This window comes from Lonchura striata, chromosome 1 (assembly GCF_046129695.1).
Source record: "Lonchura striata isolate bLonStr1 chromosome 1, bLonStr1.mat, whole genome shotgun sequence".
NCBI lineage: Eukaryota > Metazoa > Chordata > Aves > Passeriformes > Estrildidae > Lonchura > Lonchura striata.
In genome coordinates, this window is record NC_134603.1 from 4,717,598 (window position 1) to 4,789,686 (window position 72,089).

General features: G+C 43.7%; 1 protein-coding gene and 1 long non-coding RNA gene across 3 annotated transcripts; one reads left to right on the forward strand and one right to left on the reverse strand.

Annotated features, from left to right (window-relative positions):
- Nucleotides 1-12,791: 12,791 nt before the first annotated feature.
- On the reverse strand, nucleotides 12,792-44,356 carry DENND3 (DENN domain containing 3). The gene is made up of 23 exons (XM_021550384.3): nucleotides 44,195-44,356; nucleotides 38,190-38,463; nucleotides 37,526-37,641; nucleotides 36,873-37,012; nucleotides 31,514-31,625; nucleotides 30,248-30,367; nucleotides 29,144-29,362; nucleotides 28,721-28,842; nucleotides 28,127-28,282; nucleotides 26,171-26,267; nucleotides 24,784-24,887; nucleotides 24,322-24,503; nucleotides 23,229-23,750; nucleotides 22,121-22,383; nucleotides 21,459-21,629; nucleotides 20,898-21,027; nucleotides 20,326-20,433; nucleotides 19,376-19,515; nucleotides 18,012-18,172; nucleotides 16,928-17,061; nucleotides 16,648-16,763; nucleotides 16,394-16,531; nucleotides 12,792-14,262 (listed from the first exon to the last, which is right to left on the reverse strand). The coding sequence occupies exons 1-23, from the start codon at nucleotides 44,276-44,278 to the stop codon at nucleotides 14,062-14,064; spliced, it is 3,810 nt and encodes a 1,269-aa protein (XP_021406059.2). The 5' UTR covers nucleotides 44,279-44,356; the 3' UTR covers nucleotides 12,792-14,061.
- A 181-nt stretch (nucleotides 44,357-44,537) lies between these two features.
- Nucleotides 44,538-57,293, forward strand: LOC110481661 (uncharacterized). 2 transcript variants are annotated; one of them, XR_002467284.2, is made up of 3 exons: nucleotides 44,538-44,571; nucleotides 53,312-53,466; nucleotides 57,279-57,293. It is a non-coding gene; the product is annotated as an uncharacterized LOC110481661 (long non-coding RNA). The 2 variants fall into 2 exon arrangements; XR_004147871.2 differs by lacking the exon at nucleotides 57,279-57,293 and adding an exon at nucleotides 56,076-56,280.
- The last annotated feature ends 14,796 nt before the right edge of the window (nucleotides 57,294-72,089 follow it).

Consider the following 72,089-nt stretch of genomic DNA (forward strand, 5'->3'; position numbering starts at 1 on the left):
CGAAGAGCCAGCACCTTCTCAGGAGGGCGATCCCTGCGGCAAGGAGCCCAGCGAGCTTCTCCCCGAGGTGCTGCCCGAAGAGCCAAAGGGGTTCGCGGTTTGCGCCTCGCCTGCCGATGCCGCGGAGGAGGCCGGCGCAGCAGGCATGGAGGCTGGCCTTGCCTGGGCTGCCCCTCCCCAGGAAAAGCCCTGTGGGGATGAGCCGCCGGCAGGACCTTGCCCGGTGCCTGCCCAGCCCCTGGCACGCAGCGTTCCTGCCTGCCCCGCTGGCAGCGCGGCCGTCCCGCAGCCCCCGGCCCCACGGCGATGGTGCTCCACGGCCAAGAGGGCCCGGCGGGCTCTGCGCCGCCTTTTCTCCTTCAGCTGCCTCAGCGGGCAGCCAGAGCAGTGAGCCCGGGGCCAGCACCAGGACGGTCACCAAAGATGCCGCCTTACCCTGGGGATGATGCAGATGTCCAGGTCCCAGGGGCAGCCACAGCTCCCAGAGACAATCGCACCAGGGAGAGTAAAACACCTGATGCACTGAATGGATGGATGGCACCCAAGGCAACCACCTGCTCAAGGTAGGTCCTGCTGCCAGCCCCAGCCCCTCACCCCCCAAGCCAACAGCAAGGCAGCCTGGTCAGGGAGAGCTGGCTAAGCAAGGATGACAGCTACCTTGTAGAATCCCACAGGAGATGACTCGAGGCCTGGCTACATTTTCCAGGGGCATCCCCACCCTTCCCTTCAAGGCTGCATTAGGAGCTGACAACTTCTACTTGAGCCTCAGCCTTGCAGGTAAATGAAGGCAAACCCATTCTCTCTTCACATGGCAAATAAGAAAACACCTCCCTAGATACCTGTTACATAACTTGGAGAAAGCTGTTAACTCCTCATGAATGACCCTAGGGCTTCACCATTAGAGGAACCTCTGGGATGCCCAAGGCAGAGATGTGCAGGGTCAGGATGGACCGAGAGGATGCTGCTGGAATCAAGCATCTTGCACTGAACTCTGCTTGATCTCTCCTCTCCCCACCCTAGTCTTGCTCTTCCGCATATCCCCCCACCCTCAATCTACCGCGCACCATCCTCACTCTTCACCCTCTTTCCTTCTCGCCCTCCTCTGTCCCATCCCTATCTCTCTTCCCCACCTATCTTGTTCAATAAAATCCCCATTGTTAACTTCCATAAATGGTCTCGTTGGCACTTTAATTTGCACACAGAAATCTCTCGCTAATCCCATCTCAACAGGGCCATACATCTACACACAGCACTCGAGGTCTGGCCTCCCCATTGCCCGACACAGAGTGACAGTCACGCTGTGGCCTGCTCCTGGTGGCCACATTAGTGCTGACACAGAAGCCCAGGATGCCACTCTCCTCCTCCCCAACTTGGGCAAACACCGGCTCACATTTGGCTACTCTCAGCCAGCACCCCAAGGCCTTTCCTGCCGGGCACATTCCCAGCCACTCTGCCCCCAGCCTGGGCCACAGCAGGGGCTTCTTGGGACACAAGGGCAGCACCAAGGCCTTGCTCTTCTTGAACCTCACCCCGCTGGCCTCACACCACCCAGCCAGCCTTGCTACATCTGCCTCCGGAGCCATCCTAATCTCCAGAAAATCAGCACTCCCACCCACATTGGTGTCATCACAAAGTTATTACTGAGGGTACCCTGCATGCCCTTGCCCACACCCGCAGGACACACACTGAACAGGACTGGGCCCAGGGGACACAGCTCGTGACCACACACCGCTGGATGCGGCACCATTCCCCACCACTCCACACGCAGCCATCCTGACAGTCCTTAACCCAGCAAAGAGCGCCCCTGCCCAAGCCCTGGCCTGACGGCTTTTCCAGGACTGTGCTGTGGGAGATGGCATCAAAGGCTTTGCCCAAATCCAGGGAGATTCCATGCCCTGCTTGCCCCTCAGGACTGGGGCGGGCCACCCACAGCCCAAGGGTCATCAGGTTGCTCAGGCAGGACCTGCCTTTCCTAAACCCACACTCACTGAGGGACACAGATCCCTCAGCTGTCCTCTCTGGGCCCTGTCATCCCCCTCACCATCATCTGCTCCAGAACCTTGCTGGGCCCTGAGACCAGCCTGACAGGCCTGCAGCTCCCCACATCCTCCCTGGGCCCTTCTTAGGCATGGCTGTCTCACTGCCACCTCCACTCATCTGGGACCTCCCCAACTGGCCAGGAAAAATGGCAAAAAAATGTTGATGATAGGCTTTGCCAGCACTTCCGTAGGCTCCCTCAGCCTCCCTGAGGGACTCTGGGCCAGGCCTCCAGACTTGGCAGCGTCCAAGTGGCTGCACAGGTCACTGACGATTTCCTCCAGGATTGCAGGGGGTCTGGTCTGCTCCCTGTCCCTGTGTGCCAGCTCAGGGCACTGCTTGTCCTAGGAATAACCCATCTGCCTGTTGAAGGCCCAGGTAAAGAATGCATTCTGTACCTCAGGCTTTTACTCATCCCTTGTGAATCACATTCCCCTCATCCCCACATTGATTAAAGAAGGGCGATTTTCCTTGGTCGTCCTGTGTCCCTAAACTTCGTGAAAAAGACGCTTTATTTTCTTTCAAAGGAGTAACCAGATGAAATTCAAAGATGTTTTGGCTATTCGGATGATATCTCTACCTGGGTTCAAGGCTGGGACACATTCTGGGCAGGGTGGGAATCACACTTTGGCACAGCACAGCTCATCTTTGGGGATATTTAGGAGCAGATTACAAAACATACAACGAGAGAGCTACAGGTCAATGAAAGAACAAGCGTAGGCAAATCGAGGGGCAACAGTCTAAAGAAGGCCTTGCTGACCAGGGACATCAGCATGGAAACCGCCAGGCCTCGGGGACTGGCGATGGGCAGCCATGCCCACCAGGCCTTTGTGACCCGCAGTGGCATCATGCCCTGAGACCATTGTGACACGGGTCCATGTCGCAGATCTTGGGGCTACCTCACCCTGCAGTGCCCACTCCCAGGAGAGCAGCTCTCTGAGGAGGCAGCAGCTTCTCTGGAGGCAGCAGCTCTTCTTGGTGATTCTGGCCAGTTTCTGGCAAGGACCGATCAAGATGTGGAAGCAGCAGGAGGCGAATGCCCACGGGCGGCCCCGTCAGGCCCAGCCACTGCTGCACAAATGGCATGGGCCAGCAGCAGGGCAGGGCCATGGCCTGCCACCCGTGCCAGCCGCACGGGGTGTGCCACCCTGCACTGCCACCCAGCCGTCATGGAAGCACCTGGAGCACTCTGAGACAGAGGAGCTCATCAAGGTGCAGGCAGGGCAAGGGGGCAAAACCTGCAGCGACCTGTTTGCAGGCCTGGGCCCCTATCTGCGGGAGAACAGGTCCACCCTGAGAAACCCCAAGTGGTTAAGAGCCCGCCAGAAGCCGCAGGGAATTCCTCAGCCAGCCAAGCCAACTGCTCGGTGCAAGCGGCTGTGCCCAGGGGATGAGGAGGCTTTGGTGAATCGTTTGCGTAAGAAGAGGGAGGAGCTGGAGGAACTGGAAGACAAAGTCTATGACGAGATGTTTAGAGCCATCTTCTCCTCCATGGAGAACAAAGAAAGCCCCATGAGGTCCAGCAGCATCCTCAGGGACCCACCAAGCCCCATCCTGGAGCCTGCTGCAGCCCATTTGGAGAGGCACAGCGCATTCTGCGTGACCAAAGATGCTGCAGGAGAGACACCAAAGCACTCGGAGCTTGTGTCTCTTGACCATTTGTTGGCCGAGCTGTGCCCTGTCTCTCAGGACTCGCTGTCCAGTGATGCTCTCGTAAAGGAGCTCCTGGAAAACTGGGAGCAAGAGGAGCTCCCTCACAGACAAGAGGCAGGAGAGAGGGACAGAGAGCCAGAGAGTGCCTTGCTTCTGCAACCACAAGACAAAGAAGGATGTGTCTTCAAGGATGTGTCAAGTGCAGGCCCAGAACTTGCTGCAGGCTCCCAGGGGCTCTGCAGCATTTTGGGCCTGACCAAAGAATCAGCGGGAGAGACAGACACAGAGACGGCACCTCCTGACCGGCTGGCACACCTGGGCACTGCCTCTGGCCACGAACCCTCCTGCGATGCTCTTCTAACCAAGCTCCTGGAAAGTTGGGAGGAAGGAAAGCCCCTTGGCAGAGCAGCAGCAGGAGAGAAGGACAGCGAGCCTGAGAGCCCATTATCTCTCCCACCGGAAGAAGAAGAGGAAGAGCCAGCACCTTCTTCTCAGGACAGCGATCCCTGCGGCAAGGAGCCCAGCGAGCTTCTCCCCGAGGTGCTGCCTGAAGAGCCAAAGGGGTTCAGGGTGTGCGCCTCGCCTGCCGATGCCGCGGAGGAGGCCAGCGCAGCAGGCATGGAGGCTGGCCTTGCCCGGGCTGCCCCTCCACAGGAAAAGCCCTGTGGGGATGAGCCGCCAGCAGGACCTTGCCCGGTGCCTGCCCAGCCCCTGGCACGCAGCGTTCCTGCCTGCCCCGCTGGCAGCGCGGCCATCCCGCAGCCCCCGGCCCCACGGCGATGGCGCTCCATGGCCAAGAGGGCCCGGCGGGCTCTGCGCCGCCTTTTCTCCTTCGGCTGCCTCAGCGGGCAGCTGGAGCAGTGAGCCCGGGGCCAGCACCGGGACGGTCACCAAAGATGCCGCCTTACCCTGGAGATGCTGGAGATGTTCAGCTCACAGGGGCAGCCACAGCTCCCGGAGACAATCGCACCAGGGAGAGTAAAACACCTGATGCACTGAATGGATGGATGGCACCCAAGGCAACCACCTGCTCAAGGTAGGTCCTGCTGCCAGCCCCAGCCCCTCACCCTCAAGCCAACAGCAAGGCAGCCTGGTCAGGGAGAGCTGGCTAAGCAAGGATGACAGCTGCCTTGTAGAATCCCACAGGAGATGACTCGAGGCCTGGCTACATTTTCCAGGGGCATCCCCACCCTTCCCTTCAAGGCTGCATTAGGAGCTGACAACTTCTACTTGAGCCTCAGCCTTGCAGGTAAATGAAGGCAAACCCATTCTCTCTTCACATGGCAAATAGGAAAACACCTCCCTAGATACCTGTTACATAACTTGGAGAAAGCTGTTAACTCCTCATGAATGACCCTAGGGCTTCACCTTCACAGGAACCTCCGGGATGCCCAAGGCAGAGATGTGCAGGGTCAGGATGGACCGAGAGGATGCTGCTGGAATTAAGCATCTTGGACTGACCTCTGCTTGATCTCTCCTCTCCCCACCCTAGTCTTGCTCTTCCGCATATCCCCCCACCCTCAATCTTCCACGTACCATCCTCACTCTTCACCCTCTTTCCTTCTCGCCCCCTCTGTCCCATCCCTATCTCTCTTCCCCACCTATCTTGTTCAATAAAATCCCCATTGTTCACTTCCATAAATGGTCTCGTTGGCACTTTAATTCGCGCACAGAAATCTCTCCCTAATCCCATCTCAACAGGGCCATACATCTACACACAGCACTCGAGGTCTGGCCTCCCCATTGCCCGACACAGAGTGACAGTCACGCTGTGGCCTGCTCCTGGTGGCCACATTAGTGCTGACACAGAAGCCCAGGATGCCACTCTCCTCCTCCCCAACTTGGGCAAACACCGGCTCACATTTGGCTACTCTCAGCCAGCACCCCAAGGCCTTTCCTGCCGGGCACATTCCCAGCCACTCTGCCCCCAGCCTGGGCCACAGCAGGGGCTTCTTGGGACACAAGGGCAGCACCAAGGCCTTGCTCTTCTTCACCTCACCCCACTGGCCTCACACCACCCAGCCAGCCTTGCTACATCTGCCTCCAGAGCCGTCCTAATCTCCAGAAAATCAGCACTCCCACCCACATTGGTGTCATCACAAAGTTATTACTGAGGGTACCCTGCATGCCCTTGCCCACACCCGCAGGACACACACTGAACAGGACTGGGCCCAGGGGACACAGCTCGTGACCACACACCGCTGGATGCGGCACCATTCCCCACCACTCCGCACGCCGCCATCCTGACAGTCCTTAACCCAGCAAAGAGCGCCCCTGCCCAAGCCCTGGCCTGACGGCTTTTCCAGGACTGTGCCGTGGGAGATGGCATCAACGGCTTTGCCCAAATCCAGGGAGATCCCATGCCCTGCTTGCCCCTCAGGACTGGGGCGGGCCACCCACAGCCCAAGGGTCATCAGGTTGCTCAGGCAGGACCTGCCTTTCCTAAACCCACACTCACTGAGGGACACGGATCCCTCAGCTGTCCTCTCTGGGCCCTGTCATCCCCCTCACCATCATCTGCTCCAGAACCTTGCTGGGCCCTGAGACCAGCCTGACAGGCCTGCAGCTCCCCACATCCTCCCTGGGGCCTTCTTAGGCATGGCTGTCACACTGCCACCTCCACTCATCTGGGACCTCCCCTACTGGCCAGGTCTGATGACATTGAAGGATGGGACAGAGGCTTAGCCAGCTCTTCCATGGGCTCCCGCAGCCTCCCTGAGGGACTCTGGGCCAGACCCCCAGACTTGGCAGCACCCAAGTGGCTGCACAGGACACTGACGATTTCCTCCAGGATTGCAGGGGGTCTGTTCTGCTCCCTGTCCCTGTGTGCCAACTCAGGGCACTGCTTGTCCTAGGAATAACCCATCTGCCTGTTGAAGGCCCAGGCAAAGAATGCATTCCGTACCTCAGGCTTTTACTCATCCCTTGTGATCACATTCCCCTCATCCCCACATTGATTTCAGAAGGGCAATTTTCCTTGGTGCTCCTGTGTTCCTAAACTTTTCGAAAATGACTCTTTATTTTCTTTTAAAAAAGTGACCAGATGAAAATCAAAGATGTTTTGGCCAATGCAATGATATTGCTGCCTGGGTTCAAGACTGGGACACATTCTGGGCTGGGTGGGAATCACACTTTGGCACGGCACAGGGCTTACTAGCGCATATTTAGGAGCAGATTACAAAACATACAACGAGAGAGCTACAGGTCAATGAGAGAAGAACAAGCGTAGGCAAATCAAGGGGCAACAGCCTAAAGAAGGCCTTGCTGACCAGGGACATCAGCATGGAAACCGCCAGGCCTCGGGGACTGGCGATGGGCAGCCATGCCCACCAGGCCTTTGTGACCCGCAGTGGCATCATGCCCTGAGACCATTGTGACACGGGTCCATGTCGCAGATCTTGGGGCTACCTCACCCTGCAGTGCCCACTCCCAGGAGAGCAGCTCTCTGAGGAGGCAGCAGCTTCTCTGGAGGCAGCAGCTCTTCTTGGTCATTCTGGCCAGTTTCTGGCAAGGACCGATCAAGATGTGGAAGCAGCAGGAGGCGAATGCCCACGGGCAGCCCCGTCAGGCCCAGCCACTGCTGCAAAAACGGCATGGGCCAGCAGCAGGGCAGGGCCATGGCCTGCCACCCGTGCCAGCCGCACGGGGTGTGCCACCCTGCACTGCCACCCAGCCGTCATGGAAGCACCTGGAGCACTCTGAGACAGAGGAGCTCATCAAGGTGCAGGCAAGGCAAGGGGGCAAAACCTGCAGCGACCTGTTTGCAGGCCTGGGCCCCTATCTGCGGGAGAACAGGTCCACCCTGGGAAGCCCCAAGTGGTTAAGAGCCCGCCAGAAGCCGCAGGGAATTCCTCAGCCAGCCAAGCCAACTGCTCGGTGCAAGCGGCTGTGCCCAGGGGATGAGGAGGCTTTGATGAATCATTTGCGTAAGAAGAGGGAGGAGCTGGAGGAACTGGAAGATAAAGTCTATGACGAGATGTTTAGAGCTGTCTTCTCCTCCCTGGAGAACAAAGAAAGCCCCGTGAGGTCCAGCAGCATCCTCAGGGACCCACCAAGCCCCATCCTGGAGCCTGCTGCAGCCCATTTGGAGAGGCACAGCGCATTCTGCGTGACCAAAGATGCCGCAGGAGAGACACCAAAGCACTCGGGGCTTGTGTCTCTTGACCATTTGTTGGCCGAGCTGTGCCCTGTCTCTCAGGACTCGCTGTCCAGTGATGCTCTCGTAAAGGAGCTCCTGGAAAACTGGGAGCAAGAGGAGCTCCCTCACAGACAAGAGGCAGGAGAGAGGGACAGAGAGCCAGAGAGTGCCTTGTTTCTGCAACCACAAGACAAAGAAGGATGTGTCTTCCAGGATGTGTCAAGTGTAGGCCCAGAACTTGCTGCAGGCTCCCAGGGGCTCTGCAGCATTTTGGACCTGACGAAAAACTCAGCGGGAGAGACAGACACAGAGACGGCACCTCCTGACCGGCTGGCACACCTGGACACTGCCTCTGGCCACGAACCCTCCTGCGATGCTCTTCTACACAAGCTCCTGGAAAGCTGGGAGGAAGAAAAATTCCATAGTAGAGCAGCAGCAGGAGAGAAGGACAGCGAGCTTGAGAGTCCCTTGTCTCTCCCAGCAGAAGACGAAGAGCCAGCACCTTCTCAGGAGGGCGATCCCTGCGGCAAGGAGCCCAGCGAGCTTCTCCCTGAGGTGCTGCCTGAAGAGCCAAAGGGGTTCGCGGTATGCGCCTCGCCTGCCGATGCCGCGGAGGAGGCCGGCGCAGCAGGCATGGAGGCTGGCCTTGCCCGGGCTGCCCCTCCCCAGGAAAAGCCCTGTGGGGATGAGCCGCCAGCAGGACCTTGCCCGGTGCCTGCCCAGCCCCTGGCACGCAGCGTTCCTGCCTGCCCCGCTGGCAGCATGGCCGTCCCGCAGCCCCCGGCCCCACGGCGATGGCGCTCCATGGCCAGGAGGGCCCGGCGGGCTCTGCGCCGCCTTTTCTCCTTCGGCTGCCTCAGCGGGCAGCCGGAGCAGTGAGCCTGGGGCCAGCACCGGGACGGTCACCAAAGATGCCGCCTTACCCTGGGGATGATGCAGATGTCCAGGTCCCAGGGGCAGCCACAGCTCCCGGAGACAATCGCACCAGGGAGAGTAAAACACCTGATGCACTGAATGGATGGATGGCACCCAAGGCAACCACCTGCTCAAGGTAGGTCCTGCTGCCAGCCCCAGCCCCTCACTCCCCAAGCCAACAGCAAGGCAGCCTGGTCAGGGAGAGCTGGCTAAGCAAGGATGACAGCTGCCTTGTAGAATCCCACAGGAGATGACTCAAGGCCTGGGCTACATTTTCCAGGGGCATCCCCACCCTTCCCTTCAAGGCTGCATTAGGAGCTGACAACTTCTACTTGGGCCTCAGTCTTGCAGGTAAATGAAGGCAAACCCATTCTCTCTTCACATGGCAAATAAGAAAACACCTCCCTAGATACCTGTTACATAACTTGGAGAAAGCTGTTAACTCCTCATGAATGACCCTAGGGCTTCACCATTAGAGGAACCTCTGGGATGCCCAAGGCAGAGATGTGCAGGGTCAGGATGGACCGAGAGGATGCTGCTGGAATCAAGCATCTTGCACTGAACTCTGCTTGATCTCTCCTCTCCCCACCCTAGTCTTGCTCTTCCGCATATCCCCCCACCCTCAATCTTCTGCGCACCATCCTCACTCTTCACCCTCTTTCCTTCTCGCCCTCCTCTGTCCCATCCCTATCTCTCTTCCCCACCTATCTTGTTCAATAAAATCCCCATTGTTAACTTCCATAAATGGTCTCATTGGCACTTTAATTTGCGCACAGAAATCTCTCGCTAATCCCATCTCAACAGGGCCATACATCTACACACAGCACTCGAGGTCTGGCGTCCCCATTGCCCGACACAGAGTGACAGTCACGCTGTCGCCTGCTCCTGGTGGCCACATTAGTGCTGACACAGAAGCCCAGGATGCCACTCTCCTCCTCCCCAACTTGGGCAAACACCGGCTCACATTTGGCTACTCTCAGCCAGCACCCCAAGGCCTTTCCTGCCGGGCACATTCCCAGCCACTCTGCCCCCAGCCTGGGCCACAGCAGGGGCTTCTTGGGACACAAGGGCAGCACCAAGGCCTTGCTCTTCTTGAACCTCACCCCGCTGGCCTCACACCACCCAGCCAGCCTTGCTACTTCTGCCTCCAGAGCCATCCTAATCTCCAGAAAATCAGCACTCCCACCCACATTGGTGTCATCACAAAGTTATTACTGAGGGTACCCTGCATGCCCTTGCCCACACCCGCAGGACACACAATGAACAGGACTGGGCCCAGGGGACACAGCTCGTGACCACACACCGCTGGATGCGGCACCATTCCCCACCACTCTCTGCATGTGGCCATCCTGACAGTCCTTAACCCAGCAAAGAGCGCCCCTGCCCAAGCCCTGGCCTGACGGCTTTTCCAGGACTGTGCTGTGGGAGATGGCATCAAAGGCTTTGCTCAAATCCAGGGAGATTCCATGCCCTGCTTGCCCCTCAGGACTGGGGCGGGCCACCCACAGCCCAAGGGTCATCAGGTTGCTCAGGCAGGACCTGCCTTTCCTAAACCCACACTCACTGAGGGACACGGATCCCTCAGCTGTCCTCTCTGGGCCCTGTCATCCCCCTCACCATCATCTGCTCCAGAACCTTGCTGGGCCCTGAGACCAGCCTGACAGGCCTGCAGCTCCCCACATCCTCCCTGGGCCCTTCTTAGGCATGGCTGTCACACTGCCACCTCCACTCATCTGGGACCTCCCCAACTGGCCAGGAAAAATGGCAAAAAAAGATCGATGAGAGGCTTAGCCAGCACTTCCCTGTGCTCCCTCAGCCTCTCTGGGAGGTTCTGGGCCAGACCCCCAGACTTGGCAGCGTCCAAGTGGCTGCACAGGACACTGACGATTTCCTCCAGGATTGCAGGGGGTCTGGTCTGCTCCCTGTCCCTGTGTGCCAGCTCAGGGCACTGCTTGTCCTAGGAATAACCCATCTGCCTGTTGAAGGCCCAGACAAAGAATGCATTCCATACCTCAGGCTTTTACTCATTCCTTGTGATCATATTTCCCTCATCCCCACATTGATTAAGGGGCGATTTTCCTTGGTGCTCCTGTGTTCCTAAACTTTTTGAAAAAGACGCTTTATTTTCTTTCAAAGGAGTAACCAGATGAAATTTAAAGGGGTTTTGGCCACTGTGATGATATTTCTACATAGGTTCAAGTCTGGGACACATGCTGGGCTGTGTGGGAATCACAATTTGGCACGGCATGTACAAGAAGGCAAATTCTCTCTTCACATGGCAGATAGGAAAATGCGTCCCTGGATAGCAACAACAATATAGTCTGGAGAAAGGTGTTAACCCTGAATGAGTGACCTATAGTCCCCACCTCTAGAGGAACCATCAGGATCCCAGTGCAGAGAAACAGGGGGTGACAAAAGACTGACACAACACTGCTTGGCCTGTTGCCTGTTTAATCTCTTCCTCTCCTCACCCCAGCCCTGCTCTTCCCCATGCTTCATCCCCCTCCACTGTTCCCCAGCCCATCATATCTCAAAAAGGGGCTAGGGGCAGCCACCCAGCAGGGCTAGAGATGAGTTTCAGGAGAACAGTGGCCCAAATCCTGGGGACAAGTGTGGCTGGTGGTAGCATTCTGTTCATTTGTGTAGCAGTGTCCCTGTCCTGACAGCTGGGGTGGCACAGAGTCACCCACTGCTTTCAAGAGCAGGGGACCTGTGTCAAGACATCCGAGAACTCATCATGGAGAAGGAAGGAAGATGCCAGAAGGAATCCTGCAGGTTACAGTGGCAGGTGACAGGGATGCAAACAGGTAAGGAATGCACATCACGGGGTGAAGATGGAGTTTAGTTCCATTTGCTTCCAAAAGAACTCAGATGGCACTGAAGGAAAATGGGGCCTGGTCCCTTAAAACCCCCCAGCAGCCTGTGAGCACAGGCTGAGGCTGTTTCCTCCCTCCCTGCATGGCCCGACTGGGAAGATCGCTGCCAACACGAAAGAGCCTGAATTTCCAAGTGACTCCCACCTCCACAGAGGGGTTATTTCTGGAAGCAGACACTGCCACCCCTTGGTTTGATCAAAGAATCACAGAACAGCTCAATTTGGAAGTGACCTATATGGATCATTGAGTCCAACTCCCTTCTCTACACAGTGCCTCCAAAAACTGGACCATAGGATGAAGACCACCATGGGCTCCTAGCAGGTCTGTCTGCTCCTCAGGTTTTTCAGGTTGGGAGACTAGGGGAAAAAAACAAACAAACAAACAAACAGTAGCAAAAAGGAGCTGAACAAACATTAGCTTTGAGGTTCCCAAGAAACAGGCAACATTTCCCTGCAGCCATAGGGCCAGAGAGGAATAGGGAGTGCTCAACCCAATCACTCACAGCCTCCCTTCTCCTGCCAGGGGCAGCTCCTGTCCTGCTCCTTTTATCCCTTCTCTGGGAGACAGAGACTCACAGAGGCAACTACACCTGGCCAAGCTCTCAGCTGGCAGAAGGGAAAAGAGCAGCTCTGAGGAGCTCAGACGTGCCTTCCCACACCAAGGGGCCCACAGGAAGTACCTGAAACTACTGAAAACTGAACAGAACCTCACAGTGCTGTGACTGCAGGTCCATTCCCACAGCTGAAATCCTGGAGCAAAGCTGAGACGGTCAGTGAGCACCTAAAAACCAGCTAAGAAGACAAAACCAGGTCTAAAAAGTATGCTAGAAATGAAAATCAGTAAAGACAGCAACAGGTGGGCAGTAGGTTGGTACAGCTGGTTCATTTCTGCAGTCAGGGAAAGTTCATTAACAGCCCTTGTATGTCTTTGAATTCAGTAAATAATTCCTGTCACTTACCCCAAGCAGCTTAACCAAGCCAGGGGAGGAAAGAAAAAACCTGAAAGTCACAGATATGAGGCTCAAAGGTGGACACATTACAGCAGAAGCTGTTTCAGAAAGGAGAACATGCACAGAGAAAATCCCAGGCAATTATTCATTACAGCACAAAGAGGAACAAGTCAGTACTAAAATCATCATTCTTGAGTATCAACAGGAAAACAATGTACAGAGGTCAGAGTATCAATATAGTGTTTAATATTCTTAAATTGATATAAAAGCTAAAAAAAGTAAAATTTTTGTTACCATGCTATGATAAAAACTTTTATCAGCAGAAATATTATACAGAGTCATAAAATTTCTAGTCATAATATTTTCCAGTTGTTTATACTCTTCTATTTAGCCCATCACTGGTTTATATTTATTAAGCCCATTTTGTCCTTCTATTTACAGTCTTTTAGACACTGTGTTTCACTCTGCACTGATGCAGATAAAACTATTCTGCACAGATGCATTGTTTTGCTTTGCAGATAAATGTCACCACTGGAAAAACCTCTGTGGACCAAGCACCAATCAGGGAATGCTGCTCTGGAGACTCCTCCAGGCTGCAGCCCCTGATGCTTGCTCCAGGGATTGAGAAGGGGTTTCAGAACTGTGCAGAACTTAAAATACCCAAAATAACAGCAGTTCCTCTGATTGCAGGAACAAGAACTGAAGGAAGGAGGAGCAGAGGTTAGTCTGCATGGAGACTCAGAGATACTTCCAAAAGCAAATATAATATATACAGGAATTAAATAAATTAATGCTTCAGTTAAAAAAAAAAAATCAGTTTCACAAACTGTTCCAAATGCCAAGTGCTGTGCATTGTTTTCAAAGAAAAAATACATTTCAAAACTTAAAATATTCATTGGAAATACCTTGTTTCAGCTGGAGGAGCTTTCAGTGCTGTAGGGAGAGCTGTCTGTGGCTTCATTATAAACAAAACAGCCCCAGAAATCTCATCAAGGGTAAGGGACACTGCCCACCTACAGCTCTGAGCTCAGAAAGATGATCACAGTGACAAGTCTGTGCACTTGTCTTTTTCCTTTCAGTGCCCTTTTCCACTTATTACAGTCTGTAAAGACATCGTTAAATCCTTTTTTTTTAAGCAACATTGCACTGCTGAGAGAGAGCTCCCATGGAATTCCTGAGCTGGCTCTGGTGTTCCCAATGTGACCTGCCCCACGCAGGTAACCCCAACCCTCCACACCACCTCATGCCCAGTTGGGAAGACAGTGACCTGCCGTCTCCCATTTCTGTTCCTTTACCAAATGTGCAGGAGCAGGACAGGGTGTGAGGCAAGATTTGCTTTGATTTCCATTTTATACAACACAGGGACAGAAACCAAATAAATACACAATAATAACACTGGCAGGTGGTTGAAGTAGATGCAAAATGCTGAAGTAAACACAGTCCCAGGTCTTTGTCTTTCCCCAGAGGAGGCAGACACATTTGGAATAGTGTGATTATCCAGCCTTCCAAATGGCAATCTTCCCTTCTTCCTTCCCAGAGCCGCTGAGGACGTACCTGTCCTCTGCCGAGCACAGAGCCTTCACCGCATCGGCGTGGCCGACCAGCTCTTTTTCCACACTCTTCCTCTCAGCACTGACCACGTAGATCTTCCCTTTGCTCTTGCCCTGCAGCTTCCCACTGCTACCAACCCACAGCTGGGGGAACAAAATAAACCCACAGTCATTTTCACTATTTCACATTTCAGTCCAGGACACAGTCAAGGAGATTTATGTGGCACATTGGTACAGTGAGGGTTCCCTCATGTTTGGCTGGAAAAGGGAAACACTGAAAATTTCCTCATCAGTATAAATAAGGGGCTTGGCCACCATGGCTCCTGGCCACCTCCAAATCTCAGCTGCTGTGGTATGAGCTGAGGGCTCCTGGTGGTTGTCTCTGCTCCCCTCTGGTTCCAGCTCAGGAAACCCTCTGTGCCCCACACTGGAATGTTCAGCTGCTGATCGTGCTGGCACTGGGGCTGCTCTCCCTCACCCCTGTGTAAGGCACAGCATGCCCACAAGTGCAGAGAAAATCCAGGGAAGAGCACCTAAAACTGCCAAGAAAAAGGAACAGCTGTGTCCTGGGGTCATATGAGCAAAGATCAGAAGATGGCTTGGGTTGAAGGGGACTTAAAAGATCTCATTTCAATCCCCTGCCATGGTCAGGGACAGCTTCCACATGACCAGGTTGCTCAGGGCTCCATCCAACCTGGCCTTGAACAGGATAGGGGCAGCCACAGCTTCTCTGGGCAATCTATGCCAGGGCCTCACCACTCCCAGCAGGGAAGATGGAAAAGCCAAGACTCCTTTGGTTGGAGAGAAGACAGCTAAGGAGCCTTTACAAAAGGTTTATGAACTAACAGAAGAGCAGATAAACTGAATGTAGAACCACTGAATCACTGTTCCACCCTGAAATTAAGGAAGTCAGGGACATATGGGAACTAGAAATAGTTCTGTTCCACTGAGAAGAAAGTACTTCTCTGTACAGACTGGCAGTGAAATTCATGAACCTGCTGCTCTCCAGAGAACTGTGGCATCAGCAAGTTCAAAATTAAATCACAGCCAGAGAGATTGGGTCAAATAATAGGTAATAAAAGACACAGGCCAAGGTACCATACAGAACACATTCTATTTCAGAGAGACACAGCATGTAGCTGAGTTTTCTCCAGTTTCTTAAAGAAAAACAATAGCTTGTTTTTAATTAAAGCCTGTGACTGACAGCCCTACCAATGTTGTTTTCAGCCTTTACCAGGCTCCAAGTTCACTCTCCATAACTCATTGCTGTATAGAGGGAACAGGAATCTGAGTGGTGGCACAGGGTCTGCTTGGAGCCTGTCACTAGTGGTGCCCCCCAAGGGTCAGTACTGGGCTCAGTATTTTTTAACTTATTCATAAATTATTTAAAGATGAGAAGGGAAAGGAACAAAGTTCTTCAGTAGAGCAAAAGAGAGCTTAATGCCTTTGGGGGGTTCCAAACAATCCTCTCACGCCCTTGAAACAGAGGTTAAATATATCAACCTCTGCCTTTGGGAAGAATATCCTAAAATGATTTTCCATTTTAGTACAAAAGTCTAACCAGAGGCTGAATACAGAAACAACCTCCCTATTCCATTAAAAAAAAATATTTTTGAGGAAGGAAGGAGGGAAAATCTGAGAAAAGGATTCCAAAAATTGCTTTCCTAATAGATACATATTAACTATTTATTTGCAAAGTAACCTTGAATGGGCCCTTGTGGTAGCACAACTACAATCATTTGCACAGCTCCTGATACTACATAAAAGTAGGTACACAGAGGCCAATAGTGACATGGACACAAGATGCCAAGCAGGAATCCATTGGCTCATTTGGTCTGTCCTGAATTAGGAATGTGGTAACTAATCAAGGAAAAGGTCATCTACAAAAACAGGCCAATAAATTGGTATTTGTTGTTTGTCTGGTAACCTTTTTTCAAGGATTAGTCTGAGAAGCCCTGAGATAAAATATCAAAGGACCTAAACTTTCTGTTTCTATAGTTCCCTGGAAATACCAGTGGCTAATAAATGTCACCAGACATTTAACTACTGATGAGGGTTTTTGCTTGCCATGCATTTTGGGGTACACCTGCAACAGCCATTTGTGTTAGGCAGTCTTTAGCTTCTCTGACTTCAAAGAGGAATCAACATTCCAAACCCTATGTACTTATGCACCCCCCCCCACTGAGGAAACAATGACAGCCCATGACAGCTGCAAACAAACAAAACTTCAGTAAAGAAATCCACAAGAGGCAAAAACAGCCCAGATGTCTCTCACCTGATTTTTAACTCTTATCATACAAGTAATCTCAGAGCAATCCTGAAGATGAATCTTTTGAGGTGTACTTGAAAGGTCTTTGGTACTCCAAATGTACAGGTCACTGCTCCCCGAGTAAGAGGCCCACACTTCATCTCTCTAAAGCACAGAAAGATACATTTAAGCATTGTTGACAGAATATGTATCAAAATAACCAGGGCTTGTAATGACACATGGCCCTGCCTCCTTTAAACTTCATCACCAAAGTGCAATACCTCTGGAAAGAGCTGGAAGCCAAGAAAAGAGGAACACACATCCTTCAGGCGGTGCTCGATTTTCATCTGCAGTTCAAACTCGTGGGTTGACACTACAAGAATGCAACTTCTGGTACCTTCAATATTAAAGATACAGAGATAGTAATGGAGGTGGAAGAAGTTTCCATCTCTAACAAAACAAGGATGAAAAATCAAAATAAAATTAAACATCCAACAACTATCTTGTTTCTTTCTGTGAAGATGATTTTTGTAATTATTAAAATTTGATGAAGGGACTTACAGCACCACAGTTGGTCATTATGAAGCTTCATAGAGGTGAGATTTTGGCAGGACAGCTGACAGATACGGTTCACTTTCAGAGTGCTGATGTTCCAAGCAATCACCATTCCATCTAAACTGCTGGAATACGCTTCGCTGTTGGCACAGATTAAAAAATTAAGAAGTATAGTATGCATTCATGCTCAGAAAAGAGTGCACATACAAAATGGACTTAGTTGCAAAAGAACCAACTTTACAGTAATCCAAATTAATGTTAATTTTTAAATTACCTTCAAAATTATCCTTTACAAACTCTGTATCAACTAGAAACACTGCAGGCTAACTCAGAGCTCAGTGAATGAGAACACATTACATCATGCATGAGGAGTACAACAAAACATTCCCTATAATTCCTCTGAACAATGTTGTCTGATGGATATTCTCTTGAGTTAGAACAAAAATATCTCAAACTGTTCTTATATCCTACTGCACCTGAGAAAACAAATTATACTATCCCATTTCTTTTTACCTTTAACATTTGTTTTAGAATGAGCAAACCTTTTTCAGAAGGTTTCAACAACACTTAACAACAAATTCTTCCTGAAACCCAGTTATACCTGCTGCACCAATGGCAGACCTACTGACCCTGGAGCTGCTTTTCCCATGGGAAGACAGCAAGTTAAGACCTTCAGCCAACACTCTTCCCAGTGCTACCAAAAGCTCAAAAGCATTTTGCCTGAACAGAACAATAAATGTATTATTTCTTTTATAAACAGGCAAGAAAAAATTCAGAAGCTTGCTGTAAACATGTAGTCAATGACACGCTCAAAGCAAAAGTGAAGTGGTCCTTAAACTGCATCTGTATCAATTGTTCACTGGATGCTGCCAGTTCCTGGCTGTTTCTCATCCTCATCCAAAAGAGGATTCCTTAATCCCCTTTGTTCCAAACTGCACAGTGCTCTTCATTTAAAAAGGAAATTCTTAGTTGATATTTACAATATGGGAGCTACAAAAATGAGCTAAATGAAGACTTTATTAGCAGGATAAACCCTCCCATTTAAAACAATAAATTCTTTCAACATCTAGGAAAATCAAATTTGATCTACCTGGGTGTTCCATTTCTTTTCTCCACAATGATGTCTGTAACATCAGAGCGATGATCATTCAGTTGCTTATTACAAGACATACTGTGGGTGTTGATGATATAAATAATGGAGTCCTGAGAACCAATCCACACTTGACTCTGTTCCACCATGACCATGCAAGTCTGGGGAGAAAAAGCTCAGGGTTAAATAAAGCCTAGGAGAGAAATCAGTTTTTAAAGTAATATGGAAAAGGCTGTATATTCAGATGCTGCAGTTTGCTGGTGATCACTGTAGGAGATTAAGACTTGGCTCTCCAATGTTCCATCCTTTGCTCTGCTCTATAAATGAGAGAACAGATCTCTTTTCAAAGTTTATCCTTCAGTAAACAGGATTAATAATTTATCTAAGGGACTGACTAAAGTGTACTTCCTGCCCCAAACAAAGTAAAAGTTACAGAAGGCACCAGAGGAACCACAGAAGTTAGTGTGGTCCTTTCCTCTGGATTGGAAGCCAACCAAACTGTCCATTATATCCACACTTCCTACTTCATTGAAAAGTAGTGTTTAAGAAAATACTGTCTCCTCTACTGTCTCTGGATTACTGTCTCCTCTACTGTCCTTCCCCTCCATCACACACTCCTCATTTATCTCCCTCCAGCCATCACTTGCAACTTTATTTATCTTCTTTTATGTATCTGACTCTTCTGGAATTCCATCTTTTCTCCACCCAGCTCTTCGCCATCAGCTTTACCCCTCCCTTTCTGACTCTCTCTCACACTCATCCACAGCAATCTCCTTTATCTTTCACACAAGTGACATGTCCAATCCCTTTTCCTGTGTGTTCCCTCTACTGTGTGTTTTTCACCCAGGTTGCATGCCTGGTTCAGATTCCCTTTTCACTCTTTCAGGTGATCTTTGACAAACCACGCCCTTTCACCTGCTGGTTGAGACACTTTCTTTTAGAGCTCTAGCTCTCTTTCAATAGCATCTACCTGGTTTCCTTACACTTCTTCCAAATCTCCAGTTCTTCAGTATGGGTGAATTTTTATCTATTCCTAGGATTCCCCTTCTCTTTGGGTTAATTGTGTTTTATTCTTTCTCCTCAGCTGTTTCAACCCTGCTTTCCTGCCCCAAGAACCCATCAGGCTGTCCCAAATCAACCCATCACTTCTCACCACTATGACTTGTTTTATTATTAATCCATTTAGCCTCCTTTCTGCTTTTCTCAAAAATCTCCAATTTTCCAGGTTAACTGAAGCCCAAGCAACTCAACAACTTTTAAGGAATGATGTGATTTATGTGATTATGTGATTTTGGGTCAGACAGACTACAACAACAAAAGCATACCCAGCTGAAGCAGGAATTGTGATCTTGTGCCAGTCTTACCAGTTTAGAGCGGCCCATTTTGAAGCAGTGTTGCTGGATAGACCAGGTGGAGGCATCAAAGACCACAACCTTCCCCTCATTTAAAGCACACCAGAGTTTTGGATGAGCATTGTCCAGTCTTTCTGAAGGGTCAAGATGTCCTAGAAATAAAGCAGAGAAGAGGAGAGAAGTAAAAGAAAATATAACATTTTTGGAGACTTGTGGGAGAGTCATTATTAGGCAGAGCAGGTTTGTAATGAAATACATCTTCTGGAGTTTACATCAACTGTTATTGACTGACAGTTCTCACAATGCATTGTGCTTGTTATCATCTCTTTGCTGAATTCACCCAATGATTTAATCTTACACTCCAAAGATACTCAGAGCAGAGATAATCTCTTTCATTGATGACTAACAGCTGAGCTCACTGAGATTGCAGTAAGGCTTTTAAGCCCTATAAATACAACTAATAAATTCACTCACTCTTGTCTACTCCATCAAAGCCTCTCATACTGTGAAGAAAGAAAAGTACCACTGAATCCAACACTCTCCCCAACGTTCCTTGCACTGTGGCTCAAACTAACTCCCCTGCAGGACTTTACTGAAAAATAAAAACCTAACAATGAATATTGATCAATGGGGGAGCATTATCCATTCATCCACCTGGCTCAGTAAGTGAGCCAGAAATCTTAATGAGAAATCAGCCCATTAACACAGAATTGAAGTCTGTGATAAGGCACATGTGCAGAGAAAGGCAAATTAAGACAGTGAAAACTATGCCTTGGAGTATCTTAACATGCAACATTACTGCTCTTTTAAAATTATTTTTCTGGTTTAGTATTCAACACACAACCAATCCATGTCAGAATGAGAACGCATCAGGCAGGCATAATACCAGGAGTTATAAGATAATGTACTTTATAGGCTAATTAAAGCTGGGCTAACCTAAAGAGAGCAACACATCACCTTACCTGGAGTATAAAGCAAGACGTCTATTGCCTGTGGAAATGTCTCACCAGCTGAGGGATTGATCTTGTGCTTTAGTGTCTCTGAAGTTGTTTTGGGGACCATCATAGGCACTAAAATAGATTTTTAGAAGGTAACGAAGTGCACATTTAAGCCTGAAACAGAACTCCAATTTTTATGAGATAGCAATTCTACACCATTCATTCACATTTCTCACTTTTCTTTTCCTCTAGCTTTAGCTGAGAACCCAAACATCATTTGTATGAATTCTGGTAGCAGAGACATCCACCACCCAAGGAGTCTAAAAAACCAAGACAAAACCACAGCATCCAAGATGGAGACAGAAGCAAAAGCACGGAGACAGAAGCAAAAACCAAAACCAAACCAAACAAAGGGAAAAAAAAAAAAACAAACCTAAACTTTCTACTTACTATTAAATAAATTGCATGTGTGGAAGTGTAATCAGGCTAATGTCTTTTTGTATTTCTACAAGTAGCCAGTTTGAAAACATACACACTGGAAGAGCAGAAAGAGATGATGCAACACCAGCAGGCTTTGTAGCATTACCGTGACTGACCTTCATTTTTCATCCTGTCAAAGTAAGACAGTTTAGAGGCTGCATAGATGCTTTTGGAGGACTGCAAGGCACCAACCACAGCATCCATCAGGAGAACATTTGTCAGTGCTTGCTGGATATACTGAGGATCCTAAAGACAGAAGTCTTACTGTAATTCATCTATTGCTCATTACTTACTCTTACAAAACACCATGCTCAAAATCACAACACAAGCCATGCGTAGCACAAGCACCAGGCACTTGCTGCCCTGCAGCACAATTCCTGCCACTTGCTGGCAGACCCCACTCCCACATCCCATGTTCCAAGGCAGGCCTTGGAGCAGGGAGTCAGAAGCCAGTGTTATTACAGGAATACTTCAGATCGGACACAACCTTGATACAGGATATGCAAACAAAACCTTATGAAAAGACACAGCAGACAAAGGATGGATACCCATTTCCAAGCTGGATCTTTCTTCAAGGGAGAGAAGCACCATGAAGTTCTAAGATTAGTCCATGAATTATTTAGATCAGAGACAGCATATTCTTCATATTATTTGGTTACAAATTCCCATATTTATACCTTGTGATCATACGCCATTTTCTTTCCAGCCCACATTTCTTTCACTATCAGGTACCAGAGATCACACTCAGTTTTAAGGTTGGCTTCAAATACTTCTTTTTTAGTTAATGTTTTAATCCTCAGAGTAGGTATTCTCAAAAGAAGGAAAGCTACAGTTGTGCTCTTAACATCCTGAAAAGACACAGGAAACAGAAAACAAAGAGAATGTACCCAAATAACAGATGATTCAGCACTCAGCCCACAGGGCAGCTTTGTCTAATTACAGCTAATTATTTCAGTTGTCCATACACCCAGTTAAGCAGAGCTGGACTTATGAAAATAAGTTTAAACATCATCATAGAGCCTTGGCTCCCCAGTGGATATAAACTGACCCACCGATACATTAGTCACATGAGCACATTTAATGCTCATGTTATTAAACTGATCTACTCCATATCCTATGTGCTGCACCCTGCAGATTTCTCTGAGTATATAACCTCTTGATTTTCAGTCATGAAAGTTTTGGTCCAAACCCCCAGAATTTTACCTAACCACTCACACAGTAACTTCCACTGTTTCCTACTCTCTTTACTGAAACTCAAAGTTGAGAGCCAGCTCACTCTGGAGTAGGGGCCATAACCTATATCCACAGGCATGCCAGAGGACAGGAAGCTGATGCTCACCTCTATATCCCTGAAAGCAGCAATTGGGACATAGCCAGGACGGCCTCCTTCAGTCAGCAGAAACAAGCGCTTCTGGGTCAGAGCTATTTTCCCTACACCATAGTTGGTTTTAACTGAGCAGGATAACTTGTAGACACATTCATTTTTATCTAGATGCTCAATTACTGCTGGTGGCAGATTCACCTCTTGAGCTTCTGCTTCAGTTTCTTTCCAGTAGTTGTAGAAATCCCTGAATGTTTCAGGATCAATTTGTTTCTGCTGTCCTAAAAAATTTTTAAAACCCCTTTCATGTGAGAAACTATTAGAGATTTGTACAGGAACATGAGTTTAGAAAGACAGTAACTGTCAAATTGTGCCTCTTTATTGTGCATATAAGTATAGACATTTATGGCACATGTCCCCATCCCAAGGTTATCTCAGACACTATCCTGAGATACCTCCCACAAAGGTACAACCACCCTTCACTGAGTAAAATGTGTAACTAAAGTCACTCCAGCTCCACTTAAACATACCATAATAGTAAAAAAAGTGAGTTAAGAATGGGAAGAAATTAGAGAAGACTCCATATAAATTCTGTAATCAGTCAATAGGTTAAACCTGTCTTCTCCCCCATAGGATCATCTGCTGGGTAAGAATCATACTCTAGGCACACTGAGTCATTATTTCAAGCTGGCTCTTACTGGGAATTAGAGCTTGATAAGGATTTGAATTAATATATTGCTTTAAATGTATTTTTGCAGTCAAATATTACAACCAGCAATTCTCATACTTTAACCTCTGATAATTCTAATAGAGTGAGAATCACTAATTGTGATTCTTCTTTAAGCTGTTAATGTGAGTCCTGCAAGAGTGCTGGCAGTGGGTAAAGGACACCCAGGAGGGGTCTCTCTGTTTGGCAGGGGACCCTGGACAAGTCAGTGGAACCCTCCTCCATGCAGCAGCTGCTCAGCGAAGGGTTTCCACAACAGAACACTTACAGACTGGCCAGACACTCAGCTCTCCCAGGGCACTGACAGACCAACCAACACTAAGAGTTTGAGTAAATCTCCCTTTTCCATGTGACAAAGCTAAATAAGAATCAAAAAAACCCCAACAACCTTATACTCACCTACTGTCAGAGCATCAAATAACCGGTGGATGGTGTCTATATCTCTGACAATCCCAGACTCCTGAATTCTCTTTACAAAATCATCCAGCTGCATGTGTGTTTTTGGCAATTCAAAATGTTTTACGTGGTCATCGATTTTCAGAACTTCCCTTTGTTTTTCCATCACTCGACTTATCAGCCTCTTGAGCTCAGGTTTGCGGTCTGCCTGCAAGCGCTCCGAGCGAGGCAGGGTCTCCACTATTTTTCTTACAAGATCAGTAGGAAAAATTCTTAAGTCTGTTTTTTCTAGGTTCTGAAAGTCAGCAAGTGCATTTAGTAGTTTCCCTTGCATCAAGCTAACAAGGCCACGGAGGTAGAAGTACCTTGCCAGCAACACGGAGTTCTCTGGGGGTAAGGTACTGATAGCTTTGCTGAGGTGGTTGAAGAAATCTGTGTAGTAGGAGTGAACACACTGGAACATCAGAGGAAAGTGAATTTCAGGGATTTTGAACGTGGTGATGGATTTGGAGGGTGTTCTTATAGCTAGAAACAAACACCAAGAGAGTACATTGATCAGGGAAAGGAGTAGAAGTGTAAGTATCTTCACAGTCAGTAATACTACAAACAACAAACAGAATCTCCATCACAGCAACAAGCAATTACAAGAAACAAGAAGAATTACAGCTGTGCTAGGGACACAGATTTCTGGATCTATTGTCCCTATTGTGAGAATATTCCCTAATCAGTTTTGGAAAAGTTAAAGAAAAAAGGGGGGAAAAAAGCCCTTATGGAGTTCTTTCTAAACCGTGATAAGCTTAAGCCCGTGTTTAAATTAAAGGTAGTAGAGAACTGGGCATAAGGTGGGTGAGGACTCAGAAATCAATTATCCAGTATCAATCCCACTGGGACCACTCACTCTTTTGTAGTCCAGCAAAACTTCCAGCAGGCTACAGACTGACTTCACAAGCCAGGGGAAGCACAGAAAAGCCCCAGCTCAAAGTGACTCAGCCCATCATTTCTTCTCAGCAGCTGACAGTGTTTCTGTGACAATTACTCAGTGATGTCACCCCAAAAGACAACAGAAGAGTCTTTGTCCATTACAATCATCCCTTACCAACACCCCTTTCCACTTTTCGAAGTGAGGAGTTCCTTGTGGGGCCCTGGGGCAGTTGGATGTCCTGCAGGTTGGGCATGCTGATCACCATGCGCCGGCTGGCCTTGCGTGCGGCGCTCATTCGCTTGGAAGCCATTTTCTCTATTGTCAGCCTTCTGGGGGTGGGAAACATCAAATCTAACCTGAGGAAAATAAAACCAACACATTACTAGTTTCAGAACTCACACATACACACTGAATTGCTGCCTGTTTTTTTTTTTTCTTTTTTGCATTAAATCTACAATTTCAACAGCCATCTGTTCATGTAAATCTTTTACAATAATCATAATTAAATGAGAGTTAGCAAATAATCATAATCTTATTTATAGATGATCTGATCGCATACCAAGAGAGTCAAAAGGACTTTTATCACTGATACAAACAGAAGATTCAAAACCAGAATAAGAAATGAGAGAACCCTACCTGTCCTCTTCAGACTGAGTACTCAAGTCAAGCCGAGCAAAAGCATCCATCTTTCTGTTCAGACGAGCTTTAAGGAAAGAGTGAAACATGTAGGTCTCTAAAACCTGTGAGACATAAAGGAGTTAACTGTGGATCATTTATAAGTTTACATTTTTATTAGCATGTCTTGCTCATTTTTATTACCTTTATACATGCACAACTGAAACCTTCCAATTTAGCAATTACAAAAATAAAAAAGATTGAAAGCTTCAAGAGAAAACTAATTAAGTTTCCATTCACTTCTGTACTTTGATGATATTTGCTTAGTGGCAAACAGTAATCTCAAAAAGCCCTCCAAGAGGTGAAACCAAACAAAAATGAGAAATACTGAGCAAAACAAAGCTACAAGTTTAGTATTATCTTTTCTACTTAAACCAAGTACTTAAACCAAACAACAATATCGTCTGTGGTTTGGAATAAGAATTTGGAGCGTTAACATTCGGTCATCATACTCATATTGAAAAGACAATCATCTTTTCTTCTGGTAACCCCCAAAACTGGGGGCTACCCTGCTCACATAATTATTGTGGTGTCATCCAGAAATAACTTCCTAAAAAGGTCAAATTGCTAATTTTAGGATAGAGGACACAACAAAAAATGCCAAGTGTGAATTTAAAAGAGGGAAAGCCACCACCTCTCATCACTGCACAGTTAAACAAGATCAAATATGGGATTTGAGGCAATACAACATGTCTGTTATATAAATGTTCAAACGCCTCTTACTAATCCACTTGCAATGTACAATATAAAACAGCATCTCCAAAAGCATTAGGATTCCCAGGTTCCAATATTTCTCCAGTAGGTGGCATATTTTGCTAGCAATTGTATGTCCAGGACATTCCAAATCTTAGTCCTTTCTAGTGGATTTTTTTGAGTTTTCTTAATTCCAGACACCACTAGTAACTACTCCATAGTGTGCTATTTTCTAAGATTCACTTGAAAGCAAACCTACCACTTCACTATTTGGTATTTAAGGGAGTCAGTTGCTTCTTAAATATGTACATCCAAGTTTTAAACTAATATTAAATTTCAATTAATAAAATTGCCACTATTTCATTTATAGCATTAGAAATTACTGCTGAAAATATTTTAATTATTTCTATTAATCTGAAATCCTGGTCAAAAGAGTTCCAGTCAATTTCTTTCCTGAGGATATATTAAGATTTTCCTTTCAGTCTGTTTTTAAGAATGTTTGCACACTGCAACAACTTTCCATTGGAAGCTTTATCCAACAAACACTGTTTATGCTGTAGAATTCATTGCTTTGTTACCTTTAAATTTCCAGATATTGGCATTAATCCTAAAATAGAGATTTATTAATAGCAGATAAGCACAGCACTGAATTTACCTTTTTGTAGAATGGCTGGTCTCCGATTGCCCTTGTTTTCAGAAATTCTTCACTGTTAAACACTCTGTGTTCATAATTTAGATGGTCTTTTACCTCCCTGGAGACATAAATAAAGAAATAGATAAATCTGCTTGGAGATTTGTAAGCAAGTTGTACTTTTGCAAGAGCAGCAGCCCATTGGTATTACTAGGAATATTCTGCAGCATCAGAAGACAAAATAAAAATGTGCTGCAGTATTACAGTATTAGAAGGCAAACTCAGTTTTAATGAACAAGTCTGTGTTACTGAATCATGGAAAAAAGAATTCAAATTCTTACAAGTAAGGTAGCCTATCTGCTGCCAAACTCACATATACTCTGTAAGATTTAGTAAACCATGAAGGAGAATCTGTGTAAATCATGACTTAGGCTCCAATCCTGGAATTCCATTTACATACACAGGTCCTGAATCACACACAACCCATTGAAGCACAAAAGACAACTGCACCTATCCTGGGCAATTAGAAAGATGTGACCTGACCTCACACTGTCCCATCACATTGCATCTGTAAGAGGCACATGAAAAACAGGGCTCTTACTACATCTTGTTAATAGTTTATCCAACCATATGGGGTCAGGAAAAGGTATGGTCAATAAAAGTACATAGTTCTATGTAATTCTATATAATTTAGCACTGTCTGCTTTAAACATGGAACCTTCACACACACAAAATCACTACAATGCTTTGCTGAAGACAGAACAACTGGCAGCACAACAACGGAGAGTTACTTTCCTTTACTCCTGGCAGAGTTAGGAGGTAGAAGAAACAAGGCTGAAAAAAAGAACAAAGAAAAAGTTTGAAGGAAAGGAGAAAGAAAGCAAAAGAATCAACCCCTTTGTGATACACATTATCTCTTAGACAGCAAAGCATCTGTTCATTTTCTGCAGCCAAATGTTTAATGCATCAAAGAGTTCAAGCTGTTATAAGCAAAAATGCATTTCTCCTCATCTTTGTCTGGAATTATTGTTGCCAAACACTGAAATCCACAAAATCCCACCGTGGAAATAAATGCATTTCAGATTCCCTAATCAGCTATCTGTAAAGGCTGTTCTATTCCCCACACCCAGCAGCTAGTGCCCTTCTTGGAGGATCCAGACACCTGCAGGAGCTCTCCTTAAACTGATCCAATAACAAGCATCTGGACTCCCTGCAGGAGCACTCCTTAAACTGATCCAATAACAAGCATCTGGACTCTGTAAATTAACCCAGCTCCTTCTGACTGAAAGTGTCAAGGAGAATTCCTGTGAGCAATCCAGTAGCTGATCCAAAGGGAAGAAGCACCTCCAGCAAGAGGCCACATCATTGTAAAAATGCCAAACACAGCCAATACCCCACATTCCTTATCATAGAATTATGGAATACCCTGAGTGGGAAGGGATCTACAAGGATCCAGCTCCTGGCCAATTGTCCCTTCTTGTGCCAACACTTTGCCCTTAAGCTTAAACAGCTCCTCTCCCTCCCTCATTCTCAGGTGGTGCTGATACTCTTCAGGCATCTCATCCATTCTCAGTCCAAACACACCCAGGTGTGCTGAACTCTTGTTCCTGCTTTCAGCTCTTCTACCCTGTCCTGGTCTGAATTTATGTGCCTCTAACAAGAGGGACCAAGACTTGACTGATATCCCTGCTGGGCCCTAAGCTTTTCCAAGGACTACACTTCTCTTCCTGAAATCTTCCTACAAAAGACAAGCTCAAAACCAGAAGAGTTTTATGTAAGATATTCTAGCAATGTATATAAACATCAAAACATCAATTTGACTCATATTCCATCAGGCTACAGGACCTCCTCATATTCCCTAACAAAACCTTAGCCCTACAAAATATCTATAAAGAAAAAATGAGAATATTTTCACCGATGCTTAAAATGTCTTAACCAGTACCACATGCTGTTCTAATAGAAAATACTACACCCACTTACCTGAAGATATTAACAATTAACTGCAACATGGTTTGCTGCACCTCCATGTTCAGTTTCTGCTGCCAAGCCCTCCTGCGGGTTTGGAGCTCACCAAGGTCTGTGCTGGCTCGGAGATGGCAGAGCTCCAGATCAAAGTGCAGCTGCAGACCCTCCACTCTATACACAGAAGAAAACTATTAACTTACATCCTAACACAAACAATTTTTTTATACCTTTTAAAAAAAAAGCAATTTAGGCCCATGCATCTGACAGCTAGAAAAGTGCCAGATTGATTTACAAGTGCTGACAAGCTAACAAGATTCCAGGGAGCCCCACTCAATTAAATCAGAGTGCACTCAGTCTTCTTTGTAAAGTTCAGAGTATAATCTGCATCAATAATAACAAAGAAACAACCATTCCAGCTGTTGCAAAATAATTTGGCGATTATGACTGCTTCAAGCCACTTCTATACTAATGAATTGAAATTTTCAATTTGCCCTTTTTTAAAATACAGTGGGGTTTATATTAATGAAATAATATTAAAATAATAAATAATACAAAATAAAAAACTTGGAGCATCAAGTATGGTTTAGACACATCGCAAGATCTTGTCACCTTTTTATGAAAGTTTCTGCTGCTTGTGCTGGAACATCTGGAATATCAAGTTCCTCTTCAACCATTTTTGAATATGAAATATCTCCATTATCTATATTAATTAGAATTAAATCTTCACCTTCCTTTAAACAAAAGAAAATAGAATGACTGTACATTTATTGTAAAAATATTTACTTCTTATTTACATACTTCTCAGATAATTAATTTCATCAAGGAGGTAAACCAGAAAAGGACTGAAATTTTTTCCACATGTAGAAAATTGTACAGATAACTAAACAATTACATTCAAGAAAAATAAAATCAATTGCCTTAATAGGTGCTAATCCCAGTACATAAATACTTAGTAATCTAATATGCCTCAATATGGAAGGGGACAAATGCACTACAAGTAAAAATCAAGAGTGGCTATGGTTTAAAACATACCATGCTCACTTCATCAAAATGATCAGTATGACATCCCATGAGGAAAGATGTTGGAGCCATCACAAAATCCAGCATTTGCCGCGACAGAATGGGCACAAAAGTGTGCTGCCACTGAAGGGGATGAAGGTACAACATAAAGCATTCAGCAATGAGTGTCAGCAGAGCCCAGTCAGAAGAGAAGAAAACGATTCTCTGCTCAGTCAAAATACAGGTCATAATCTGGAAAACAAACCCAGAATGTTAAATATTTGCAAAGAGGTATCTAGAACACACTAGAAATGCAAATGTTTCATCTGTTTGCAAGAGTCAACCTCAAAATTCTCATTCTTAGTAGCTACCTTACAGATTTATAAAATGAAATAATGCCCATTTCAAGATGCATCAGCTGCACCATTTAGGATTTGAGATACTTTTATTCATAACATCCATGTGTAAGCAAAACCCAAAAACAATAAGGCAGAACTGCCAACTCTCGTGGATTGAGGTTTCTCAGAGAAAGTGGCTCAGATGATACTGATGACGTTAAGCAACCTAACTTAACTTCACAGGTGGCCTTTGATCAGGGAATTGGATCAGGAAACCTACAAAGGACACTCCAGCTAATATTATTGTAAGGTTCTGTGGAGCACTGAAAAAAATTCTTTGCAAATAGCTTTTTGTATTTCCACACCATTCACACCTTTTTTGTATGAGAGTGCCAATTGTCATCAATCCTTCCACCAGGTCCCTTTCTTAAACATTAAAAGAATTATTATAAATCTTGTAGAAATGTATGTAGTGAAAATTCAAAATAAAATCTGTCAATTGGCTTGGGAAATTATATTTTAAAATAGATTCTTAAGAAATTTAACACCTATTTCTAGACCACAGGCAAAGAAATGTAATCCAAATCTAATCTGTAACCTTAATCTAATCAGGTCTATCAATAACAAGATATCTTAAGAAGTATAATTTTTCCATAGCTCTAATATTCAGAACTAAGACTACTCTGAATTCCTGGGTTTATAAAGTTTTTTGAGTAAATAAACATCTTGATTTTTTCCTAAACTACAAATTACCAATACTGCCAATCTCTAAACATTTAAAAGTATGAGTTAGTTTTACCTGCAGCACCTGCTCTGGCTTAAAACACAGCAATGGAAGATGGAGATCCAAGTCAATAATTGGACTGTCCGGATCCTCTCGTGAAGGAATTATTATTTGAAGTGGTTTCATATGAAATACCTGTAACAATAGATGTTTCTGTTTACTCCTTAATGAGAATGTTCCCACAGCACATTTAATTCAGGATTTCAGTTCCAACTACAAAATACTAATTTGAATTGAGAGCAAGAAGACAGGTATTTGCATACTGTAGAAAAGTAAAATAAGAGAGGGAAATATTAAAAGACGTAAGGAGTAGTTTGAAAGACTAATATGAACTTGTCTCCTCTCATTCTCATAGAGAGTTTGGCTAGTAATTTTTTTTAAAAAAATATCTTTTAACATAATTAAACTTACTTTATTATAAACAAAATAATTGAATTCATATTTGTAGATACAACTGGGAAATCAAAACTATTGATAAAATTCATACAGGAAACAGAAAAAACATAACAAAATAAGTGAGCATAGATTGTCATGCTAAGAAAATAAAATAAGCCAAAAGGAATGAGGTCTCTCAGTGTTTCAGATACTTCAGCTCAAATCTCTGGGGCTCAGGTCCTGCACATGCTGCACATTTCAGCACTCACAGCTGGTTTAGCCAATCACTCAGATATTTTCCAGCTATGCTGTTTTTCCTCCCCTCCTAACCCCTCATCCCAGGGTCAAGGAAACCAGCCAAGGAGAAGCCCTTGGCTGAAGTTCTGCTTCCCTAGAAGTCACTGCAGTAGAAAACAGAGTGTGTGCTGAAATCACTGACCCAGCTGACATCTGGCTGGATTTGGGAAGGGTCAGAAAGAAACAAATACACAGCACTGAATACAAATGTTGATGTGAGTTTCCCCTCTCAGCTTGGTTTTATCCAGGCAGCAGCCAACTCCACATTTCATCCACTGCACACTGTTCTGCTGCTCCCAGACCTGTCCAGGCATCATGTCAGACCACAAATAGTTGGCATGAGCCAAAGCCTTCCCAGAGAAGTTTTGAAAAATAAAGAACATGACTGGTATGCCAGCACTCCAGCCTGAACCCTGGTCACACTGTTATTTTCTCTACTAATAATGCATGGCCTGATTTTTAAAGCACAGGTATTGACAACAGTTTCACATGACCAAGTAATCTCTAACCTGACACTCATGAATGTCACCCAGTTTATTGAAAACAGCATCTTAGTATCTTAGAAGACATAATGTTAAAATCATTATGAAATTAAGGAGGAATAATTACCAAGTGGAGTGATCCTGGTGGCGGGCTGGGGATTAAAAACAGCTTTGCTGCAAATTCTTTTATGTACTCCTCGACATCTAAATCCCTCAAAGGTCGTAGCTGCTCTAGTAAGCTGTAATTAAATGATAGGAAATAGGACTTATCAATAGTAACATGCAAACACAAAAAACCCTTTCTGCTGATAATCTAGAAAAAATTATTAGGAGTAATGAAGTTATTCTTTCAGCTAATTAATTTCTAATGTATTAGATACTTGAGCAGCTTCATTAAATTTTAATGATGCAGAGTTTTTTTGTACTGCCATGCATGAAATACTGTTGCATTATGTCCATCAGAGGACATAGCACAGTGGTTTGATGGCCAAAGGAAACCACATGTGAGGTGAGATAGTGAGGTGTAGCTACAGCAAGTGTCTTCTAGAGACTGCTTGAGGAACCAACATCCACAGCTGCAACACTCGGTGCTCCTCCCATCCCAAGCCTCAGACACCAGCTCTGAGATGAAAAACAGCACCAGAGGAAAAAGAGAGGTTGTAGACCCGAGTTTGACTGCAGAGGAGTGTGAAGCAAAACCCGTATTTAGCATAAGGCTTAGGCCTCTATGGACACTGCTCTTTGCTGTCATTCCTGCCCACACAAAGAATAAGAACATTTATGCAAACCTGCTAAATGTTTCTGTTTTATACGCTATTACCCTAACAAAGGTCATATGGTTTATATTATACACCAAATAAATTCTGGAACATTTAAACATACACCCAATCAAGGCTGAAAACTATTAACTCCCACAGCATTTCTGAAATGTAACAATTACCAAGTTAGATATTTGTGGTCACAAAGGCTGTTTTGTTCAATAGAAGATTCACTTGTAAGCTTATAGCAAAAACCCCAAATATTTACAAACTCAGAAATCTAGGCCTGCAAATCTATATATAGAGAAACTAGGAACAGAGTATGGTTGTCTTCTCCCTGAAGGTTTTACTTCAGTTTGCAGCTTTACTGGTTTCCTGCAGAAGAACACTTGCTCTTCAGGAAGAAAGCAACTGAATAGGTTAAGAGATATATAATGATCCAGCACATCATATTTGTGTACAGCATTTAGATGTCAGGAAAAAAAAAATATTCTGTCATATATTACTGCCCTTTGAAATGAAATATTTAAATTCACTATTTTCCTATTTGAAGGAAGCCCTGGGTTGTTACATAAATACTCCCAAAAAGTCCATCAGCTCTTTAGAGGTGCAGAGAAAGGGGAATTTAAGAATTATCAAAGAAAACCAGACAGCTGAACCATCCATTTAAACAAATACTCTGTCACATTTAGTGATGCGTCAGATTTAGCCAAACAGAGTAAGCAGACCAGCCTTTTTTTTTCTGTTTCCTTTGAGCCAAAAAGCTCTTATCAAGAAGTAAATGTCACAACAGACACAACATGACAGAGAAAGCAGCAGATGTACAGAGAGGACAGTCAGAGCTCCCTATTCAGGACATGGTGCCCCATTAATGCAGCCTAACAGCAGCTGACAGCTCTGCACTGCAGATGTCTGCAGAAATAAATGAAGTAATCTCTGAAACACTCAAGTGGAGAGCTAAGGAGTTTATGAACCTTTCATTACTGCTATTAACTGTCCACAGACAGGTGTTTCAGAAAGCAAGAGCAGCTCAGAATAGGCCCTTTGTACTGCCTCAGAGCTGGGAGCCATTTGCACACTCCCACCTTTTCTCAAGGCAGCTGAAAGGACGAGTACACAGGTTGGAAGATTTACTGTTTGAATGGAGCCTATTCATTCATCCAAGACAGGAGTTCATCCAGGAGATTACTGCCAGGAATATTTCACTTTTCATGCAGTATAACAGATGGAGGTAATACTACATGTGCGAAGTGCCAAAACCTCTCAAGTTAAACCAAACCACTTCAAAATAGGTAAAATAATCCAACAGCCAGCATGCTGTGAAACCATTTAGGTGCACATCTGCTTGCTCTGGGGAAAGGCAGACACACCCCACATAAAATGTTCTGGATTTGGAAGCACTGAGTGCTAGCAATATGGAAATTAGTTATAAAATTAATGGCACAGAATACAAAGACCTTCATTACTATGATGACAGCTTGCAGATTCCCTAGCAGTTCAAAGCACCTGCATGGATTTATATCTTGATATTGCCTGTGCATCTCAGCTTGGTTTAGTTTTCAGTTGTGATTTCTACTCTGCCACTTGAAAAAGTTCAGGAACCTGAATTTATTTAGGAATACTTACTTTAAAAAATACTTTTGATGATTATTCTGACTGAAAACAAGTACCACCTCACCTATAAGCAATTCTGTGCACTTAGGTACTGAAGAAAATAATCTATGCACAGAATTCTGGAGGAAAAATAAACTTTTTGCAGCAAAAAATCCTGAATGGAAGCAGAACCCCTTTAGACGCTACTTCAACATCAGATCTTCAGGAGCAACAGCATTCCTGCACTAGTTATTACAATGAAAGGGCTACACACTATAAATAGGTGGTTTGAGGTCCACCAGCAAGTGCTTTCAGAACTCCTCACTGGAGAATGATTAATCAGTGGAAGCATCCTGCAAAACAGCTCTGCAGCATACCAAGGATACAAGTGTGCTGTTGAAGGTGTTATTATTTGTTAAATATAAGAGGCACTGCTACCTGAGTACATTCAAGCAACAAAAACACTTAATTAGATTATTAACCCACTGGCCACCTGACGACACACAGTAACTCCCTTTCTGATTTACAGAAAGACAATGTCAGTTTGTAATCTTCCAAAAAGAACATCTCCAGCTCTACAGAGATATTTTGTACACTCAAAATCTCATAGAGGTCTTGGCTGCAATTGTTTATGTTGCATTCAGAACAGCCACACACCCCAGCAGATATTTCATGCCATATGGAAACATTTCAGTAGTACAACCAAAATAAGGAAAACCAGTACTGCTCCACCCCTTCCTTTCCCTCCACCCTAGTGTATTCTGGCACAGTGAAACACTCTTTCTAAAAAAAAACCAAGACACTAAAACCAGAAGGGTAGACATTCTGAAATGAGCCATTAAATACTATAAAGAAAAAGGAAATAAAAAAAAAAATTAATGGAAACCTAATCAGTTGAGTTTCCAGCACCGTGGGAAATGCCATCACCAAATTCAGCTCTTCACTAGCATTCCCCACCCCCTCCAGTTACACACACTCCCATCTCACAGATGTAACAGCAAAAAGGGGAAGAGTGTGTGAAAAATTGCAGCTGTGTGAAAAATTCCCCAGTTAAAAGACCAAGACAACACACAAGACTGACATGGAAGGTTATTGTCCTGTTGAACTTCCCTATAATTATCACATATTTACAAATCACTTTAAGCTCAGATTGTACAGTACTGATCAACTGAACTCCTCTCAGAAACCAGTACAGACTCAAAAGAGAAAAGCCATCTGTGGACATCAATGCTTTAAATAGGAGCCAAACCCTACTATATGTGATTAAGGCAGAGATGTTTAATGATAATGTTTAAATAATTATTAAAATACCCACCCAGAGGCAGAAGCAGATCTAGAGGGTTAATTCTACCTGGTTACTGTCACTAAATAGATACAAGAACTAGAGACACTTTTACAACATCTGGAATTTTCCATGGCTGTCCTGAAGATTTTCCTACTTCTCCCTCAGTGGACTCTTTTAAAAGCCATTTGCCATTTGACTGCTTCTCCCAGCTCAGAGATGTCTCACTTCAGAGAAGAAATTACTCACTTATGATTACTCTACATAAACCACTGATGGGTACTGTAACTGTCTAGCTGAATCCATTTCCCACCCAGCTGATGTGAGGTGAACCCTCTCACAGGCTGAGCTCACACTAGAAAAGCAGCAGGAATCCCACTATAAAAGCTGGATGGAAACAGTAGCCACAGCTGTAGTCACAGCTGGAAGAGTTCCACATGCAGATTAGCAGTGATTTGAGATTTGAGACTTATGAAAAGCAGCAATGAATCAGTTCCTGCAATACCAAGTGCTGATGTAATGCACTTAAATATAAAGGAGGGGGGAGTGATCTGGGCAGGAAAGGAGAAAGGAAAACAAACATTTCCTTCTTATTTCACTGAACATTTATTTTGATTTCACCCTGGCCTGTGTACACCCTGTTTCCATCATGTTGAAGTGCCTTGTCCACATTAAACCCCTTCACTAATGCTTTTTAAATGACAGAGCAGAGGTACATGCCCTTAAAAGGGCTACCAGAGTGACTAATTTCTGATCTCACAGCCTTTTTGAGGCAATGTCTAAAATGCCCAGGAGGAAGGCACTGCTTTGCTCCTCCAGGGCTCTCTTCATGCAGCCCAGGGAAAGCCAGTCAGTGCTCCAAGAAGATCTAAATCCACAGCACAGAGAAGAAGAGGTGCATGGGCTGGGGAAATGAGTGCTCAGGGCTCATTTGGGCTGGAGCCAGGTTAGGGGCTGGGGATGCACCTCAGCTGGTACCCAGGGGGTGCTCCCTTGCTCATCTGCTCGGGATACGAGCACCAGCAGAGCAAAGGGAAAGACTCAAGCTCCAACCTAAAACCCCAGCATCTTTCAGCAAGAAGCAAATACCTGCAGCTGGATTCAGATTTGACTCTAGAAATCTTGACTGAAATTTAGTGAAGAAAACCTCTTCTACCTTTGGACAACAGGTCTGCAAGTGGAGATACCCAGTAATGTCCAATGTACCCAAGGCAGATCCCTGATGTGAGAAGGTTTTAATCCAAAATAGATCTTAACAATTTAACAATAAAGTAACCTCAAAATAAGATAAATTACTTAATAACATGTTCACTTACCTTTTACATTATCTACACTGCAGAGTATTTGACTGTTTCTATGTTTCAGTGTATCCTAAGAATTTCTCTCCTAGTTCTACAACATCTAAGTAACCACTCTACTTCCTCAAGTGACTTGGATTATTTCCCTAATGTGTCATTAACTGCTTATTAATACATATATTCATGTTCTTATGACATTTGTTTGGTTCATTATAAAAAGCTTTTTGTGCTTTGAAAGCAATTTTCATAAGAGTGAAAAAAACCACTCCAAAAAAAGTCAATAATATCTGTAAAATATCCATTCCCTACACATTAGCAAAAACCCCCCAAGAAAATTAAGACAACATCATAGCTAATACCCTTGGTATACAGAATTTGCACTTACTGTCTGGGCAACATTGACATAGCATTTCTTCTTTTCCTCTCCCACAAAACCTAAACATAAACTAACCACTGCTTTAGCATCACACAGCTCTCCTCACCACATCAATCAAATTCAGGTATTAAAAACCTGCAATCATTTCCAGCAGAAACACACAGGGAAGCAAATCTTACCAAGAGAGACAATCCTTGAGGGCACTAAAATATGGGTATCTGGATATAACACAAACAGCACAGGGTACAAAACAGAGAGGCACCTTCCCAGTCATCGCAGATTCCCAATGGCCCTGCCCATTCGAGGAGGTGGAGCCATCCTGCAAGAAAACTGCACATTAATGACTTTATGTTAATAATGAATTTATGGCTGATATTTTCTTGAGAACCTTAGAGATGTGATATCCAATTCCCTCTATATTTCAAAGGGATTTTGATGTCTATCCCCTTTACGTCTTCAGAAAAATGTCAGCCCACAAGACTTCAGCAATGTGTATTAAAAAGAATTTCAGCACAAAATGTATTTAGAAAGAACATTTTCCATTGTTTAGAAAGAACAATCTTTACCAAAAAAAAACATCCAAGGGATAAATTCTGCTCCTAAATATCCAAATCTCCTAAATTAAATCAGTAACAGTTTTTCCTAATGCAGTGTGTTCTAAAGTGCTTCATTTAAAGTGGCAATATAAAAGTACGATTTGTCCTGTACTCCTCCTAACATAAAAACACACCTGTTAACTAATTTGATAAACTGAATCCCACACTTTTCTCCAATTGTTTTGCTTTTATATATTTTAATATGTTTCAACAGAAGAATGAGTTAAATAACTTACTTGCATAGACTGGTAGTACTGTGCAACAACACCATATGTTCTGTTACCACAGACATCAGTGAAGACCAGGAAATGGATGTGGTCTTCTTTTGATTCAGAAGTTACATAAAGTCCTCCTGAAATGAAGCCAGCAACTATATCTTTAATTATATATTTAACTACAGTTGTGTGAAAGACAATTCATGACAAATACTGCACATTGCTACTTCATTTCAAGAGAAATGCTTCATTTTAAAGGATTAAAATGTAATATACAGACCACTTGAACTAAAGGTTGTTAGAGAGATTGTAAGCTGCATATTACTGAAGAGGCAAAAATGAAATTATTCTGCATTTTCAGAGACAAAATACAATAAATGGGTTTAAATTACTTTTTTTCCCCAAAGACATTAAAAAGGTCTGCAATAACAACAGGCATATTAAAATTTCTCCAATTAAACCTGGAGAAAATATTCACTACTTCAGGTATATCAAAATGCCAAATGAAAGGTGAGAGAGTACTCACCCATTTTGGGGTGAAAAATAATTTTTCAAGTGTGTGCATGTTTGTATTTCACTCAAACCAAGATTTACCAGCATGGGCTAAAAAATAAGGGCTGAGCTATGGGTCAAGAAATATTTACATTAAAGCAGTTCTCAACAAGAAGTGTGAACCCTCATGTACCTGGGAAGCAGAGCTGTGGCAAAGCAATAAGGTCAATGTCCTTTGGAACTGTCACATCTTCTGTGTCAGGTGCTTTCTGCTCCCCATTGAGGCTCTTGACATTTTCAACCTTGGGTCTCTCTTTTTTCTTTCGGAAGGATCGGCGTTTGCTTTTATTCAAGTTATTACCAGCATTAATCATCTGAACATCATCTCTGCTGATAAACGGAGGCACAAATACAGAAAGAACTTCTGGATCAAGGGGAGGAAGATTTTTGAGTTTTCTTTGAGTGCCCTATAGAAAAAAAACAACAACACTAAGTTGACACTCATCCTGATAGGTGGGTTTTTTCATAATTTTTAACCCTAGTTTTCTTCTGACCCTAAAATTGTGGGTTTCAAATATTTTACTGCTTCCTAAATAATTGATTTTTCCTTTTAAGTTTTTTTTTTATATATGTTAATGCGAGGAAAATGGGCATTTTTAGCAGGCAAGGAATCCTTCATCATTCAAAATGTCCCATATTAGTATTATGCCTTTGGCAAAAGAAATTAACAGATATCAAATACCATATTTCCTCCTTTTCAGTGTTAAGATATACTTAAACTATATCTAAAACAAACACTGTCAATAAAAAAAATCAGGCAATAATAAAAGCAAAGAAAGAGAAACATCTGAGCCTCTTAGATAAGTCTTTGTTTGACTTCAGGAAAAGCTTCCTTTCAACTCAGAATAAATAATGTGCACCAAAAAAAAAAAAAAAATCCAAAACCCTTAAAAAACACAAACACAGACTTTTACAAGGCAATGCTTAACTTTATAAGGCAATTAACAAGGCACAATCAAAAACTACAATCATTGTTACAATAAACAAAACTTTAAGACACTTTAAGCCATGAGAATCCCTCCATACACTGATGACTTGCTGGAACAGGCATCCCAAGAACAAAGCAGCTTTGCAAAGTATGACTGGCCTGAAAGCACTCACTGCCCTGCAATGAAAAGCTGTGGAGGAAGTGATCAGAGAGATTTCCTCATACTGGGAAGCACTTTTTGTATTCTTAACCATACAGTTGAGCCAAGTAGCTGCATTTCCAATTACTTCATTGCAACTTCAATTCTTCCTGCAAGGCTGAAAAAACAAGCAAAAGCTTTGTTTAACCAACAGATATTCGGAAACAGGAAAGGCGAGCCCCCACTCGGTAAAAAGTTGTTTTGTTTTTAACTTTTTGCAAACATCTTCAAAGTCAGAGGAGGTGAAGCACACATGATGCTTTTATCACCAGATATGATGCAAGATGCTCCTTGAGAACCAGGTCTGGCCTCACCCATAATTTCCTTTTTTTTTTTTTTTTTAATAGCTACAACATAGAAAGCTCTGTTACCAATCTTCCACTGTCCAGGTTTTGAGACAGAAGTCTCAGCTCTTACATCCCAGCAGATATGTCCTCTAACAGTTTTCTTTTCCACATTTGAGCATCACAGAAAAAATGTAAAGAATGCTTTATGACATGCTAGTTATGGTCTCTTAAATTCCATAAACTACACTATTTATAACAGGATATTCCAAAGAAACTTCACTAAAAATAAGAAGTGAAAAAACACACTTCTAATGAACAAAGAGCCTGAACTAAAAGTAAATTGATGTGGAAAATAAAAGTTCAGGTAAGTATCCAATGGGATAGTCAAAAGATAGCAATGACTTTAAAAAGCACATCACAAATTGGGGTACTGAGTGCCACATCCTCACATGCTAAGAACTTAAAGTGTCTTTTCCTTAGCTGGCAGTTGACAAAGGCAATGAAGAAACTGGAAACACAGATACATTCACCATGATCACCCTCAAATTAGCATGCAGCTAAACATTTCAGGAGGAAATTAAGAATTAAGGCTCAGCCCTGAGGCTGTTATGCAAGAAAAACACAGACATACTCCAACAGCAGCATTCTCAGCTTGGCAGATTTGCCCTGCTGAGGTTTGCACACAGAGTTGCTTTGACAGGGCAATCCCTGACTTACACTGAGGCATCTCTGTGCTCCAAAGTGCTGGAGGGCAGCCAGCAATTTAATGGCTTCACAGCCTAACAGTTCCTGAAATGGCAGATCCTTGATGTCTTGAACTACTACAGAGACATTAAACACCATTTTTCCCCACAGAACAGCATTGTCAGCACTGTCACTGACCCACTGACTTAGTCTCCAGCATTTGAGTCAGCTCATATTAATGTCTTGGCCAAAGTCACTTTTTTACTCCTTGAGTTCAGGGATAGTGAATAGGCAGCAACAGAACAACATTCACTTGTTTCTCTGTTCTTTGAACATTTTATCTTTTCTTCTGCTACTGTTACTTCTTCACTTTGAAATACTTCCCTTTTGTAGATTCTTGCTACTGAATCTCCTTGCATCATACACAGCTTCTTACAAACAGCAGTGGGGGATTTTATTCCATCCCCATTTGACAGTGTTCCTGTAACAGCGCTGCTGTAAAGGACACTGATACGGGACTTTTACAATGACTGCACTATTTAGATACAAACAGTAGTGTGTTGAAACCAAAAATCAGAGCATGACTTCAGCTATCTGGTGTTTCCTTGACCTCATTCTCTTCCCATCATTGAAGAAGTTAATTTCACTTTGAATGTCATGAAAGAACTAGTTTCTTTAACAAATAATTACGGAGGGAAAGTATGAAGCCTCAAAAATTAGATTAGGCAGGACAATTAGGTTGAAGTAATAGGACAAAAGGGAATGGTTTCAAACCAACAGAGGGCAGGTTTAGTTTAGATATTAGGAAGAAATTCTTTATAGTCAGGGTGGTGAGGCACTGAAATAGGTTGCCCAGAGAAGCTGTGGATGCTCCATCTCTGGAAGTGTCCAAAGTCAGGCTGGATGGAGCTTTGAGCAACCTGGTTAAACAGAAGATGTTCCTGCCCCATGGCAGGGGCATTGGAACTGGGTGATCTTTAAGGTCCCTTCCAACCCAAACAATTGTAGGATGATCTCTGCAGATTCTTGTGCAACATTTTGCACAAACTAATGATAAGGTTGACATTAGGTCTGGTTGCACTCGGTTTCATCCAGTCAAGTTTCAGAAGTCCCTTGGGAAGGAGATTCTTCCTCCCTTATGCCCCAGCCCTCAGCACAGCTTCTTCTAGTCTCACTCTTGTTTGCCAGCAGTTCTCCAGTAAAAAGGTACCCAAATTTGGGACAATGTTCCAGATGTGAACTCAAGGGTTTTGATAATAATAGCAATAATCCCTTTCCTTTGCCTGTGAGCCATACTCCTGATGATGCAGGCCATTACACAGTTGCTTATCAGACAATCACACAACATCTTGGGTTGGGAGGGACCTTAAATTATCATCTCATTTGAATCCTCCTGCCATGGGCAGGGGCATCTTCCACTAGACTGAGACACCCAAAGGCCCACCCAATTTGGCTTGAACACTTCCAGGGATGGGGCATCCACAGCTTCCCTGAGCAAGCTGTACCAGTGCCTCACCACCTTCACAGTAAAATTCTCCCTAATATCTAATCTGCCCTCTCTCAGTTGAAGCAATTTACCCCGTTCTATCACTCCATGCCTTTGTCAGAAGTCCTCTCCATCTCTCTTGGAGCCCCTTCAGATACTGAAAGTCCACAATAACGTGGCCCCAGAGCCTCTTCTTCTCAAGGCCAAACAGCCCCAACTCTCTCAGCCTTTTCTCATATGAGAAGTGCTCCTCTAATAATCTTTGTGGCCCTCTTCTGGACCCAATCCTAAGAGCTCCATATCTTTCCTGTGCTTAGGACCCCAGAGCTGGATAAGCACTCCAGGTAGAACACAGGGGTTGAATCTCCCCCCTCATATGCTGCCTACACCGCTTTGGATGCAGCCCAGGACATGTTTGGCTTTCTGGGCTGCAAGTGCACATGGCCAGGCCATGTCCAACCTCCCATCCTCCACCACTCCCAAGTCTTTCTTGTCAGGGCTCCTTGCATCACCCAGTCTGTACCAATAGTAGGGACTGCCCTGACTCAGGGGCAGCACCTTGCACTTGGCTTTGTTGATTCACTTCTAAGCCTTTTCCAGGTGCTTTTCGCTGCAACAAGCATGCACTGCTGACTGATGCTCAATCTGATCACACCTCATTCTTTTCAGATACCTTGACAGCCAGGGATGCATTAGAGAAGCAGGAAAAATTGTTTTGGTGGTTGTGTCTGCATCAGCAGGGCCAGAAGCACAAGGCAGCTCTGTACCACTGACAGTGGTGGGCAGATGCAGAATCCACCAACAGAACCTGTCAAAGATCTGAGACAGGTCATGGACAGCTTGCACATGCTTGCCAAACCAAAACCCAGCTTTATAGCTGTAGATAATTTAGGGAAAAGAAGCATCCCTTCTGTTCATGTCATTCTTACAAAATACACACTTCCAGTACTAAGAAAGAAATCTCTAGCTGAAAATAGCAGCCTTTGATCTTTTCAAATTGAAATCTCAGAGTGACAATTTTCTTGGCAATAAGGATAAGCAATAGATGACAGCAGTTTCAGCAGCTTCGGTGGAAAACTTTTTTTTTTCCTGGCATCCCTGTCAACAACAGATCAATCATACAAAATTTTTCTTACTTTGAGGGTGGGTTACATCATAGTCCCATTGACTTAATTCACTTTATCACTCTATGTTTCAGTACAGTTAAGAATGCACCAACACACTGAGAAGACCACAATTTGAAGCACTATCAGAATTTTGCCCACTGTTTAATTTGTAGATATGATTACAGATCCACTACTTTCATTTAGGAATGTTATCTTTGCTAAGTAAAGTCTTTTCTTTCCACAATCACTGAAATTAGCCATATAAACATACTACCCTCTCCTCATGTAGATAGTACTGCAGAAGGAAAAGGAAGTGGAGTAAATCTGTAAGCTTTCCCTAAGACAGTGACTGAAATCCCAGTAATGCAACAGTTTGCAGGGACTTTACTGAAGTTCATGCTGACAAAAGAAGGGACTACTTTCTTTTCTGATCCCTTTTTGTATCTTGAGCAAAGAAACTCAGAAATTCAGAACCTGCAGTATGATCAGAATATCAGAGTGGCTTCTGCTTTCTGTATTTGTTGTTCCACAGGTTTTTTTCCAGAAAGCAATGAGAACTAAGCAAACTGGAATGAATAAGAAATTCCTTTTCCTTTGGGTTCACTTCTCACACTTCTGATAAAATACCATGTCAACACTGATTTCAAAAGTCTGGTGCTGACATTTAGGAACTATTTTCCCATTCTGAAGGTACACATGAATGAGATCCTGGAATGCGAACCTCTGCTTGGCAGTTATCACTTAAGAAGCTGACATCAGCAGAAGCTGTCTCCTGAGAGAGTGAACAAGCAACAAGCCCAACAAAGACTTCTTTATCTAATGCTATTAGAGCGAAATCAAATTCAAGTTCAGGCAGAGCAATTGAGATCCCTGGGAGCTATCTGGCCTTTTTTGCTGGCACCACTGCTCTTCCCACTGCGGGGCAGCTCGTAGGTATGGAACAAACCTGTCGGACACTTGAACCAAGCAGAACCAGGAGGAGAGGGCCGTCATTGTGAGCCCACATGGGAAAACTATAAACAAATTGTAAAATATATATTCAAAGCAGTACCCGACCCACCAGCTCCTGCTGTATGCAAGTGGTTCAGATTACGCCAAACACAGAGCACTTGATCTGACGGGGATTTAGATCTCTTGTTTTCCTGAGGATACGAGTTATCAGCCTTTATTCTTTTGCTTTTCTCTCCAGCGGAAGCCAGGTCGTGCAGTAACACCTGGTAAAGAACGCATCGTAAAGCGTTTTGCTGTCCCTGCTTATATAAACCTACGGTGAGTTCGCCATCTAAACTCAGACCTTCGGAAAAGTGCAGCTACCTCACACCGCTACCAGTTCTCCCTCTTTTGCTGACGTTCGCCTGTCAAAGCAACTTTCTGTTGGGATATTTCAGCTCCACGCGCTGACAAACCCAGCCCCACGCACTGGCACCGCCCGCCCGCGCCCCGCTCACCTGGAGCAGCGCCCGCACCCGCTCTGTGGACGCGCCGACCAGCAGACAGATCTCCAGCAGGCCCGAGGGCAGCACGTCCTCCATGGCACAGCCGGGACAGGGCGGCTCCTTCCCTGCGGGCAGCGGCTCCTTCCCTCGGGACGGGGCGGCGCCTTCCCGCCCTCAGCGCCGCCCGCGCCCGCCCCGCGGCGTGGGGAGGAGCGCCCGTGCCGCGCGCCGGAACCCTCCCGTCCGTCACCGCTCCGCGCGTTTTGATTGGTTCTTTCCCCTGTCACTCTAAGGTCTCTGACCAATTATAATGGTAATGCGTGCGGTGGGCGGGGCTTTGGGGTGAGCGCTGAGGGTACAAAGGGCTGGGAGCTGAGCTCTGCTCTGAGGTGTGAGGGTTGTGGGATGAAAGGGGGGGGGGGGGGGCTGGGGCTGGGGCTGGGGCTGGGGCTGGGGCTGGGGCTGGGGCTGGGGCTGGGGCTGGGGCTGGGGCTGGGGCTGGGGCTGGGGCTGGGGCTGGGGCTGGGAGGAGTTGTTGAGGGGCTGGGAGGAGTTGTTGAGGGGCTGGGAGTTGAGGGTGGGAAGGAAGAAGTGCTGGAGGCTGAGGGGCTCAGGCCTGAAGGGCTCAGGCTTGAAGGACAGCTGAGGGCTTAGGGTGCAGGGCTGAGGAGCTGGGATACCACTGGCCCCCTTAAAAACTAGTGATGGGGTTTGTGATTTACAATCACGAGATTTCCACGTTGACGTAACCAAGGACTATAATATTTGCTAGTTTTAAGCAACACGGTGAGGACCTAACTCAAACAAGAGAAGTCCCCAGTTGTTGCTCCATCCCTTGAAAGTGTTCAAGACCAGGCTGGATGGGTTCTGAGCAGCATGGAAGCTACTCAGACTTGCAACTGGATGATCTTTAAGTTCTCTTCCAACCCAAACCACTCTGTGATTCTTTCCTCACCTCGTTGCACTGTCTCACCAGGGCAGCCCCTGGGAAAGACTTCCCAACTCAAGGTCGAGTTAATTTTTCGCCATGGGCTGTTTTCCTCGTGGGGCTGCTGGCCAACAGGGGCTGAGGTGGCTCAGGCTGCCTGTCACCCTGTCAGGCTGGCTGATGTCATGGTCTGGCGCCTTGTGAAGCACAGCCCTTCCCTGCTGTTCGCTGCAGGTGACTCAGGACTGTGTCACTTCATCAGGGCTCTGTCACTGCCACTACACGGGAGTTTTCTCTTTACCTTACCACGGGTCACAGTTTCAATGGGCTGTAAGCACAGAGCTGGTGCCAGCTGAGCCATGTTTCCCCTCTGGAGCAGCAGAGGCACAGCACAGGGAACTCCGAGGTTTCTTCTTGAGCTACTTAATCTAAATACACCGTGAGTCACTCCGTATGTATTGGCTCTGTGCGGATTGGCACTGAGAGAATGTAATTCCTCTGGGACCGGAGCATAAAGCACCCGAAACTAGAGATTGGTTTCTCTGAAACTGGAGGTATGAGATAAAGTTTCATCACAACCACAAACGTTTTTTTGTGGACTAGTGTTCCGGTATTTTAAATGCAAAAACATCCCCTGTCTAAATGGTTCCAGGATTTCATGAACTTCTTGTCAGTTCAGGGGTCAAATCAGGTTCCCTCAAAAAGTATAAAGAAAAAAGTATAAAGTAAAAAGTATAGAGATTTTACTATTTCATGGGGGTTTTATTATCTGAATTTTTGTGGTGTTAAAGCTCAGGATTATACAGCCTCTGGTTGTCTCAAATTTTGAGGAAGATACAGAATATAGGAAACTGTTCATATAGCAGCAACTAAAAGAAGAAAATTCTTGAAAACCTGGAAGTTTCACGGATTACTTCTCCAAAGTGGTAAAAGAAGATCCAAGGCTCAAAGATTTATATTCATGAACTTTGAAGTCATAGGGGGTTGTTAAAACAATCTTGTTTAGCCTGTGTAGCCCAGGTCACAGAATCAGAGTGAGTCCTGTATTAATGCTGTAACTTCTGCTTGAGGCCATGCCATGTTAACAGTTGCTGTTAAATGTTGGGCATCTCATTTTCAGTTTCACTTTTTAGCTTAGCTCTTTGTCAATGGATCATGTTGCATTGGCTGTTGCTTGAACAGACTTTTTACTATTAGAAGATTTCTCTCTGCAGAGTTCAAGATTATTAATCTCTATTTCTAAAAGATTATACAACTCATATTTTTAAAACTCCTTTCCTGATGACTTTTGTGCTTCTTTTCTCAAAACTTTCAAAACTTTCTGGTATTAGTTTTGAATTAGGAACACCAAAACCAAAGTTATATTATTGCTGAATGCTCAGTGCTAAATCACATTGCTGTTTCTGACTGATATCCCCACCTAATTAAAACAGAGACAGACAGATACATGAATCATTCAGAAAGGGTGCAGTGTTTAATTAGTTATCCACTGCAACACAATTTTCTTAGGGTTATTATTACTTCCAACATGACAATCCTACATCTTACATTGCTTGACCTATGACTATGACCAAGCATTTGACCATATTATAAGAAAATTACAAATGAACCAAGGCTATTAAGCAATTCAGGTCACCCATAGTTAATTAATCTGTATCATGATCATCTTCTGATTCCTCTGCTATCTGCAATGATAAATACTGGATGATTCTTGTTCATAATTAATGTAGCACCCAAAGCAAAGCTATGGTGAAGTTATTATCAAAACAGAACTCCAAGATGAAAGGTACTAATGTTAATCTGGTAAAATCTCAAGAAGCCTGGAAGCAGGAAACCTGCTTATATGAGGTCACTGGTAAGAGACAGAATCATTCACGTAGAGAAAAACTCCTCTCTCCTAAAAGAAATTAATGTAGTTGAGTAACTTTCTTCCTAAAAAATATTGTCAACTGAGGAAGAAATGCCAGCTTTTAATATGTGTTTTCTCTTTGCAAGATCACAAATACAGTAAATTTTTGTTTGTTAACTCTCTGAGGTGGTAGTGGCTGCTGAATGCAGAAAAAACTGCAGTTCTTGATATGTCTTCAGCATGGAAAAGGCTTTATCAGACCTACAGGGCCACGTCTGAATAATTAAAGAGTCTCTTGGCATAGAATCTGATTTACCTTCCAAATACAGTTTTTCTGTTTTAGCCAGACTGTTTAGGGGAAGAAAATAGTTTCACCAGTTGTGTTTCTTTGATGTGGTCTTGCTTATAAAACAACTGAGTGACTTGTTGAATTGTAGACACCTCCACTGCAAATACCTCAGTCCTGAAGGCTGTGGGCCAGATGAAGAGTCTGGACTCTGAATTTCAGGAGAGCAAATTTTCAGCTCTGTAAAGAATTAGTGAATGGCACCCCCTGGGAACTGCTCTCAAGGAACTGAAAAGCGCTGGCAGCTCTCTGAGGACAAAATTATTTGAGTGCAAGAGCGTTTAATTCCCATGTGTAAGAAAAGAAGCAAGGAAGGCAGGAGAATGGCATGGGTCAGTCAGGAGCTCCTGGTCCACCTGAAGTGTAAGAAGGAAATGCACAAGCAGTAGAACAAGAGACAGGTATCCTGGGAAGAATACAGGGACACTGCCCAGATGTGTAGAGATGGAATTAGGAAAGCCAAAGACACAGCTGAAGCTGAGTTTGTCAAGGCATTTTACAGGCATGTTGGTCAAAACTGGAAGATTAAAGAAAGAGTCCACCCCCCATCCCCTGACACACACAGATAAATAAGACAAGAGAACTGCAGAAAAACAACATGGAGAAGTCTGATTTTCACTCACGCTTGTGCCCCTTTCCAAACAGTGATGAAAACTACACATTGACTAACTGAGGGATTATGCATCCTGCGGAGTTTCACCATGATGGGTGTAAGGTCTGCAGGAATTTTAATTTTGAAACTGAATATAGACATCACTCATGTTCTGAAGGTTTATTGATAGTTAAATCCTTTTCTTGGGCTTATGATCAAGCTTGTGGCACAGCAGTATCTGTAGGTGAGAATTGAAACTTGGACCACTGCTGCCTTCCACTGCCTGGCTCACAGGAAGATACATTGTCCAGAGAGGTGATGGGTGTCCCATCCAGGGAAACATTCAGGTCAGGCTGGACAGGGCTCTGAGCAACCTGATCTGCTTGAAAATGTCCCTGATCATTGCAGGGGGATGGGATTGGTGACCTTTAAAGGTCTCTTCCAATACAGACTATTCCATGATTCTGATTTCTGTGTCTATGCTAAGCATGACTGCATAAATAAGAAATCTTCATTCTGTCCAGCAAGAACTGTGTGTTCTAGCCAGAGAAGACAGGACACGCAGCTTGACCTGTGCTGCTCTAATACATATCAGACAACCCTTTGCAGTCTGGAAGTCCATTTAAAAACACCACCTCTCAGGACTTAGTTCTTATCATCATGGTCATTCACAGGGCAAGGGATTTATTTTTAACAAAACTCAGGAGTCAGGTTGACATATTCTCTCCAATGTTAGCATTTCTCATTTTATATTCCTGCTTCCAGAATAATGAATCAGGAGACTTCTGGGAATCTGCAGTGAAAGATCTTTACTGACAGACCTAATATTTCTTTCATTCAGGACAGTTCACTTTCTAAATTTACACTGAAATTAGCAACCAAGCAACTACTGACTATGCAAATCAAATCAGGATTTTCAAATTAGGGCTCTGCACAGACTTAAAATTCCTCTCTCAGTGCCTCAGAGACTTATTGCCATTCTTAATAATGCTACAAAAACCTACTATGAGAATTCTTTATTGTTGCAGGTGTTGTCTAACTGGGTGCAATGACTTTGGCCTGAAAATTATTCTCTAAGAGGTCACCAGGTTGAGCATAGACATGTCAGAGGGGAAGGAGGACACCTATTAACCTATTAACAGTTTTATTTGCATCTTCTTTCTTTTTTACTTGGCTTGTCTGGTTTGTGCTGTCACCATTTATGGTACTACTGGATACAAATTTTCTGCAACATTGACTGTTATTTGTCATGCATCTCTTTAAGAATACACGGTTGTGTTTCAATGGCATTACAGAAAAATGCCAACATGGAGCAGGTTTTACTATGTGTCAACAAGCTGAGAACACATGATTTGTGTTCTCAGCTTGAACCTGCCCATGTGCTGGAGAAGTCACCTACTGCCTCCTATTTCCTCAGCTCTTCATCTATGGAACTGTGCCCCCTGTTCTACCTTTTGTAGGGAAATATGCCCCTTAAAGCTCAGATCCCTGTGATTTATGCACATGTGCTGAAGGATTTTGTTGTGTTTCTCCGTCACCTCTGAGAAAGGCAGAGTATGTACTAAAATCAGACTGCAGAGGCCTGGAGCTGTGCTGTCTCCATCCTCAGAGGTTTTCAAGAAGCCACCGAAGAAAACTCTGAGCAAACTGGGCTGATTTGACAGCTGACCCTGCTTTGTGCAGGAGTTGGACTACAGATCTCCTGATGTTTTCTCTTAGACATAGATGATTCTGCCACTCTCAGGGACTCTGTATACTAACACAGCAGGAGGGTTAAACATTTGTATATGAGGGAAACAAGATGTTAGAATTATAGCAAGCAAAACAGAAAATCCTCAGCCAGTTGTACAGTCAATGACCTTTCAAATGGACACAATTTTTCTGTGATGAGATAACTGAGTCCCAAGGAAATAGCTTTGGGTGTCAATGCAGCATTTATTTCTCATCACCTCTATATTTCTGATAAGGAGGCTGGCTGTAGTTTTATTTTTTAAAGAAAAAAAAAATGGTGAAAGTCCTAAGAGGGTAAAAAAGGAGATTAGCTTTATCAACGCCCCCACATCTAGAGAGATGTAGCAACACAGAGCTGTCAGGCCTTGGCAAAGAACCAGATTAATGTGAGTGCTCTGAATATTAGAAACACTTTGCATTGTAGATACTGTGAGATCATCCCGAGGCTACAGAAGAGCTTATTCCTGAATCTCATCACTCCAGGGGCAGTTTTAGCTGTGTTTTATTTATGTGGGATGCATAAACGTGTTCCTCAAATCTGACTGGATTAATATGACATTTATTATACTTCCAGTTCTTTACCATCTGGCACAATCTCGGGCAGCCAAGGAGATTTTGCAGCTGCTTTTTATAGTAGCATTAAGATTTCATAGCATTTATTCTTTTACAGCATTGCTGTAAGAGAAATGCAGACTGAGAATTCCTGAAGTGGTGTGACAAGAAAGACAAGAGGTCAATTAGTGCACAGATTGTCAATCAGATACAGAAAATAAAATTTCAGACCAGGTTTTGTGTAATAGCTTATTGTATACATCACTGTAAGAAACCTTAAAATACATCAGCACAGATATCATCATTCATAACTATGAACTGCTTTTTGCTTTTTAAAATTTAATAAAGTATACTTGCTTTTTCTCCCTGGAATCTGGAGAATCTCTTGAGATACTCCACTGTGTTCAGAGAAGACCTTTCAGCAGTTTCACAGTTCAACAAAAGTATAATATATTAAACTTCACCATTAATTAATTTTAGCTTAGTTCAATGCATATTAAAAGCCACTTTCCTTCTTGATATTTTGTAGCAGCCCTTACATCACTCTTGTTATGAGAAAACAGCATATATAAACAAAATGATCTTTGTTATATAAGAAACTATCTTCCCTAAGCTAGTGGACCCTTTATGTATGAAAAGGTTTTTCATTTTTAAATATTCACATAACAAGGCTGTTGAAGAAAATTAATCCAAGCTTGGATCCAACCAGAATAGCCATCTTATTTTTCATGTAAAATAACCAGCTTCCAAGTGACCTCTGCTTACCTCCAGATAAAAAATGCTTTAAGAACCACAGAAAGGCAGTGCAGACTAAGTATCCTTTAGAGCAGCCTAATACAGAGAATTCACAGTTATTAGCCAGAGTGGCTGTGGGTAGTGTGAGACCACCCTAACTTGTCAGCATTCCATGCTGCCACTCCTCATTCCTACGTTGTGGAGCAAAGCCTCATGGAAATCTTTTGTAAGCACAGAAGGGACAGAACACTCTCACATCATTGTATCCGAAGCTAGGAAGATGTGGACTAAACAGATGGACCACAAGGTGGTTGAAAACTGGCTGGACCATCAGTTTGAAGGGTTGGGGTGAACAGCCTGAAATCTGACCTGAGTGAATGGCATTCCTCAGTGTTTGATACAGGGCTAAAAGTACTTGGCATCCTCCCCAAGGGTGTGGACCATGGGGTAAAAGATGTCCTCAGCAAGCTGTGGATGCCACCATGGGTGAAGGCTGAAGGGCGGAGCAGCTGTACAGAGACACTAAGGAAAATCCAAGTGCCATTCTCCTGAATAGGGGTCATAAAGAAGAGCAACACAAACTCAGAGGCACACAGTGGGAGCACAAGAGACAACAGCTGAATGTTGCAGCAAGGGAATTTTGATTGAATACAAGGAAAACCGTTTTTACCATGAGAACAATTAAGCACTTCAGCAGCTTCTCCAAGGAGCCAGTGTGCCCTCCTTCCTTAGAGATTTTGGAAAGTTGGCTGGATGAGGAGCAGAGCAACTGGATCTAACTTTGAAGTTGTTGCTGCTTTGAGCAAAAGAGTTGGACTAGAGACCTCCAAAGGTCCCTTCTAAACGACATTTGTCTTTGATTTGGTAATTAAGACCATATTGCTTTATTTTCACACAAGGTTCCTTAGAGATTTAACAGTGCAGCAGACAGAAAACAAAGTTCAACTATTTGCATGGCTAAACATGTCTAATTTTAGGTGTACTGGTATAGCACTATAAAGGGAGTGTATTTAAATATTAACTGACATATCAAATATAGTAATTAAACACATGGTGCTGTGTCATGTATGACTGAAACTGGGCAGAACATAACCTCATAAATAATTAACTCCTAGTTAATCATGTGTCAACTCCTACAGTGAGAACAAGGAGGATTCTACACAACTAGCTTTATAGAGAAAAGGGCATTTGTACAAACACTATCCATAGTCAATGCTTGTTTTCCATGTTGCACTTCTAATGTTAAAAAAAAAAACAAACAATAAATTTTGGGTTGAGAACCTTAACTTACAATGTGTCCTCTGTGACTTTTGTTTATTCCTCCGTAATGGCTATTTCAGTTTTCTGTAAGGACATCCGTTAGTTGAAGAGTAGAGAGAATATCTCACCTACCCATGTGAATTATTAATCAAAAATATTTAAAATATTTTTAAAAATTATTTAGAGCAATTTAGGCTTCCTTTTCTGGCACAGTTGAATCTAGTGTTGTTTTCCTTGTTTCAATTTATTGTTCTTTGGTGGTTGGAATATTTTTCAGAGTTGATTCACCTGTAATCTATAAGAGAAACCCACCAAAATATAGCATTTTACATGAGGAAGTAACATAAACTGACATAAACAGAAATGACTGAAAATTTAAAAAGTGTGTTCATATTCCACAAAGATTACCCTAATGTCCAATTTTCAAGTGTCAGAAAGATCAAACCATTAATGACATCTGGCCTTCCTATTGCAGGATGATTCTCCTGAAGGGTGGCTCTTAGTTTTCTGTGTTTGCAGAGCACACAAAGCACCAGGAGCCCAACTTGTTTACCTGCCAAGTTATAATATGTTACAGGAGTGTTCATGGTGACTGTGCAAAAAAAAAGAGTTCTTTTATTTTATTAAGAGTTGTTGTGAGGGCAAAGACAGTTACTGGAGTGGAAAAGGAGTTTGTCATATGATTTGGAAAAGCTTCCTCCTAAGAGAAGCAGTGGCTCAGAAAAGACTGTTCATAGTTCCTGTATTATTGTCACCAATGCTGTTCACCTACTGAGAGTAAAAGTGATGTAATATAAAAACATATAGAAGAGAGTTTGCATTAAGTAATTTTGTATGAAAAACTAAAACCTTAGTTGGTATAGCCCAAGTTAGAGGTAGAAATAAATTTATTAGTACTTTTACAGAGAATGGTAATTACTTTTATGTCCTGTCTAAAAACACTGATTGTTTAGATTTTTCACATTGTGCAGACTGAAGGCATAAACAGCGTTTTCTTATTCATTCTGTTCCCAACTATATATTTTGTATTGGCAAGTTCACTTGCTGCATCTTTCCTAAAATTAAGCGTTCAGCTCTCTCTCTCTTTTTTTTTTTTTTTTTTTTTTTTTTTTTTTTTTTTTTTTTTTATTCCTCAGGATCAATCCTACACAACTCATTATCCCATTGCAACCTGAGACTGGAAATGCCTGAGGGCGGGAGGCGTTTCTCCGAGTGGAGCTCTGTCATCCTGCAGAGCAGGGCACGGGTCCAAGGCTGCGGAAACAGCACAACAATAACCAACTGCCTTCTGGTATCTCTGTTAATGTCCTCCATTGTTTTAAAGGAAAGCTGGTTTACGTCTTTCAGCAGATTGCCCCGTTTGCCCCCTTCACGGAACATGGCTGGAAGGGACATTAATATAAATTGTGAACTACATCATTCTGCATTGTCCCTGTTGCACCAAAGGAGAGGTGATTTTTAGAGCATGTTAGGAATGTGCAGTTTGGCATAGCCGTGTGAGGCATTCCCTTTCAGATCTTTCTTCAGGCACTGCAAGTTGCTCATAGGGTCAAAAAGCCAATCATACACTGATAGAATCCATGTGTCTTTGATGACCAGAGTACATGCTGCTCATAAAAGCTGGTTCAACAAAATTTCTGGTGCCTTTCCTGTCTTTCCGTGGCTATAATTACAAAAAAGCAGCGTTGTTTAATTGAGAAAGCACATTAGTGGTGTTCATAAATTAATCTACAAGCAGATTTTCCTGAAAAGTCACTTCTTTAATTCATATTTCTCTGGGTTTTCTCCCACATTTAACAAGATTTTTCATGGAAGATTTTTAGAGATTTGCTGCCAATGTATTGCATCAGTAGAGAGCTGACTGAATTTAACAAGATACGATCACCTCTTCATAATAACATGCACGATTACCCCTGCAAATCATGCAATTATGATAAAGATTTCAAAGGAAATAAGGTAATTTATTTATGCACTGTCCTGAAACATTCAGTTTCTTGTGGAGCAAAACCTGAATCTCAATATGGAAGTCTTTAGAGTAACTGTAACAAGACCAGTCAGCTAACCAGGAAGGAATCAAAGACTTCATTATTAAAGCAGTACCAAGAAAAGTGCTACAAGGCACTGTGCTGCAGTATAGAGTTACAATATGCTATAAAGGCTGCATTTATTTCAATATTAACATCTTTAAAAAGCAGCAAATTTTGTTTGTGAGACTGCAACCCTCGAGTTTCCAAGTGATCTGGACCTTTCTAATTTTTGTCAAATGACAACAGCCAAGCCTTCTGTTTTTCAGCACAGCCAAAAAGCAAGCCTTAAACATAAACAGCATTAAAGCTTTGGCACTGAGTGGAATTTGTAATTCAGTACTAAGCCAACTATGGAATTTATTTTTCCTAGCACCTAAATACCCCATGGGTTTATAACACCACTGATGCTCAGTGCCCCACAGCCCCATGGCACAGAAGAGCTTATAGAACCCACAGCCAAGCAACATGGGCTTGTTTTGTCTTTATTCCCTGAGTACAGATGGCATTCAGTTCTGCTTAGTTAAAATAAATATCAGAATTTAAATATAACAGCCACATCCTCCAGAAAAGTGATTGCATAAATATGCAAAGTCTGTGGCCTTGCTTTCATATTAATTTTAACTACATCTCACTTACAGCATCAGACAAGGTTTTCTCCTTATTATCTTTCACTATCTGTCTCATTTCAGACAGCAAAGCCAACTCCAACACATTCCCACTCTATGACAACAACATCCATAGCTATCTCTCTAGTCAATAGCAGAGCTCTGACATGGTGTGCTTACCTCTCCAGCTGCCACCAAGGAAAAGGAGAAGGTGAATGAGATGAAGATTCAAAGGTTACCAGTGCATAAGCAACAGATGCTGACTTCTGCTTTCCCATTCTGTTCAAGACAGAAAGAGCATGCCCAGCTCTTCACAGCCATCCCATGAGATTTCTAGCTCAGGTCATCTTATTCATCCTGTTACCTGTGCCAGGGAGTGCTTAGTCTCAGCCAGTCATCCCTTCTCTCTCCCTAGGATGACAGGGGTCAGATTGCTGTGATCAAAGTAACCCTGAACTATGCACACTAGAAAAACAGGGGCTTTTAAAGTATTCTCTGGTTTCAGTGTTCAACATTCGTTAAGGTTGTTTTCACCCGGTAGCTAAAGCACCACTGAAAAGCATAATGGAAATGCCCAGTGAATAATTTTGTCCTTTGTCATGTACAAGACCTTTTCTAGTTTGCCACAAGAGAACATGCAAAGTTTCTGTGAAAGCAAAGGGTCAGGATGGAGGCTGCGGTCATCAGGCTTTTCAGTTGTATGGAGTTTACAGAGTTTACAGACTGCCTGACCCTTACCTTTGGAAATGGAACTCTCATGGTTCCTACAGAAGTCATTAGAACTTGTACCCAGTGGTGCCTAAAGACATCAGGATCCAGATTTTGTTAAATGCAGTATAAACTCGAAGTCTTTCCCCTAGGGAACGTTTTCTCTCTATCTTTCCTCACCCTCATTGCATATTCTGCCCCAAGGCAGAATGGAAGCAGTTAGTGGTAGCTGTAACATGACTGCTGTCATGTGAACACATCTCACTGCAAACTGTGAGCATGCCAATACTGATTTCTCTTCACATTTACAATTTCGTGGCATTCAGCCACCCTCAGTAATGGTTAAGTCTGAATTGCAAAATAGTTTCTGGTCTCCCCTCCTGCAAATCATCTACCCAGCCAGTTTTAATTCCTTCTAATTGATAAAGAGAGGTGAAATTCCCATTCCTGAGTGCCATGTTTAATTTCCTTGTTAGCCTTGCTTCAAGCAGGGGGATTAAGCTAGATACTTCCAGAGTTCCCCTCTAACTTAAGTTATTCTTTGATCCTACATTTTATAGGAGATGCTGTATTGAGCAACCATGTTCAGGTGTTGTCAGTGGAGGAGCTGCAGGGGTGGTGTCTGTGAAAAGAGGCCAAGGACTCACCTGTGTCAGAGCCAGCTCCAACCAACTCCAAAATGGACCCACCACAAGACACAAATGGGACAATCAGCTATACTGATGGCATCTCTGGGAAAACAGTTTAGAAAGGACAAAAAATCTGCACAGCAGCTGAGACAAGTAAGAAAAATGTGACAGAAACAATACTGTAGACAGCAAGTTCAGTGAAGGAGGGGAGGAGGCGTTCCAGGCAGATTCCCTTGTAGCTCATGGAGAAGACTGTGCAGGTTGTCTCCCTGGAGCCCATGGAAGACCCCTCTGGAGCAGGTGGATAGAGCCTGAAGGAAGCTGCAGCCTGTGAAGAATCCACACCAGAGAACTTTGCAGCCTGTGGAGAGGAGCCCATTCGGGAGCAGTTTTCTGGCAGGATCTGTGGCCCGTGGGGGGCCTGTGTGGGAACAATCTGTTCCTTTAGGTCTGTATCCCATGAAAAGGACGCACACTGGAGCAGTTCTTGAAGAGCTACAGCCCATGGGAAGGACCCACCCTGGAGAAGTACACAAAGGATTCTTTCCTGTTTTAGGACTTTAACAGTGTGGAGTTAAAAGGACTCCACACTGCAGGAGGGGAAGAATGTGAGGAGGAAGGAGCAGCAGAGAGGAAGTGCTGTGGGCTGACCACAACCCCCATTCTGCATCCCCCTGCTTTGAACAGAGAGAGGCAGGGGTGTAGAAGAGTTCAGAAGAAAGAAGTGAGGTTGAGCCTAGGAAATAGGAGGGAGTGGGAGCAAGGTGTTTTCAGCTGTATCTTTTCTTCTCACTATCCTGCTTTATCTTTAATTGGCAATATATTAAAATAAGTTCCTGAAGTCTGTTTTGCCCATGATGGTAACTGATAAGGGATCTGTCTTTATCTTGACCTGTGAGCTTTTCCATCTCACTCCTGCCCCCATCCTGTTGAGGGGGGAGAGGGAGAGCAACTGGGTGGTGTTTGTCAGCCAGCCAAGGTCAAATCCACTGCTGCAAAGACTGAAACAATAAAACTTTCAGTTGTCAATTTAAATTCTTCCAATTGTCAGTTTAAGTTCTTTACTTGCATTGCTATTTTTTTGGGTAAATAAATACAAGCTTGATACATGTAACACAGATGATTTCTCAACAGGTTAAGAAAAACAAAAACCCAATAACAAGGCAGTAATAAAGGCTGGCAAACCAGAGTTACTGCAAACTTAAGGACTGCTTGGTTTCACATCCAAAGGTGAGTGGGAGTCATCGCTATCTGCCTTCCTCCACTGCAGCTGTTTTCTTTTTAATTTTTAATCCTCTGCTCTCTCACTAGTGTCCACTTTTTTTCCAGAAGCAGGAAAAAAATTACTTCTGGTAGCACTGAAAGGAATAAGGAAAGTACAAGCCTGGAAAAAGGCTGCACACATTTACTGGTGAGTACCGTGCAGCATTTATCTTTCATGTGCTGCTTTGAATGTTTCAAACTGGATTCTTGCAGATCAAACTGAAACAAAGCTCCCAAACCTCAGCAGCTGCAGAACAGTTACAGGCCCAATGACAGCTAAGGAATTAGCAATGCCAAGTGAAGAATGTCACAGGAGATTTGCAATTAGATATTAGGAAGAAATTCTTTACTGTCAGGGTGGTGAGACACTGGTACAGGTTGCCCAGAGAAGCTGTGGACGCCCCATCCCTGGAAGTATTCAAGGTCACGTTGGATGGAGCTCTGAACAACCTGGTCTAGTGGACAGTGTCCCTGTTCATGGCAGGGGTTGGAATGAGATGATCTTTACAGTCCCTTTCAACCCAAACTCTTCTGTGATTCTGTGATAGTGATTTTCCTGGGAAAGAAAGGGGAAATGCTGTATGCTATTGATGCATTTATATGACAGATATGACAGATGTTTGTGGCACCCTCAAACCCTTCCTGGAGTTGCATGCTCTTCCTGGAAGGAGCCTGCCTTTGTAAGGGTGTGCAAATATCCTGGATGCAAATCATGGAGTTGTAAACAAAGGTCCACTTTTGACTGGTAGTGTGGGCCAATGTGATAAAGAAAACAGTTGTTACTCTGTAACCAGGTAATACTTATCTTCGAAGACTACCCACAAGTAACCAACTACACAAAAGCTGGTGACAGGTGAGGGTGTTCCACAGCATTTGAATTTCTGAGCCTCATTGCCAAGTAGTTTTTTATGTTAGCATATATTAGCAGGCCAAAGCAAGTGTTCTCTCCAGCCTGTCATGCTTCAGGCCTGTAGATACTGCTTACATTCAGCAGGATATAAAGATGATTGCTAAGTTTTGAAAGTGTACTTCCTGCTTGTAACAACTGTGGAGCAACTTAGACCAGCATTCAAACTGACATTAGGATGAGACCACTGAGAAGAGAAGGATCTTGGACTGGATTTCAGCTTGGATACTTGAGATGGTACCTAAAGATTGTTGTGATAAATCTCAGATTAGTTGTTCTAATAAGGGTACAGAGATGCAAGAATAAATAATACATACATACGGAAAAATTGTCACTTTCTCAAGAAACATTTGTATGTCTGCATCTTTGCAGCTAAAACTGATGAGGAAAAAAATCCACCCTAGAAGTCATCTGGCAGCCAGTGCTTAGTCTGCCAATGGAATGACTAAGAAGATGATTATGGAAAGTTTTTGCACCTTTTTGTTTTGACTGCTAACAATTACTAAGACTGGCAAATGACTCTGAGAGGTTAGCTCAAAGTTTATAGTTCAGATGAACAAAAACTAACAAACTGTATTTTCCTTCCCTGACAGTCCACTCATGTTTAGTAGTACCAGCAGCATTTTCTGCATGATGCACAATAATGCTGTTATTTGGTTCCTATTGTTTAGAAATAAAATAATTATATCTTCACCTCTCTTCACCATGTCTCATGTCTGTAATATCACAAGGGAAAAATCAGTGTGCAGCTTTCTTCTCTGTCAGGCAGTGTTGGTTGCCATTTTGCCTTGACACTCACGACCTGAGCTGCCTTCTTCTTCATTTCCCATCTGTGCAGATAAAACAGATACAGTAGCTCCACAGGATTTATTTTATGCAGCTTATTTACCTTACTCCATCTGTTCAAAGCCAAGAAACACTGTGAACAGGGCAGGTAAAAGGCTGAACTAGATGTACAGAGGTAATTACCTCTGTTATATTTTATTCAGCTAGTGCTCTTCAAATTTAATAAACAAGGAGATCTTTCAGGCACAGATGAAGACTGTACTTTCTTCTTCTATTCTTTCTTTGGAGTGTAAGCACATCCTAAATGAAGGCAAGGAATTTCAAAAGTACCTACTGTTTTAGACTGTGTTTTTATATATTGAGTTTGAAGTAGCTTAATAGAAATTTTCAGAAAGGCTGCCTCTGTGACTGTGGTTTCAGCCAATATAAATTGGACATGTACAGCCATGTGGCTTCTTGGCAGCTGAGGACATCTCTGAGGAAATTTCAGGGGAAATGATTTACACTTTCTCTAAAAAACAGAAATCAGATAAAGTGCAGTTGAACTGTGGACTTCCCATCCCTTCTCTTCTGCTGCTGATAACAGAGGAGAAAAAGCCACAATTATTCATTCCTGCCAGTATGTGAAATCAAAGCCCTGTTTTCTCCGAACTCTACTTGGAAAGAACTGTTGCTATAACTGAGCTCTGGGGTTTCCCCCACCACAAAGTACTTCTTTTATCTTCCTTTTTATGTGCAGTGTCTTCCAGCTGAGAAAATCCCAAGTCCTTTTGCCTACAGCCACTTAACTCTTGGTAGGCCTAGTCTCAGATACCCCTGGAAAACTGCCTATTTAATTTTCACTGAGACTCAGCAATCCTGTTTCTGGTTTCACAGAGATTAAAAAAAAAATAATAACTTTATAAAATATGCGAGCATATGTGTCCACAGCCACAGAGTGATCTCCTGTCTGAAATTGCCCGAAACCAGAGCTCAGGACTTGTTAAATTAATTTAACATCCGCCTACACAGATCATCTAATCCACCACCTCCCTTCAAGGACAGGGAAATACTTCCCATGTCATAAACTTCCCTTTTGGTGTAGGGTGATCAGACACATAATTGCCTGGAAGAGGAAGAATGCTGTTCCTTTATTGGCTCCAGCTCTGAAGGTCATGAGGAGAAGACAGGAGTAATTTCAATTGGTAATGACAGAAAATATTCATTCAAATACATTTAGTGTGTCAAGTGGCACTTTAACAATCCTTTGAGGGCGAGATGGACACAGCTGCAGGCATCTGCTTCTGTCTAGGCAGGAATAGGGCACAGAGGGGTCACATTTGCTCAGGCCTGAATTATCTTGCACAAATCACATTAGAAAGATTTTTCTAAAGGTTTTTTGAAAGAGATAAGATTTGACAACCTCAAATTCAACCCTTTAAACTAGGACAGAGAAAATCTCATAAGTTTAAGAAATAGTAGTAGACAAATCTTTGCAGTAATTCAAAAGGATACAAAGTCTGGAGGGTCTGTTTTCTGGGAAATGTATTCAAGATGCAGTTACATGTCACAAATAACTGTAACTTCATACAAAGCCTTTTTCAGAGTGGTTCTCCCAGTTGTCTTCACTACAGCAGATGAAAAGTGTTCAGGGTCAGTGGGCCATGTCAGGAATTGCCTCTGAGGAGTTTTATGAGATTAAAAGTCTGGGTTCTTTGACAGTTATTTTCTGTTCCAAATAATAGTTTCAAACCCAAATTTTATGTGGGTTAGCTATGATGCTTCCTTCATTACAGTTCGTCACTTGTGCTAAGATGGGCTTACTGCATTGACAGGAAAGTGCTGGCTCTAAGTCTTGCCATGTATTTTTGATCTTCCACGCCAACACATATAAGTAGTTCTGTCACCCTCAGTGAGATGTCTTTTATTTCTTGAAATCAACACATACTATACTGAAGTCAGAGCAGCCACCAGTATTTTAGGCACTGAAAATGAAAATAAAACCCAATCTGATACAGCAGAGGCTGCAATTGCTAAAAAATCCCTTTGGCAATTTTCATCTTAATGATTTCCTTTGCTGATATCAAAAGGTTATGGCCTAGCAGCTTCCAATTTCTGCACTCATTGCCTGGCTAAAATCATGCTGCCTTTTTAAAGAAATTATTCTAAGACTTTTCCCTGGCCTGATTCATTTAACAATACTTTTCAATGGTATTTAAACGACTTAGACATGGTCTTGAATTAACCTTCATAACCTCCATTATAAATTCATGGGTATCATACTTACTACACAAATTAGTTACTGTTAGATGTTCAAACAATCAATTTCACACTTTCTCTCATGCTTTGGGCTTACAAAAATATTTACAGAGCTCTCATTAGCTTTTCTCAAATCCTTCATTAAAATTTCTTTTGCAACAATAGAGAAGCCTTAGCAACAGCTCATACTCTGTGCTGGATGCCTATCACACTCATCAGGATTGCTTCACCGTTGCCTTAAATTCCCCTCCGTGACTGTACCCATCTGTTGTTTCATGTCTTACACCTCAAAAGCAATTTGGGGCAGGATTAGCTTTTCATTTCAGATTTTTATTGCTTCAGTCACAATGGGATCATTTTCTGTGACAGAAATTCCAAAATGCAACATGCGCAGCAGTGAACAAATGGGGAAGACAGATAGGGAAAGGCAAAACAAGTTGCTTAAAATATCCTGTGAAAGCAGGAATCAGGGCACTATTCATCTTTCTGGTGTTTGCATCCTTTTTCTCACAACTGTCATCCTTCTCATTACAGAGGAAGTCCAGGCATTCTAGTAAGGATGAAAAATCAAATTAAAAGAAAATTTAAAAAAAAGAAGAAGAAGGGAGATTAGAATGGGTAATTCTAGGGAAAGGGAAGACTCATCCAGTTTCTCAAGAGCTCATAAATATGAGCCGAGCTCATATAAAACGTGTCATGGGTGTCTTTAACCACTAGGAGCCGTATTCAGACCATCTCCTGCCTGTAATGGATCTTGCAAAATTTATCATTTAGGTTGGGTAAATAGAATCATAGAGTCAGAGAATCGTTTAGATTGGAAAAGATCTCCAAGATCACTGAGCCAAACCAGTTAAGATCTAACACCATCCAGGGCTGCAAGATGCTGTAATCACCTACACCTCATTCATCCTTGTGTTTGGGATTGCTTAGAAAGGCTCAACATGTCTCAGCCTGACTCAAGTCTAGAGGTTATGCTCTGCTTCCAGTCTGGCTTTCCTCGATGTCCCAGTGCAATCCCATCACACCCAGCACAGACAGCCAGTAATGGCAGAGCTGGAGGGATGGGAAGTGGTACTGTTGAATCTTACACGAAAACCTTAGGCAATATTTTTAAAGAGGATTGTAGGCATTTCTCGTTCTGGAGGGGTTTGTAGCTATAACTCTTTTCAGGATGTCACTTCAGCTAGAGAGCAGTTTAATTTTCACCCATCCTGTTTTAACAACACTGGAGTGGTGGCAAACATGGCTTGGCTGGGATTGTTAATTATTGTGCGTTTATATACAGGTTTGTCCTTCTGTTTGCTTGAAAACCTGATGACATTGGGCATTTGATTTTTCTCAATACCTGTTCTTGCAAAGCTTGGAATGTTTCCCCGTGGGGGATTTGCACTCCAGTGATATTCACCTTTTCAAAGCTCAGATATCCCAAATTACTTTTGAAAAGTATAACAGGACACTTGCAGAATTACTGGAATCTCCCTATTCACTGCCTGGTTACCAAACAGGCTTGAAAATATGAGAAGCTTAATGAAAAAATCCTGATCTCTGCCACTTTCCTCAATCAAGTTCTGTCCGGTGTGACCAATTTACGCCCACACAAGCCTGCAGGACAATTCACAAGCAGATACAGAATTCAAAATCTCAGAAAATTGTTTGGAAGTCAAAACTTTTGTTGGATTTTTTGCTATCTGAGGAAGTCAATAATATACAAATTTGTAGATATTATGGGCATGATTTATCACAGCAACTTCCACAGCCTTGGCTACAATGACCACCTTCCTGGAAGCTGAAACTTGTAATCTCATATTTCCTTGACTGTTACAAATATGAACAGGGAAGATTAATTAATTGACACTTCAAGAGATATTTAATTTCTGTGTGTTGTGAACAGAATTGCAGAGCTGTGCAGTCCTCACATAAAGAAGCAGCACTCAATGAACACCTGAATAGCCTACAGATGAAATTCGGTCCCATGAGATTTAGAGTTCGACAGGTATGAGCCAAACACCGCTTGCTGCTATCACAGGTATGAGAAGCAGCATCACTGAAGGCATCTTTAGTGAAGGGTGTGGAAGAGAGTGACCATTGTGTGCTGTTTGGATGTGGGTTTGAATCTACGTGCTTTGCAAACCTCTGATTAGAGGGGTAAATTTGGATGTTTTGTTAAGTAGTGCATGAATTACTTCAAAGATCAGACTGCAATTGTAGCGTGGGGTGCAGACTGATGGCCTTTTCTAAAAGGAAGCAGTGATGAAGTTGTGCACCAGGTTTTGATAAACCAGCTACAAAGAGAAATCTTCATATCAACCTGCAAAACCTGTAATGTACCTGCACCTGCACAAGTAATTTTTGAGTACCTGCACCAGTGAATCCTGGTTTCCTGAAGATTTGTGCTCTGGCTGACTGACTTCCAAGCAAAATCACAAAGTAAAGGTTTTCCTGTAACAGCAGCACCTACAAGATGTCCTTCCCATCTGGATTCTCTAATGATGCAGCTTTACGTTACCAGCTGTGCTTACAGGTTCTTTGTTTCTCTACTGTGTTTTTTCTTTCTGTATCACAAAGGTGGCATGAACTTCTGTTCAGCATTTTGTCCTTTTGCCTTATTTTCTGAAAACAGATGTAAATATTATTAGCTAGAAGAGAAAGGATGGGAAAATCCATCAGGTGCCATGATTCTGCAGTCTCCACAGAAAATCAATCAGAAAATAAGAAATTTAGTTCCAGCCAGCATTGGAGAAAGACAGGAAGTCACAGCTGTCATTAGACAGAATGAAAATGCTCTGATGGTACAAAATAACAACTGTTTCACTCTCTATGCAGGTTTCTTTCTAGGCAGCACAGAATATCCAAACCTTTTACTCTGGAATCCAGCACTGAATGGATTTTTTGCTTAGCTTGAATATGCTGTTGCTGTACTTGGGAAGCACCTATGTCTCTATCCGATCTTCATGTCAAACAGCAAGGATAGATAGGTAAATTTGCAAAATCTGCTTTTTATTTCCCTGTTTAGAGAAAATAAGTTCCATTGAGGGGGCATGGAAAGAAGGGCTGACAACCTTGCAGAGATATACAAAAGTCTCCTTTGGCTGCATTCCCAGTAGAAAAACATTCACTGTCGTGATACTGATTGTGTCACACACATTCACACTTTTTGTGCTTTTGCAGGAGTTAGTACTGGCTGTTGCAGATCCAGCTCTGGTGGAACAAGTCTCCCTACTCTGCAGAGTTAATGTCTGCAGACAAGTGCACAATCATTTGTTTCTGCTCAGCTGCAGGGACAATGCAGACACAGTTATGTGCAAACAACTCCTCGCCTTGTAGGCAGCAAGTCACATGTCTGACATTAAGTGTAAATCATGTGCAATCTCATCTCTGGCCCTTGTCCAAATCCCTGCCTACCCTCCCATTTCTGAATGTACAGCATTAGGTGGCACAGAACACCTCAACTGAAACTCTCCTTGGTTTTATTGGAGTAACAGGCCATAGTTCCTTCGGTGTTTATAGGCCCACTGGTAGAAACAGCCATGTGAATCCCAAACTACATACAGAAGGAGCGCACTTAAACATTTTACTACATTGTTACACCATCTTTACTTCTAAAAACAATTCAGAGACTTCCTACACAACCTTGGCAGATCCTGGCCCCCATGGCCTGGTAGTTGTGGGTAGCAGGTGGCCTGAATTGCTCTCCTGAACTCAGGGTGCCCTGTTATTCCACCTGTCTCTGACACCATAAGGTATGTCCATGCTATATATTACACCTGCCATGCAGAGTGAGCTGGCCAGCTGGGGCTGGTGCCTGCTTGTGGGCTCCTCCAGCCCTCTCTTCTCTGCCCCCTGGATCACTGAGCAGAGCTGAGCACAGGGTTCAGCTGAACCAGAGGAAGCAGCAGCTGAATCAGGAACAGTTCAGTGCCATTCCAGTCCTCCCCTCTCCACCAAGTTCTAACCCCAGGGTCTCCTAAAGCCTTTGACCCTTGTCTAAAAGGCTCTGTGGCCTGGGGATGGAGGTTTTGTGGTATGATCAACAGGGCCAGGTTTAGTCTGTGACATGAACACAGCCAGAGCAAGCAGATAGGTGATGTCTTTGAAGTTATAAATTATAATGAAGTTATAACTAAATAGACACAATTATAGCTATTTAGACACATTCTAGGAGGTTGCTGAGATCTAGCTTTGGAATGTTCTATGCTTGACAGTCCAAGTGCTGTTTGTGCACAGCCCACATAATGCCAGAGGCCAGCACAGCACTTCACCTCGAAGAATTCCCTACAGGCTCCTGTGGGAGCAGAGGTTGCTTGTACCCATGGCTCAGCAGAGCATGAGGGCAGCTGAGTGCCATCCCCTCACTTGACAGGCTCTGAGATATGGATACTCACTAATTTAAATATTCTAGCTAGAGGTTGTAGCACTTCAGATATGCTTTTAACTTCAAAAATGCACACCTGACAGCACAAATTAGTCACAGCTAAGGAAAACCTAAGAAAATTTATTAAAATTAGAGCAAAGACTTGGCTCCCAGGAGAGACTAGTGTTTTCATTAGCTGCAAAGTACAGATAAGATTTTGTGCTGTTTCCTATTTACATTTTGAAAGCCAGAGTTGCTGGATATTCCCTTCAACTAGGAGCTCTTGAGTTGTTTTCCATGATTTCTACACTAATCACTTCTGTTCTGGAAAATTCACTTCAAACCCATGTCTACCTCTAATGCAGAGAATCTTCAAGGATCTGAAGGAATTATTTTTGCATCCATCTATTTTTGTATCACTAAAACATTTTCCTGCTGTGGGGGCCTGCAACAAAGTCCTTGCTTTGAAATTCTTACCATCCAAGCTATAATAGAGAAAGCAAACTGGAGGGAAATATCCCTTTTGCAGGTTGTGAGCCAAGCCAAACCACAGATGCACAAATGCCAGATGTGACCACCTCTCACCACTCATGCTGCCTTGCTGCAGCTAGAGCTGAAATCCCCTGGTGGGATTTCACCTGGCATGCAGAAGGATGAGAAAGCCCCACCACTTCCTACACAATTCTTCATGCCCCTCCTGTACCAGCAGGAGCTGCTGCCTCACTGCTGAGGCTGCCCACGTTTTACAGGGAGCAGGAGGCTGCTGGGCAGATGTCTCAGCCCTGCCCAGGCAGCAGGATCTGTGGGATGAGCAAGGATCTGGCTACAATAAGATCATAGGGCCTTTGGTTTATGGGCCAGCTCTAGCACTCTGCCAAGAAAGGATTTTGTTGAGTTATGTTCAGGATCACTAATTAGACTGTTTCCAGAAGTTGCCCAGATAGGGATGGTGAAAGAGGAAAGGAGGTTGTGGATTTGGAATTTTTATAAAAGGGAGAAGTTTGTTTTCTGACAGCAGGATTGCATTTAAACAGCTTGGCAAAACTTTACCTTAGCTTCAAAAAACACTTTACTACAAAGTGATTTCTGCTAAAAAAAAACAACAACCAAAAAAAAAAAAAAACAAAACCGAAAAAAAAAAAAAAAAAAAAAAAAAAAAAAAAAAAAACCTCTGGGGAAATAGATTGGGTTTTATTCAAATATTTCAAATTATCATTTTAGCAGAGAAAGTGAGAAAAAGGCCACCTCAAAATTTCACGTTATCTTTCCCATGAATAATCCATCACTGTCTGTCACATGCCATGCTGGTGGATGGGAAGGGAGGAGATGAGCTCCTGCTGGACCAGGACATGAGAGTTCAGATGCAGAAGGAAGTTCTTTGGTGTTATGGTACATGGAGGCAATGCTTAGCCAGCTGTGATGTACCAAGAGCAAGAAAACCACAAGACTTTAATAACAGAGACAGAATTGTAGTTGTAAAGGAACAATTGGTTTAAAGGACAGATAAAATTTGGCCATTTACCTGAAGCCTCATATCAACACATTAATCAGGTGGGGAGACAGGAATGGATCCCAGCATAAAGGAAGGGGACAGTGCCAAACCCAGGTCTATGAAGATAAATCATCAAAGAGGCAGAACATAAATATTAATTTAGTAATGAATATTAATTTGTGTACATGTGCTTTTTAGGGGCTTGAGATAAATCCCGTTTGAGATGCATTTACCAGAGTCCTGTGTAGTGCTGGGGAATTTGCTCTTGAAATGTAGGACTGAAATCAGAAACACTGTGTTCACACATATGAGAAACTTCAGAAATTATAGATAGATAGATAGATAGATAGATAGATAGATAGATAGATAGATAGATAGATAGATAATTTTGCACTTTGGAGAGATGGCAAACATGGTCTGTAATAGCTTTTAATTGCTTAAATTTTATAGTGGACTGAAAATATGAGGTGAGGGAAATGGGCTGGTCAAGGATGAATTACTCTGGACCAAAGGGTTGAGTAAGGTAACTGAAAGTAAGGATTTGAGTAAGATTTCATCAGAAGACACTGGATCAGGATGAGAGGTCAGGACCCGGGAGATTCTGAGCATGGCTGTCCTTTACATTGCAGCTGAGATGGCAATCTCCTACCTGAGCTGTTGCTGAAAGCATGGGGGCTCATTCCTGGTGAAAATGTGTTTCTTTCTGCCCACCATGAACAATTTCCTGCTGGTAGCCTCCTGCATCACCTTTCACATGGCTTTCAGACAAGATGCAGCACTTGATGCTTCTGGTTGTGAACTGCCACATGACTGCAGGAGCACCCTGTATGGACTGTGTTGAGGCACCTGCCTGACCAACTGTCCCCACCTCCATCCTTCTCCAGGCAGTACCAGACCTTGCCTTTTGTGTGTGGGCCCTTTGGCACATGGCCTCTTCCTGCACTGTGGAGGGAGGTGATTTTTTCCTCTCCTTGGGTCTCTTCTCTTCCTCCCTCTGCATGGGCGTTGCTGCCCATTCACATCAGTAGTGCTGGATACCAGCACCATGAGTAAAAGCTGGGAGGCTACCAGCAGAGGAAATGCTTTGAAAATGAGATCTCCTACTTCTGTGCAGAGGAACAGGCTATTTTAGGAGCAGATTGCACTGGAGATATGGACTGGGATGGGATAACTGCAGCTGCTGAGGGAAGTGCTGCTGTATCCAGAGCTTCCCAGTAAGCAAGGCAATAAACATGACATAAAGAAACCTTCCAGTCCATCAGTTCATCTCCCCTCTCTTTGGTTTGGCCTCTGTGTGGAAGCTCTCAGTTCAGTCAATGAGAGAACAGAGAGAATTCCCTCAGGCATCGGCCTGGGAAAGTTAGGAGAAAGAATTCAAACAATTATTATCTCTGTTCATGTGTTGTGCCCATGTGAAATGTGCTCTAAAGATTGTTTACCCAAGGTGATTGCTTGATTGGATTCTAGTGATGAGGTTTAGATTCAATGACCAATCAGATCCACAACTGTGTCAGGACTCTCAGGAGAGAGAGTCACAGGTTTCCAAGTTAGTAGTAGGTGAGAACTCTTACTACTATAATATAGTGTAATAGAAGTATAATATACTATAAGATAATATAATAAAGCAACCAATCTAGCCTTCTGCAATCATGGAGTCAATGCTAATTATTACCCAGCTGGGGGCCTGCAACAACACGTCCAGACTCAGACATGTGGTTTTCCCAACCACAGAGACCATTACTGGTATACAGCAATGTAAGAGACCAACATCACTATTTGCATCTTTCCAAAAGAATAGAATTTCCACACAGGTTCCGAATTACAGGAGAAGGAAAGAGTTATCTGGCTGTCAGTCTTAGGGCAGCACAAAGGAGCATGGTAACAAAAACTTTCATCAGTCCTGGGTACGTTTAATAACATTATTAAGAAAAATTCAGTCCTGAGCAGCTCTGAAGGAAATAACACCCCACTGTCTGCCTGAGATTCCCTGATTCCCCCTCTACCTGCATCTCCCCAGCCATTTAAATTACATCTGATAATTAAGCATGCTGTGAAAGCGGCTTCAGTGCTTGTCAAAGCTCTGTTGAGTTTCACCAGAGATGCTTCAGCTGAAGCCTTCAGTTATTACATTTCTGGTATGAAGTCTTTTGGGATTGTCAGGGCACATATCTTTGTCAACACCTGTATCTCAGTGCTCAGGTCTTGCCTGCTGAGGCAGTGGTCTCCAGCCTGCAGTACCCAAAAGCAATCCCAGTAGCCTGACCTAGTGTATGATTCTCCAAACTAAATCTACGAGCAGGAGGAGCTGCAAGCCAGGCTGCAGAGCCCTGCAGACTTTGTCCATCATTGTGCTGAACGATCGCTTGGAGAATTACCTGCAGATTTATTGTCCTTCACTGTAACTTGAGACCAACGTTGCTGTCTCTATTCTCACAAAGATTTACAGCTCATTCTGCCTAGAAATGGGGCTTTTTTTCTTTTTTTTAATTGAGTGATCTGTCTTTTGGGGAAATATTTTATTTTGTGCTGCATGTTTCAAGGTCTTTCACTGTGTCACTTCCACTTTATTTAGCCACCCTGTCACACCAGCCTTGTGCACTCCCTGCTCCACTATCCACGGCAACATTCATGGCTTGTACATTTCCTTTTCCTTTACACAACTCCGTGATTCTTCCCAAACTGATTCTGGAGACTGGAATGTGGCCCTAGATTAGGATTTATCTACATGGGAGTCCATTCCAGAGATTTTGGGAGAACTCCTCTCTGTGGAAAGCCTTGCTGTGGCATACATATGCACAGCTGGGAGTTATACCATGGAGCTGTCGCAGTTCAGTGTGCCTTTGTGCCATGATAAATTAGGATAAGCACCGACTCAGGAAAAGTCCTTGGCTATTACTGCAGAAAGGTCAGCTGAGAATTGCATTCGCTGTGTGGCCACATCCAAAAAGCAAACCTAGATGAATCTATATAAAGGATGGCATGAAGGGTTATATAATTCAGTTACACAATGTATGTGATTGCTGTCATCAGAAGATGGTCTTCAGTGCTTGTTAGTCTGTTTCAAAAATAAATAATGGGATTGGCGAGTTCAGGGACAAGATGCATTCTCACAGCGATAAACAAAAAACCTAAAGGATTGGAACCATTTATCTGGAAAGGAAGGATAAATTGTAATAAATCAAACTATGAACAGTCTAGGACACATGGATTAAGAGTGCCTGTTTTTCCTTTCATATAATAAAAGAGCAAAGTGCCATTCAAAGAGATGAGAAATAGCAAATTATGATTTTACAGCACAACTTGCTCAACATAGTTACAAATGAGAGAGCACTTGAATTTGCTGAAAACCCAGAACATGAGAAATATTGATGCGATAACAGGAACATACACAGTTACAACTGAAAACTAAAAACTTAACCCCCCAAAGCCAGAAGTGATACAAATACTTTGGTATCTATTTTTACACCATCAGGAAAATAGAGGTATCAGAGCTTGCTTCCACCCTCTACTGATGTCTCCATTACTAAACACTCTCAGAAACAAGTAATCCCACTAAATGTCCATGGATCCAAAATACAGTGATGTCTGTGTTCCCAAGGAACAGTAACAGTAGTGAGGGCAAAGAAGCTGCCTCTCATTTCCAGAAATGTGTAACGTCTGCCTATTGTGCCCTTGCTGATGCTTGACATGGGCATGCACACTAGAGCCACTGTTCAGAAACAACTTCCAAAGACACTAGTTCAGCTGGTGAAAAATATTATCTGAAAAAGCTCGGATTTGGTGAACTTTCATCAGAACTGAATTCCAGCTCTGGTTGCCCTGGAAACACTGGGATGCTGAAGACTCCTCATCTCAGGGCAGCTTTGTGCAAGGAGTTTGCTCAGCACTATGGCTCCTCTCAGCCTCTGCAGAGCTTTCCAGGACATCGACTTCAGTTTGACTCAGCAACTGCAGGGTGGGTCAGATTGCTCCTCTCCGGAATTAATATTGGTTCATATCCAGCCCAGAATTTTTGAGCTGAGTTTTCTTAGTTCCAATGCACATCTGTGCCATATGGCAGCTGTACCTGACTTTGGAGTCCTCATTCCCCTAGGTGGCTGTCTCTTATTTGCCCTGACAAAGCAGCAGAGGGAGCTCAGGCAGTTCAAACCCATCCCAAAAGAAAGTGAACAGTGACTATACATCTGACCACTGTATCACAGCCTGCTACCAAACTCACAGATGTTCTCCAATTGCACTGTGAGATGGAGCCAGACTGACTCTGCTCAGCTTTCCCCTGATCTTCCCAGACCCCTAACCTCTGTGTTACATGAGGCTGAGAAACTGCAGCATTCATAGATATCATTAGGAGTTATGTGTGCTTGGTGTCTCTTGGACCAGGACCCCCTTTTATCCTGCTCTAGAAGATATTTTGTGGCCAAGATTTTACAAGGCCCCCCAAGGTTTCACAAAATTCTAATGACAAATTTATGCATCCAGAATCTATATTCTTAGCTTATAGGACATTATAAGAGTTAATCACAGAACCACTTTGGTTAAAAAAGACCCTTAAGATAATTGAGTTCAACCATTAACCCAGCATTTGCAGGTCCACCACCAAACCATGTCCCCAGGTGCCGTGCCTACGTACCTTTTAAATACCTCCAGGGATGGTGACTCCACCACTCCCTTGGATAGCCTGTTCAGATGCTTGACAACCCTCTTGGTGAAGACATTTTTCTTAATATTGAATTTAAACCTTCCCTGGTGCAACTTGAGGCCACTTCCTCTTGTCCTGTCCCTTGTTGGGAAAGACATTGACCCCCACCTGGTTACAACCTCCTTTCAGGTAATTTTAGAGAGCAATAAGGCCTTCCCTGAGCCTCCTTTTCTCCAGGCTGAGCTTCTCTGGCTGTCTCAGCTGCTTCT

Excerpts from the sequence above, each read along its gene's own strand:
- DENND3 (XM_021550384.3), bottom strand. The coding sequence starts at position 44,278 with ATGGAGGACGTGCTGCCCTCGGGCCTGCTGGAGATCTGTCTGCTGGTC. Across the intron at positions 28,283-28,720 it reads GCAGAAACTTTCATAAAAAG|AGTGGAGGGTCTGCAGCTGC; the intron begins GTGACAAGATCT and ends TTCTGTGTATAG. Across the intron at positions 22,384-23,228 it reads ATTTGATGCTCTGACAGTAG|GACAGCAGAAACAAATTGAT; the intron begins GTGAGTATAAGG and ends AAAATTTTTTAG.